We start from the raw sequence: 70,485 nt of genomic DNA, 5'->3' as shown, positions 1-70,485 counted from the left end.
CGCCAAATAGAATGGAAATGCTCCTTCTGTCATTATTGCCTCCGAGATTTAAGACCGCAGCGCACCCTCCGATATGCCGCCCAACCTCGGAGCCTCGAGATTGGTTGAAGAAGATGCGGAAAGGTGGCAGCAAATGGCAAACAGCCGTCGATTTAAGCACCACTGGCCTCCTGCAACCCTTGGGTTCAGCGAGAGCAGTGGAAAAGCAAACATGTCCGCAATAGGGATTAGCAAGAGGGGATAGGAGGATTGGTGGAAGAAAAGTAGGGAAACGACAAAAAGACGCAACCGTACGAAAGCACAGTTCGTAATAGGGGATCAGAAAGTTTGGTTGGGGAGTTCATCGTTTTTTTTTCTTTTTTTATTGTTTAACCTAGGTAGGACATTAGGCAGTGTAATTGCAAGGGCTTGATGGCGCAACCCACCGCCACCTTCCATAGGGGACGCTCATAACATCTATCCATCCATGGTCAGCTTAGTCATTTGTTTCGTGAAATCCCAGTTACTTGCTGCCGTCGCACTGATGCCTCATCTTGCTACGGAATGGTTCATTGCATGTTGCGGGGAAACATGGACCGCTTGCATCCCACGGAACTAAGTCCAGAGCCAGTTTCTCGATTGTTACCATGAGTACGCTGTGAAGCTTCATCATCATCATCAGCCTATTTTATGTCCACCATGCAGGACGAAGGTCTCTCCCTGCGATCTCCACTTGCCCCTGTCGTACGCCAACCGACTCCAACTACAGTCAGATACAACTCAAGCATGCAGTGAAGCCCCACCCACGCCCTCATAACCGCCAGCCACTGTTCCTCCGCGAGGCTGCAAATACTTCATACTTCAAACTTTACCTTTTACCTGAATAAGGCGGTTGTACCACAAAAGTACAACTGTAAGAGCTTAATTTTATACGTTTTCACTAGTCTATTATAGTGGAACTGTGAAAGCCTAATTCTCTGTTGAACTGAAACAAAATGCTTGTTTCGCTGCAATTATTTATTGCGAAGTTTCACTTCAGTTCACAGTGAAGTTTCATGAGTAAAACGGGGTCAGCAGTGAAATAAACTGTAGCGCGGACTTTTGAAGAGGAAAAAATAAACTGTAGCGCGGACTTTTGAAGAGGGAAATGCTCAGGCTCGATACACTTCGTCCATGTCTGTTGCACACCTCATCGCTTCCGCCGATGAAAATACTTCAAGAACAGCAGACGCTCCGGAGGTATAAGTATGACGCTATGTTAAAATGGTCGCACGATGACTATTTTGGCTGCTTCTGTGATTCGCTAGCGGAGTAAGAACCTGGCGCAGTCCGTGTGCCCTGGTTGCCAACTCCCGTTTCTTAAAGCTGTATTCTACTATAGCGCCTGTGAATTTGTTAATTTCATCACCCCAAGCCTTCTGCCGTCCTTGACTGCGCTTCCCGTCTCTTGGCACCCAATGGTAACCCTGATGGTACACCGGTTATCTAACCTACGCATTACATGACCTGCCCAGCTGCATTTTTTCTCTTAATGTCAATTAGAATATCGGCTATCCCCGTTTGCTTTCTGATCCACACCGCTCTCTTCCTGTCTCTTAACGTTACGCCAATCATTCTTCGTTCCATCGCTCTTTGCGCGGTACTTAACTTGTTTTCGAGCTTCTTTGTAAGTCTTCATGTTTCTGCCCCGTCATTCCGAAGCCTCGTAGAACCCACGTCTTCGCATTACACGCGTGATAAGACGTGGAATCGTTCCACACCTTCAGCAACTTGTTTTTTCATGCACTTTAATTGCCATTAATTTATCATTTCTTTAATTCAATTACTATGTACAAGTAATTGCCCTTATGTTGTCCTTGGTGTCTTTGTTGGCTTCTTATGATATTATCATCAATTATGTGGTTCGAATGCTTGTTTCGACCTTGTTCTTTATTGAAACGTGTGCTGTTCTGTATCTTGTAAACGTGATTCCAAAGAATGTATGCACCTTTCGCTTCACTTTTCTGAGTGCTTGTAGCCTCTGCTTTATTGGAGCTTGAGCCATTGCATTTGGGGGTATGAGCTACGTCACAAACAAATCCCGGGATCCTAGCCATAGACAATTTCGCTGTAAAAATGGTACAGACTCCGCAGCTCCCAGTTACTGATCGTCTAATCATCTCCAATGCCACGCATTCGATCGCCCAGCCTTCAATGCAAAAACTGGATGATGATGATGATGATGACGATGTTGATGATGATGATGGTGGTGGTGGTGGTGGTGGTGGTGGTGGTGGTGGTGGTAGTGGTGGTGGTGGTGACGACGACGACGCTATGCCTTTGTATTCGCAACGCGCTTCTAAAGACCAATATGATAACGGGGACTTCCGCAGTACCTCCATGCCTAGATTTATTTTATATCATTGGATGAGCATGCTGCTAGCACGCGAAATTCTTGAGTCGACCGCCATAGCGGGTCCACTTCTTGATGATGTCGTAGAGTCGGTTGCCAGGACAAGCAGTGCAGTTTGCATCGCGGTGACCGTGCAGAGGATATTTCGGGTTGATCTTTCCCTGCGAATCATAGGAAAGACGCGCGCAAGCGACAATGAGACACAGGCGCTTTAACCAAAATAGCTGCTGTAGAGGTTATCTGGCCCGGTGGCTCGCCTAGCCACTACACTAGCCTAGAGAGGTTGAGATTAGAGGGACGCAAGGCCTTGGGGCCCCTTATCGCTTAGGGCCACGGTACTGCGCATGCGCAGTACCGTGGCCCCAAGCGATAGGGGGCCCGAAGGCCTTGCGTCCCTCTAACGTTAAATTCTCTATTAATGCCATATTAATGCGCTAACGTACGACAACGCACACGCACAATATACACACTCAAGCACGTACCACGCGAATCTAAACGCACAGCATATCCTTGAGGTCAATGCCTCGTACGAAAGTCAAAAATGCTTGCTCATCTTGGGGGGTGACGGACCTCGCAGCTCTAGTTCTGCTACAGCCACAAAAGTCAACAGCTTTGGCTGACGTTAGATGTGATTGGTACAACATTGTTAGTTGCAATCTCATCCCGCCGTATTCTTGATTGGGTACGTCTGTTTTTCTCCGGTTTTGACGCCTAAATCGTTTACCAACTAGCCCAGCTCTCGACCCTTGTGTCTAGTACAACGTCTCGGTCGAAACTCGGCGGTAAACAATAGGTAGTGTCCAAATTTACGCCCCAGCGACGGTTTTCTTTGAGTAACCTAAACGCATCTCGAAGGCTATGCTTTCGCAAGCATTATACGCCGGTAGTGACCGTGGAGCGAGAAGTGCGTCATGGCCGCCATGTTTTAGACATCGCCCATTAAGCTTCGTGGCAGTTGCGGGAACAGTGACTGTGCTTCCCGTACAACAAAAGCGTGTACAGACACTGGCGTTCGCTTGTTGAAAATAATTAACCTCGCCTGTGCCACAAACAAGCTGAAGCAACATCTTACGTGACATAGCCACTACGTGTAGCATCACGTTGTTGTCCTCAGAATTTGTTGTAACAAAGCAAGGCTCGGTACGACACTTGGGCTTCTACCGATCTACCGTTTCAACATATACTCTGTCGTTTCAGATGCATCGTGTCCATGAAAGGGTTAATGGCTCGTTTCGAGACGCCTTCACGTGTGTGTTTCAACGCATAACCCAAGTTTCTGCAATCGACAGTGGAGAATCACTTTCAAGCACTATTTTTCAAAGTTATATTGCGGAAAAGGGAACAACGTATTTTCAAAAGACGTAACGTAAATAGAGTCTTACAACTGTGCTTTCAAGCAAGACTGTATTTTCGCAGTAATTTCCCAACCACCAATAGCGAACTCTCATATTCTCACAACCAGCGCTTTCATTCGTTCAACATTTAGAAAATTTAAAAGTAGGCGTGTGCAAATATTTTAAATTTGTTTGAATACGAATCAGATGGTTCCTGCTACTTGAGAATGCACTATGCGAAGTTGTCGATTATACGCCTTTTGTTTATTTCTAAAATATAAGGGATAAAACCATTTATTGGGGTCTCGAGCCAGACAGAACGTGGCATGTGAGGATTGTTCTGAAAGATTCTGCGGCAGGGACACCAGAATCTGAGTTACCGCACGGGGCAGATAACTTTTGTTAAATAATTTCGAGAGACTCAATAACCATGGCTCGCCTGTAGGCAGCCTGCCTGTATGTGCGAATTTGCTCCGATTTGTGATTTGGGCAGTACTGCCATGTTTGCATACCTTTAAAACGACCTGCTGTGCTGCGGTACCAAAGTTATCTCCTTCAGCGAACTCAACGCCATACGCGCACCTCGTAACATGCTGTTACCTTGTTTAGTTACTACCATTATTATTATTGTGAGCCAGATAAGTGAAAGTTGTTTATCATTTACGTGCCTCTCAATTGTACGGTCGTGTAATTGTGAATGGTATTATGGATGTGCCAATATTTATAGGCCGTCCTTCTTTCTCTGCTGGTGTAGCTTTAGGATGAGAAAATACTTAATATTCTATTTAGTATTTGGTGTTTCTTCTTTCTTGGATATTCATAGTTGATTTGATTCAAAAATTTCACTATTCGAACACCCATATATATCTAAAAGTTGTCGCCTCGCTTACGACTATAGAGTGACCACAAGTCAAAATTTCTAAAGCGATGGTTCTTCAGAATCCTGATGAGCGGTTACAGAGGTCATGACCATGTGGAGGTGCAAATCCTTGAAAGCTATACATTAGATAGATAGATAGATAGATAGATAGATAGATAGATAGATAGATAGATAGATAGATAGATAGATAGATAGATAGATAGATAGATAGATAGATAGATAGATAGATAGATAGATAGATAGATAGATAGATAGATAGATAGATAGATAGATAGATAGATAGATAGATAGATAGATAGATAGATAGATAGATAGATAGATAGATAGATAGATAGATAGATAGATAGAGACAGACAGGCCAACGCCACTTGCCTCTTTGACGCCGCAGGCGATGAGGTTCTTCGCCGCGTTGAGCATGCCGTTGTTGGGCGTTGACTTCGTGAAGTCACCGACGAACGAGATGGCGATGCCGTTGCTGTTGTAGCCTCGGGTGTGAGCTCCCACTCGACCCCAGCCACGGCCCTCATAGACGCGTCCATCACCGCCCACGAGGAAACTGTAGCCGATGTCTGCCCAGCCTGCGAACGATGCGACGTTCAGTACCGCTTGCATCGCCACTCAATATGACTGAAAAAAATTCCCTTGCCTGATTCTCTGACACCGGGCCTATCACACGCGATGGAAGGAGCTATTTGATATCTCCTACTGAGTACCTAAGCGATGTGCACTGCCGTCAGATGCATTTTTCTTATAGGGTTTTCAAGAAGTTTGCAGTTCAGAAGCCGCGCGCCCGGTAAGAATATTTAGAGATGTTTAGAACTGTTCACGGTAATTCGAGTGCATCGAGTTACGAAGAAGACCAATCAAGTGAAGGCCAGCGACGACTTAACTTGTTGCACATTTTTTGCATGAATATGGTAAAAAATATTCTTGCAGAAAAAGAAGCCCTTTAATGACACCGCTAACATGAGGAGTGGCCGAGACAAAGGAGTAAACCGTGCGTGAGCTGCAATTAAATTTCAGGTATGAAAAAAGAATACCGAGGCCTAGTTGTGTCTAATTGATGCTATATATAGGTGGAATAAAATAGAATGTTTGGTAGGCCTTTTGATTGTTTCCTTCATGACTGATTCAACTGTGCCTCAATAATGGTGTTCAAGTCTCCGCTTTGCCCTTTTGACCAGTGACCACCAGCAATGGCGGGCAACAGTATCAAGCGAAAATTTGTCTGTTCACTCCCTACCTTCTAATTAGTAAATTTCAAATCGTGTACACCAATTTAAAGTGTAGACTACCAAAAAGCTTTACTCTCAGGGTACGTTTTTCTGTTTCTTTTTCTCTTCTTTTGGGGGGGGGGGGGGGTGGCATGTTATATGTGATAATTATGGCGTCCAACGGGCCACTTTTTTCGTAAAACATATATGTAATTGCTCGCCTTCTGTCCGCATTTTTCGTCCGTACGCCAGAATGCGGTACAACGCTGCGGCACACTAAAGCGCTACACTTTACTGATGCGCTACGCTGAACGCTCCCCACCGCACAAGAACAGCCGCGTTAATTACTTTGCGGCCGGTTGTTCCGTGTCGCTTCCTTGCGTGCTTTCTCACCTCTTAGGGTTCAGAGGGAATTCTTGGCAAAAGCCCCATCAAAACACGAAAAACAAAACACAGCCGAAAAACAAGAAACAGCTGCGTTACAGAACTGCATAGAACTAAGTTCCCTCCTAATGACGGTCGTGCTGGAATCGGGGTGGCAAGCGAGGAGGTTCGGTGCTCTGGGGAACACCCGAAGGAAGGAGTTACGTTTAGTCCAGTTTGTTTGCTCTGTGAGTGTAATTCCGGGCTACGACAACGAAACAGACAAGGATATACTTCTGATTATCATAGGGAACTTTAACCTCAGTCTTTACAACCCCCCCCCCCCCGCCCCCGCCTCAACAAAAGAATAAAAAATACGTGGGATCGCAATTTCATGAAGGACACCTATAGACTGAACTTGATGTCTCCGCTCGACATGGCCCCATTGCAAAACAGATTCCTAATACCGCGTCTGGCAGTGGAGGTGCCATGGACCACGTCATTTCTCGCAGGTTGGAATGTGTCCGTAAGTGCGTACAAGTATACGTTTTGTACTATAGTTGATCCACGCACCGGCCCGGGTGTACACTTCTGGTCCAAATATTCCATTTGATGAGTGGCAGAAATGACATTACATGTACATTTGTTTCTGCGTGTGTCTGTAGAGGTTCATTCATTTGAACCTCCAATAGATGCCACGTGCGACTTTCGATGTGACCGTGTGTTACCTTGAGTACAAAACAGACCCACGCGCCTGTGTACACTTAATAAATGTTTCGCTGCATAATCTCTTTGTTCGTGCTTCATATTCTGGCACGTCAACCCTGCAAAATGTCTCTACATAATGCCAGTCACTGGCAATGCGCGAAAGAGGCAGGGCACCCACCGTTCTTGTCCATGTGGTAGTTCTGGTGACCGCGGATGAGCCTGCTGCATGCAGCCTTATCCTTGCACTGGGATCCCGTGGTGTGGTGTATGAACACGTACTGGGCCCGGGGGTTCTTCATGGCTGCCCGATTTCTCGGAGCCCTGGCGCCCCAGCCACTGCGGCTCACGATCTCCACGCCCGGACATCGCTGGGCACCTGCGCACTCAGAGGGTGTGCGGAATGGCAGCTTATCTTCCTATGCCACTCATAGCGTTATCTTCCTATCAACTCGACAGCATAAATTTATCTTGCTGCTCAACTCGACAGCATAAATTGATCTTTGCTGATCAACTCGACAGCATAAACTGATCTTTGCTGATCAACTCGACAGCATAAACTGATCTTTGCTGATCAACTGGACAGCATAAATTGATCTTTGCTGATCAACTTGACAGCATAAATTGATCTTTGCTGATCAACTGGACAGCATAAATTTATACTGTGGCGAGGAAAGCATATGTCGCCTTGACGAGGACAAGTCCACTTGTCGAAACGTTGGCTCCTGCTTTCACCTTGTTCTCGTTTTGCTCATCTTCTTGAATTTCCATCTCCCGCATTCCCCGTGTTTTCCAAGGATTCTAACGTAGCAAACTTATATTTAATATCTTATTTAATTTTTTTTTTATTTATGTCACTCTCTCAGTACACACGCCATAACTAACCCACCGTTGTTGCTTAGTACATCTTTCGCGTTGCGCTGCTAAGTACACGAGGTCGGGGCATCAAATCCCGACCTCGCGGCGGCCGCATTTCGATGTGAGCGGAATATGAAAAAAAAAAGATAAATAAAAAAATAAAGGAAGGAAAAAAAGCTCTTGTACCGTGTATTGCATGCACGTTAAAGAACCCCCAGACGGTCGAAATTAATCCGGAGTCTCCTCACTACGGAGTCCCTCGTAATTAGATTGTGGTTTCGACACGTAAAACCCCAGAATTTTATCTAACATGTCAAAACTGGAGTTGCCGTTGGTAGCCACATGGGGGAATTACAAAAGCAAACTCGCTTAAGTAAAAAAAAAAAAAGAACAACAGAGCCTGCTTGCATAGATTAGGCTTTGAAGCATTATCATACCGGCAAACATGCACGAAATGTTCAAAACAACATAGTAAAATAGGCATGCCCAGGATATACATCCACGCACAACAACGTCGCTACATCAAGACATTTCAAGGAATTTTTACACGAATGGGTTCACTAGCATAATTTGTCCATATCGCTTTAAAAGTGAAGCTTCGAACGTTGTTACATTATCGTGTATTATGATGTCACCGCTGTACGAGATACTAACTATACCACACAAAGCAAGAGAGATGTCGACGTTAATGATGTTAATGAAGATGTTAACCTGGCCGGTCGCCTTGCGCGTACGCAACTCCAGGTACAGGGAGAAAATGAGTGCACACGCACTGATCACGTGCGCCCACATACGACGCGAACAACAACAGGCGCTCACGTATGCAGTACTCATCGATTGAAATGCTATACTCGGACGACCTGGCGGCCGGTGCTTTTTCGAGCCTATACGGCGAGCGCTGGGCGATTGCTGAGGGGGCCGAATGACGGCCACAATGCAACACAAAGGCTCTCGCTTTCACGTGATACAAGAATGCGTCATCTCAGCGTGCGCAGCGCCCATCCCTGTGGTAGGGTGGCTACCCTATGGCTACCCTATATGACTACCCTACATGTGGCGTGAAAAGTACCGGCTGCCCCGCGCTCCCACTGCAACACGTTTCAATCGCTTCAATCGCTTAGCACTGTGCGCGCACTATAGCTATATTCACAAAGTTTCGTTAATAAGAGCTGTGTGGACAATGAAAAAAAAAAAAAGGGGACACAGCAACGCTTTCGTGCCACGAAACAAGCGGGTGGTGTTTCCTGTCATAGGGCCGAGAACGCACCGTATAACTCAAAGCTGAAATCGTGCTTCCAGTGGGATGCAGCTTTCAGAGATCGTCTCTTTGACAAGTAACGACAGTTGTCGCGTATAGAACGTGCTGCAAGACCTCGTGCACTGAAGATGGATGGATGGACTCACTCCGGATTAATGGCGACCAACGTTAAGCTCTATCAAGTGCACCCAGCGCGCGATACATTATAGCGTTTGTGCATTTCGCTCCCACCGAAATGCGGTCGTGCCGCGTCCGGGCATCGAACCTGCCACCTCCTGCTTATAGCAGTGCCAAGACATTTAAGGGCGGCTTCGTAACGTGCTATTTCGTTTTTGTTTTTTTCCCTGTCTTTTTCTGCCATACTAAGCACCTTTTTTCAGGGCAAAAACAACTGAGTTGCCATTGTAAAACCGCAATTTGCTAATGCAGCTTATGCCAGCTAAAACCTATGTTAGCTGACCGCAGAAGTTTCAAGAACGTTAAAAAAACCGGCATTAAAAAAAAAGAAAGGTATCGTGTTTCTCGCTTAAGTAAAGCGCAAAATCGCATATACGCATTACTCACCGATTGTCGCAGCCTGTAGAAGAGCTCCAAACGCCGAAAGCGTGAGCAAGCTCTTGGCAGTCCCCACGTAGGCAGGCTTGAAGAACCACATTGTGAGCGGTGATCAAAAAGATCGGTCTAGCGAGCCTCCACCATTCCCGCGTGGCTCGGCGTTTGTCTGTGCCTTCTATGACCTCGGCATGCAACATGGCAATCCTCCCGGTTCTGAGCCCACACCAGGTCACGTGACAGTGTTTCCCCCCAACTCCTTTTTTTTTTTTTTTTTTTTTGTGTGTGTGTGTGTGTGTGTGTGTGTGTGTGTGTGTGTGTGTGTGTGTGTGTGTGTGTGTGTGTGTGTGTGTGTGTGTGTGTGTGTGGCGGAACTGCGAGCGTTTATCGCGGCTCTTGCATGCCGCGTCGGAATGCCATCTCGACTCGCCTGAACTTTCGCGCGTCCTCCCGATCGTCCGGCTGCACCCAAACCGCGCACGCATGCGTGCATCGCCTATTCATGTCTCCCACCTCTCAAGTGGCCTATACGATGCAGCTGTTCATCGAGCAGGGAATCTCCACTAAAGATAAATTCATCAGACACACGTAAACACTGGCCAAGCTGGGGTGAATGTACGCACACTCCGCAATCCGACACTCAACAGACGAATGCGTCGCAGCCGTTGGCCGCACTGTATCTGCTTTCTGAGCGAGCAAACTGTTCGAGTGTTGCCATTCCAGACGATACGGATGACGTGCGGGAATTTCCGGGCAGACGCACGTGCTGCAAGGTGTGACGTGTAGGAGAGGAGGGTTACGTCAGGGAGGGCGGGCGTCCCCGAAGCAAAGGCAGGGGGAGGAGGAGGGGGGGGGGGGGGGGCTTCTCTGTGGGTCGTTCCGGTTGATTGACTGCTGCCGCTGGCGGAAAGTCGTGCCCGCGGCGGTGGAAACGATCGTGGAATTCACGTCATGCAATTATACGCCAGGCGAAACGCGTATGCACAAACGGGTTGCCGTCACCGCTAAGCCGGAGGTTGCAACCTTCCGGGCCCCTAAAAAAAAAAAAATAAAAAAAGAAAGAAACGCTTTCATTGTAAGCGTGGTCTATAGTAGCGTCTCAAAGCGCGGGCTTTCGCGCGAGTAAAGAGCACTATGATAAACTGAAACGTGACGCTCGCGCCAAAGAGCTGAAAGATGTACTCGTCTGTTGGCATGAGAACGGTGTGCTTTGGATCGTGGCCTAATTTTCTTTATTGATTAGAGTCTATTGATTAGGCTGTTGTGCAAGAAGTCAAAGAGGTCCGATTCCACTGTCGGTCGAGCATTTTCTTTTTGTTACAGAGATCCGAAAAGATGCGACACATACGTATCTACCTACCTAGCCTCACGTACCACAAAGTGACTGGAATGAAGTAAGGAATGCTGCCTATTAATAACACTCACCGAAAGAAAAAAAAAAAAAAACACGAATAAAAAGTTTTTCACTGCATACACGCACCGCTAAATCCTCAAATCGGATCCTTTAACATACTGATCGCCGAAGAAGCGCGTAATCAAACGATAAATCGCGTCTAAAACCATATATGCAGAGCTGACCCACAAGAAATTATGAAGCGCGCAGGCCTTCTAATAGAACAGTGCGGGATGTATTCAACTGATTTATTACTTCCAGCAGGGTTTGACGTAGTAGTCCTGCGGAAACCCGCAAGGTGGAGAGGTAGGCGCCTGGTTAGCTCAGATGGTAGAGCGGCTGCCCCGGAAAGGCGGTGGTCCCGGGTTCGAGTCCCGGACCAGGACGAATTTTTCTTCAACTATGAGGCTTTTCTTTCGAGGAACCCGTACGGGTTTCCTTTGTAGCAATTGCTACGAACGGGTGGATGTCTGATTTTCTCTTTATTCACTTCCAGCAAGGTATGCGTTACAGACGAGCGAAACTCGCGGAGTGCAGCAAACTTGGTGCTTGCGCGCTTTAAAAAAGAAAAAAAAAAAAGGCCTTCATGTCTTACAGGAATGCCAACTCTAGGTATTTATCTTTAGATCTAGGTTTTGACACCAACTCATGTATTTGGCGTTCTTGTGCCATTGTGAAAAAGAAAAGCATGTATGGCAATATCTAGGCATACTTAAAGAACTTTCCGGCAGCAATTCCTAACAACAGATTCATGCACCTTTGGCGGTATTTCTAAATCGTTCAATTCCCACTATTTTGCCCTTCGTCCTTGACTGGGACACCTTCGTCATCGCCGGGATTAGCCACCTGGCACACAGGATACGGTAAAATAAAAAAGTGAATCGTTACAAAATGCGACCTTTATACAAGTCGGGATATGTGTAAACACCAGCTACGCAGGGGAGTGAAAATAGCATTTGGCTGGTTCCCATTTTTGATTCTGCATCTTCTAGAACTCTGCTCCCGTGTACTTAGATTTAGGTGCACATTAACAAACCCAAAGTGGTCCAAATTATTCTGGAGTCCCCCACTACGGCGTGCCTCATAATCAGATCGTGGTTTTGGCCCGTAACCCCCACCCCCTTTCTTTAAACAACTCTGCTGTTCACAATAATCTCGATAGATAAATAAGTATAGCCTGTGCACCAGGTGGAGAGGCTGGAAGAACGCGCTCTCTGCTGGTCCTTTTTGCGCATATATGGGCTGTGAACGGTGAATATAACTCGAAATAAGTACTGATTAACACGAAAAACAAACAAAAAATTGATGGTTGTGTGCGTACTTTGTGCCAAGGGAAGGTACAAATGAAACTAGCTTAAAGTCATAGCCGGGTTCCAGAAGCAAACAAAGAGCGGTGTCAGTTGGCTGGAATACACGTCGTTGCCTCTAAGAAAACCTTAGGAATTTGCGAGTTGAATGCCGTCAAAACGTGTGCTTTTTTTTTCCTGAGCTAATATTAATGCGAAAAAAATAAAAGGCCTGTTGAGAGGCGCTCAGTAGCGGACGATTCACTGCTCAAAAAGAAAATTTCATAAAGATTTATGAAGGTCCGACCTTGGTTGCTATCCAAGAATGCACTTAACATGATTTTGAAAGTGGTTAGTTGTGGCAGTATTTATTTATTTATTTATTTATTTATTTATTTATTTATTTATTTATTTGTGATACCCTCAGATCTATATGAAGAAGTATAGAGGGGACGGGCTACGATGTGGTGATGCAAGTACGAAATATACAGTAGTACACAATGCATATAAGTATAAAATGACTTATTTAGCAACATTGTTTAGGAAATTGGAAAGAACATATAGCAGCTACAATAATAACAAAGGGAAATACAAATGCACTAATACAAAATGAGTAAGAAACAACACATCCTCTGTTATAGAATCAAGCAAGAAGGCATATGCAGTACAGCAAATTATTAAAACTAAATCTTACTTCAGGGAAGAGGTGTGCATCGTGTAGTGCTGGCAATCACTGCTTCGAGAAAGCGGTCCACGTTAGTGATGTTTACTAATTCGGCAGGCACGTGGTTCCAGTAGCGATTTGTCTTTGGCAGAAATGAGTGACTGTGAGTGACCGTGTTGTGATGTGGCATATATGCTGACCTTCTCGCGATGATCTATTCGACGCGAAACGTAACAAAGCTGGTGTAATCCAGAGTGACCTAAGATAGTGATTACGATTATATATTTTATGAATGAACAGCAATCGAGGATATTTTCCATCGCGCGGCCAGACTGGGAAAGGTCTAGAGCGACTGTCGGGTGCCTGTAACACTGGCAAAGTGGTCGCATTTACTTTTGGATAAAACGTGCTGACCCGATTCTGAATTCTTTATCACCTGTATCACTTTATCACCTTTATAACCTTCTTGTATCACCTCCCTGCCTTCTACTTTTCTCTTTCCTCCTCCTTTTCTTTCCTCCTTTCCAAACGATTGGTTAGCGTGATGCGACCGGCATCCCATATCGAAGGTGCGCATTCTAAGTTAGGTCAGTCGTAAGTTATTTACAGTTGGCTTTTTCACGGACGACGGGATATAAGGGACAAGTTACGCCTTCAGTATAGCCTGGCATCTGATTAGCCCTGGAAGTTATCTTATCGACGTGTTGCACCATACGTTAGACGGGTGGTGGTCCTCGTACCCATAGGTGGGAGCCCAACGGGTTCCTGAGGCACCTCCGTTCTGAAAGAGCAGTTCGGAAACCCACGTAGCGTTGTTCGTGACCGCAGGCGCAGCGTCTCAAACGACAGCATCTCAAAACGCTATCGCTGTCACGAGGGGAAAACGCGACGACGCTCGCTTTAATACCACCGTGCGGTACCACCGCTCTACGGTGCCACCCTACACTCCCCTTTAATCCTTACCGCCGTGTTACACTGCACTATTTTCGAATTCGGCCTACGAAAATGGTTAGACAGTCGCAATGAAATCGCGCTTAGTTCCCAAGAGAAAGCTAAACGCTTGAAAAAAAAAAAATCAGCGGCGATTTAGCGTTCAATGCGACAGAATTGCGTTGAAGCATTTCTTTCGCATGTATAGCGCGCCGTGCTCTAGTTAGTGTCACAGCTTCTCCGGATTCGCTTGTTCGCACAGGGGCTGGCGTAAATGTTCTGGAACTTGTAGCAAACCATCGAAAATTTTTAGAAAGAATTCTCACGGTAGGTTTAATCAACTTGTGTGTTGTTTGATGAAAACAACTGCGACACATTCTCGACACATTGCAGATAGATTTGCTCCTGCCCGCCCGCAGCTGTCGCTACTGGCTCCACCACACTCACTCAGGGCGTGCACTCGTCCATATCAACTTGTTTGAAGCCTTTTGTGTGTCATGTCTCATCACGCAATAAAAAATATATATAAAAGAAGGCGATGGTGGGAGAGCAGCGTCCTTATGCTAGGACTCGCTAGTGCCATTCAAGGAGACGTACTCAAGGGACTCACGAGGCGGAGCACGTGGTAACGTGGTAACGGCGGGCTATCTATATATAAGCCTCTGCGTCGACACACGTTCAGTGGAGGACTGCTGCTTAACTGGCGTTTCGCAGATGTACTTCTTAAGCTTCCCGCCGAAGTGCCTCCACCGAGAAATGTAGGCGTACAGGGCATCCCCCGGACACGTCCGGCAGTTGGCGTCTCGATGTCCGTGCAGTGTGTAGTCAGGACGGATCTTGCCCTGTAAAGAATTTGGCGATTACTGCGTTTTAACTATAGCTTCAGCTGGTCTAAGTTCAAATGTACATGTCTAACGTCGAGGCCTAATAGCGAGATTATTGGACATTCCGTACTCTTCGAAACGCGCCATAATACGTGTACAGCAATGCACTTCGACTATTTTGATGCCAGTGCATTCAAGATTTCGTTAATAACGCTATACGCATGTCATGAAGAGCATGTAGCCTTTCCAACGGGTTCTTATGCTCTTATATTTAGCAGCTCATTAGAAGACGTTTGACTTCGTCAAGCTCTGAATAGAGAGCACTCTCAAACCATGTTTTCCTTGATGTAACTTTTTTGCCTCTCGTATGCTGTGTTCTGTGTAACCCCTGCTTTAGGTGCTAGGCATTCCTTCTTTCGTTCATCATCACGTTACGTTGTGGTAGCTCACCCTCTTCCAACTTTGAAGAGCAGCAGGGTTGTTCGTCATTGATTTAGGAAGCGCAACAGCTACCGCCACATGCACAAAAAGAGGCCACACATCGGATTACAAGACACCGCTTCGCTCGCGATGAAACATCATACCCCGATGAACGTCCGCCAACTAGCCGCACCCGCACTCTCGTAGCAGAACGGTGCACACCGCCCACTTATATGCCTTCCCTAATATGTTGTCTCTCTCTGCTGGTGCGTACTGCTTTCTTTATTTAATGCGAAGGTTAATGCTCGGGGCATACAGTGGTATGGGATGCGGGCGAATAAAGACGATTAAATGAATGAAAAAATATTTGCTGATCTAATGAAGTCCAGGAGGGATCGATAAATTTCTACGCCATAATTTGCATCCGAAGACAAAATTGTGCAACAACCATCGACGATGATTGCAAACGAAACCGAATAGCCGAACGATTCTAGAAAGCTTAGCTTCCTTCTTAAGGGATGTTGCATTCGAAGGCATATATTTGTAGCAGCGAGAATATTTGGTTGGCGTTTGGTGTGTCGCTGTATAATTCCGTAGACAACCGGGCCGTTAAACATTTGTGTAGCGGTGTAGTACAGGGGCGGTATTCTGTAAGAGTCCACCTAGTGGACTGTCCATTTCGCCCGCTGCTGATTGGATGCAGCTGCACGAGCGAGCAGGAGACGAGCGGCCCCAGCCAATCAGGAACGGCCGAAATGAACAGTCCACTAGGTGGACTCTTATAGAATACCTCCCGTGGTGGATATACACATACGCTGGTTGAGCACATGCGGGTTGTCTACGGAGTCGCGAGAGCCGGCGTAAAAGGCGACTGTTGCCCTCCTCTCCCTCCATCAGCACAGAGGGAGAGGGTGGTGGGAAAAGAGGAGGGCTGTCCTTCCCGGGTGCTCCAACACAGCATGTAAGCCTTCAGACGCCCCAAAGCTCTCGCTTGTGAGCACGTGCGTCTCAAAAAGCTACATGGCTTACGTTCGACGGCGAACACGCCCCCGCAACTCGGTTGCGCGAGACATGCCCCACCACCGACCGCTACAAAAACGGGCCAAAGAGCCAGAAGACGAAAAAAAGAAGTGCGGAAACCATTGCCAATTATTGTCAGCGTAAACGAATAGCCCGAACAAACAAACGAGCGAGCGAGAGAATGAGTGGGAGAGAAAGAGAGAGCGAACGTCTTCCTTGCCGAGTCCGACCACCTACCGACCATCGACCAACCACGCCTGCGGCCGGAAAAGTCAGAGATTTTTGCTTAAAAACAAACAGAAAGCTTCTCAGCGCATTTGCTTTAATGGAAACACGTGCATACGGTACCAAGGCAACGCCGCAGTTTAGCAGTCGAATGAGCGCCCCGACCGCCCAAGGAGTCGGCAGGTGGCGCGAGAAGTCGCCGATGAACGCCGCTGCCAGCGCGTCGTCGTTGTGGCCCTTGGTGTGGGCTCCGCTGCGGTCCCAGCCCCGGGACACGTACACCCGCCCGTCACCGCCGATGAGGAAGCTGTAGCCGAGGTCGTCCCAACCTGCGATACGTGCATGCGTCGTTGAGGTCCCTACAGTGTAAAAATATTTACGCCCTTAAGGGTGTTACAGTGCGACGAGAAAATACCCTTAATGGCGTAAATATTTTTATTGTGTATACCACCATATTTAGGCATTTCAGACGAACAACTAAGTGATCGAGCGCGGTGCATCAATTACGCGATGATGTTCGCGGCGGCAACGTACTGGGAACCCATATGCAGGCAACGAAAAAAAAAAAAAAAAACGTCCGATAGTTGGAGCTCAAGCTCGCCGCGCGCCTTTGTTCTCCAGCAGCCAGTCTTTTCGAAAATAGAGAGGAAGTTATAATTCTCGACGACCAAGTAGCCTACTACGTCACGATCGAGTCATGCCTACAGCAACGTGAACAGCTCGGTGATGCCCGTGTGACGCTTAGGACGCAAAATTCTCACACGGGGCGCAATCTGGTACGCCGCCAAATTCCACCATTATGGCAGACTCGCCATCTTGCCTTCTTTGATTGGCTCACGTGGCGGCTACAGTCTCCCTGGTGGGCTGAAACCGACAACAGGGCGGCATTTGACAATATCTAAACGGCAGAATTATAAATTGTCTGAAATAACCTTTCAGAAATTTGCCGAGCCCCAAAAAGGCAAGCAAGGGAAACAAAAGGAATCAGATCTCGTGACGCACACGTAACGTAGCACTCAGCTCCAGTATGGAAGTAGGAAGTGAAGTAATGTAGCTTGTGGACGTTGATTAATGTTAACTAAAAAATAAATGTCGGCAATAAGGAAATACGATATTACCAGTCGGTAAGTTGCATTCATTGAGACATCTGAATCGGACAAAACTGATTCAGTATACACGGTTCTGATATATACCATTAATGTGTGATGATGACTCGTGCAGAACCTCCGCAAATATTGATGCAGAGAAAGTTCAGTTCTAGTGACTGCAGGAAGTGGAATTTTGATTTGAGGCTCAAAATTTTCTTAAAACATTGCCCAGAATTAATAAGTTTAACAAAAATAGAAGCCCGTATTGTAACTCACGTCAGCTGTAAACTCCCGTACATTCGACACTGACAAGACGGACGAAGTTAATTGAATTATCCGGTGGGTCAAATTACACAAGATTCAGAAAAAACGCCAGGACAGACCGCTGATTCATTTGGCGTTATTTGCCCCTTTTCCAACATGCCCCCGAATCAAACGCGCGCCCATTTTCTGTGTGTCCAAAGGAGAAAATTAATATATAAATGACATTAAAACGCCTAAAGAAATGAGAAATCTAAAGAGTTTTCATAAAAACGCGCTAAAGAAGAAGACGAATGCAACACATATGAGAGGCCGGCGCTCTTTGGCGCATTTTTATGGAAACTGGCAAGATGAACCAGCTCACTCAAACCAAGGTATCGTTGTTAGAAATCTAACGCGCACCCGATGTTTTAGCAAGAAACAGTGTTGCACAATGGCAGTTGGTTTCCTGAAAGCAGCTTCGCCACATGTTATTTTGGTTAGCTCCGCCGAAAGGCTCTTTTGTTATGCGGTAAAGCACACGACCGTTGCGAAGTTGGTTTTGGTTTCGTGTCCGATTGCACCGCACAGGCAATTCTCGGCCCACTTTTCTTTTAAAAATGAAAGGAAATGCGGGCGTTAGAATCAGGTAAATACCGTAATCAAACATTGTGAGCTACTGTTATTGCGTGAAAATCCTGCTAAGGTGGGCCGGAAATAGCCGTTCTCGACGAGATGGGACGCGTGTTCTAACGCATTCACTGTCCCCTAAGGTCCAGCGGCACAGGCGCTGCGGCTAAAGGACTCGCTATCGGGGTCACTATAAGAGCGCCAGCCGCATGCATGCTGACTGGTCAAGTTCGAATTATCCGGTGGAGGCCAATTTTAGCATCAAAATAACCAAAGTTTGGGCCCATAGAAATGCAAGGAAGGTCGGGACCTTCAGTCGGGATCAAATTAACCGAAAAATTAACCGAAACCGAAAAGCAACCAGAGTTTAATTAACATAAGTGTACTATCTCTCCAATCTGTTCACTGCATGCTTAGGGGAAGTATTGAAGCTATAGAGTGGGAAGACTTAGGAATGAGGATCAACGGCGAACATCTCAGCAACCTTCAGTTTGAAGATGACGTGATCCTGTTCGGCAACACTGGAAACAAATTACAAAAAATAATTGAGGAGCTTAACCGAGGAAGTGTAAGAGTGGGGTTGAGTGGGGTTAATGTGCACAAGGCAAAGATAATGTTCAATAGCTTGCCAAAGGAACCAGAATTGAGGATCCCCAGTCAGCCTCTAGAATCTGTACAGGAGTATGTTTATCTAGGTAAATTACCCACAGGGGACCCTGATCATGAGAACGAAATTTACAGAAGAATAAAAATTGGTTGGAGCGCATTCGGCAGACATTGTCAGATCCTGACTGGAAGCTTACCGTTATCATTAAAAAGAAAGGTGTACAATAAATGCATTCTACCGGTGCTAACATATGGGGCAGAAACTTGGAGGTTAACAAAGAAGCTTAAGAACAAGTGAAGGACCGCGCAATGATTGATGGAACGAAAAATGTTAGGCGTAACGTTAACAGACAGGAACAAAGCGGTGTGGATGGTAAAGCTAACGGTGATAGCCGATTTTCTAGTTGACATTAAGAAAAAAAATGGATCAGATGCAGTCCATGTAATGCGTATGCGTACATAGCTGGTGGACTGTTAGAGTTGCAGAATGGGTGCCAAGGGAAGGGAAGCGCAGTCGAGGACGGCAGAAGACTAGATGGAGTGATGAAATTAGGAGGTGTGTAGGTGCAAGGTTGGAATCAGGTAGCGCGAGACCGGGATAACTGGAGATAACAGGGAGTGACATTCGTCCTGCAGTGCACATAAATATAAGATGATGATGACTATCAGTTTTGTCAACTTCGGATACTCTAACAAAGATAGTTTAGAGAACTGCGATGTCCGTTTCTAAAATTGGTAACCAATGTCCGCGAACGAATGAATAGGCTGCCCATACGAAACAACGGGAGAACACGCCACGCAGAAGGAATGCATCGCCGAACAAGCCTGCCCACGAAACGGATTCGGTTCATTCAGTGAGGCACCACTCTATCCCAATATATATCATTCAAGATCGTTTACAAGCTGAAGCCTTCTCTTAACCCAGGTACCTCAGCCGTGCGTACCTCTCGTGTCCATGTGAAAGTTTTGCCAGTGGCGCATCCGCTCCGAGCAGCTCCAGTAGTTGAAGCATTCCGGACCCTCGGTGTGGTGCACGAAGAAGCGGGGCACCGGCTGGACCTTGAGCCGATTCTGGGTTTTGGGATGCCGGGCACCCCATTGGAACCGGGACACGAACCGGATGCCCGAGCAGGCCAACATCACGCGGATTCGATGCATCGGCACCCACGGATGCCACCACGAGCCGGCGAGCCCTGTGGATTTGTGCCAGTGTTACGAGAAACATGCCAATCACTCGTACGGAGATAGCAGCAGTAGCGGATGACGATATAGTCGGTGACAGCCAAAAACGAGCTCCACCCACAAAAACTCAGTGCACCTGGCCTTCAGCTCAGAAACAGAGCTGGAGTCCGCTCACAGCTTAATGACTTCCGGGAAAATTCCGCAGCGGGCTATAGTTGGACTGTTGCTCAGAGTGACGAAGGGACAGGACTTGAGTGAGACAAGTACGCACGACATCTGAGCGCAAAAAAATTAATGAGATTGCTCTGCTAATACAAACGCTAGCCTAATAGAGAAATAACAGCTAGTTGCTTCAAGCTAAAATGTTATATTTGGTTGAGAAATGATGTCAGGATCCCTCCAAAAAATTTGCCTAGACGTTCAGCTTTCACCCTGAAACCAGTGACACAAAGACCGATCTCTACGGAGAAAACGGTTGTTTCAAACACGCGAAGCCGCTTGACGTTAGGTAGAGAGACGAACCCAATTGGCTGGTGCATCTATGCAAATAGCGCAAATAGTGTTTTAGTATACCTTTCAGTTCTTAGGTCGTGACCGGTGATATATTGCATTGACTGGTAGCCTGCAGCTGCTAGCTATCTGCGTCGCGATGACGAAGACGATGTATGATGTTAGTCGAGGGAAGAGCGCTGATGAGAATTAGATGGCACAGACAGGTACGACGCGTATACAAATACATTTAAAGCTTCATAACACTTGTGTCATGGTGGCGCGTCAATTCTGGGGTAGTGGCCAATAGTGGACGCGTACCCAGTTGCTCGTATACCCAGTGTCGAAGCCGTATCTTGGGGCACAATCGCTCAGTGATCCCAAGTTGCCTATTAGGCCAGACAGCAGCAAGTTATCTATTCTGGAGCATACCCAGCGGCTTAGGTTGCCTACTCGGCAAGTCAATATTCAAGCACATATTCGGCGAGGATTCGGCGACGAACGCCTAACCCTGGAGATGGCGAAGGAAGTTTCGCTCCAAAAAGACAATCGCGCGATCTCGCAGAACTCAACTCTTCTTTCATTTGTTTGATTGCAATGAAAATAAAACAAAAAGGGGCAGTCACTATCACTGTGGCAACTACTCCTTCTTGCAAAGCATTCTCTTCATCTTGCATCATCAGCGTATCGTCCACTGCAAGACGAAGGTCTCTCCCAGCGATCTTTCGATCACCCCTGTTTTGCACTAGCTGATTGCAACCTTGCGCCTGCACATTTCCTAATTTCATCACCCCACCTAATTTTCTGTCGTCTTCGAATGCGCTTTCCTTCCCTTGGCACTCACACTGTAACTCTAAAAGTCCACCGGTTATCTGCCCTACGCATTACATGGCCTTCCTATCTCCTTTTTTTTTCTCTTAATGTCAACTAGAATGTCGGCTGTCCCCGTTTGCTTTCGGATAGTAGCAAGCATAAAAATAAAAATTTTGCAACATGGGAATAAACAATGTCAAAGGGTTGAAAACTTCTATAGCGCACATTTATAAACAACACAAGCACGCTGAGATAAAAGGCGAGGACAAGTTGGGGCACCATAAACTGAATCCGTGTACATATACGCATATGCATCGTTCTAAACACATACACGAGGCCGCAGTGCCGTTCGAGATGAGCAGGTCAACAGATGACGAAGATATACGTGTGAAATAAATCACGCACATAGATACGACAGTCAAAAGCGAGCTTCATCACAGAATAAAAATATACAAAAGCCTATGACACACAATATGCAATCGCACATATATACAAACAATGGAAGGTGACTGTGGGGCTGCATTACGGTTACTGTTCAGTTCTATAGTACACATATTTCACGAGTACTAGAACTCGATCAACTCCTTCTTTTCCTCTCACCTGGAGCCGCACTACCGAGCACAACCACAGCGATGACTACTGCTGCGACAGGTCCACGAACCATGGTCGAGGCGGGGCGGCGTTCCTCTTCGAGCAGTCCCTCCCCCGACGTTTCACGCGCCAGCGAGACTTCCCGAGACTACGCCATCCCACGCACACCTTCGCACCGATCTCGTCTGAAAATTGTGCACGCGCATGCAGGCCTGTACATATACAGTATATGCAGTACGACACAAGTAGCAGCGGTTTGCACCGTGATGGATCGCGCACTCCAGGTTGTTTTGCTCGCAACAATGCATTCACCCGCTAACGTGTGCGTACGTACATACGTGTGAGCTGCGCTCTGTGCAAGCATTTGGAATGCCGCCCGCTTTTCCCACGCACCAAGGTTCAGCCCCTTTGTCTACTCTCCTCGCCTACATTGTCTTTTCTGTATCGATACAAAAATATGTGAAAACAGCAGGCTGGTCTCTTCGTTCCATCCTTCGTCTCTTTTTGCGAAGGCGCCATTGACGTTTTGTTTGCGTCGTTTTTATGCCACTATGCTTTGCCTTACGCGATTCGACATTCTTGCTTTCTTTTTTCCTTTTTTTTTTGCGATTTCGTCTAGACCAGGAGGACATGTTCCGGTTGTCAGAGCACTCGTCGTCGTTCCTGTTGTGTCACTTCTTCACGAGCGACCGATTTTTCCGCTCAAGGCCGTTTCACTTTTTCCTTTTGCTCCTTCTCTCCCACGTCCGTGACACCACGCGCTCGCGCGGAATGTCTCACAATTTAAGGCCCGTGCAGGGCAAACGGTGCGCGTTAGTGCGGCACGAGGAGGTTCGGCGCGGGAACAGGCGTCGCAAAGGTGTTGGTGTTCGTATAAAGCGGGATTCACGCCCCAGGTCAGTTTGTCGATTTAGCCAGTGGATGGGCATCACTTTTGTGAATGGATACCGCCGAACCACGCCGCACACAAAGAACGGCCAAAGACGAGCTGCTATAGGGATCCAGCGCTGGCCAGAAAGCGCCAAATTGTAATATAGTTCACACTGCCCTTAAATGTGAATAACGGTGGAAATCTGTCTACAACTCACAGCCGCACGCCCTTTATTGGGTGTGACTTACCGACCGATTTACATCCTTATTGACTTTTATGGGTGCTAATTATTTCACAGTGTACGGCAGTTTGAGTGGGCCACAAAAATGTGTTGACGCTGTCCAGTATAGGGAATCCACAGAAGAAAATGACGAAACGTGACGGAAGGAAATGCTACTTGTCCACTTCTATTCGATATTTGGAAAAAAAGAAAACTGATTTGCTGATTGATTGAAAACTGCCGGTGGTGCCGGTGCTACCACCGTGCGGTACCGGTGCTCCAGATGGTACCAGCGGTATCGGAACCGGAACCGCCGTGCGGTACTGGCGGTGCCAGTGGTTTCGCTACCGATGATAAACGAAGCGTTCTCGTTTTGTTTTCTTCCTCACAGCTAGCGTTTTGAGACGCTGTTCTCAACTCTGCTGAGTGTAGGAAGTGCTTCGAATCGAGGATCGTTCGAGTGCCTTGGCCAGCTCCGACCTCGAGGATCAGCAACGGCTGATTGCGAGGGCCCAGGACGTGGCCCGAGCTCAAGGCATTCTGGAATGAGGACGCCTCTCCAAAGCTGCATTCACCCAATAGAAATGTTTATTCTCTCTCTCTCTCTCGAGAACACGAGGGTGTGTCTTTCATCGACTTCTTTTTCTTTCTTTCTTGTTCCTGTCGACGGCTACCATTCCCTTGATGGAGAAGTTTTCTCATTCAAGAACAAATTGAAATCACTTTCGTTCGAGTGTGTTGTCGGACACCTTCCTTCAACATTCATCGCGCGGGGATGATAAGGATGATATGGCTAGAAGGATGACTTCTACGGTTCCCATTCTGTGAAGAAGATGAGATGGGTTTTTGTTATTCTGTTACCGTTTGGCGTCAATGAGAAAAACATTCTCTGCGCAGTAATATTTAGACGATTCGGAGTGAATTTTCCAGTTACTGACTTTTTTCTCTGACAGCATCGTCTCTAGGACGCTGCTACATAGATGCTTGCTCATACTTTAAAGAATTTCTAATTGTTTCGACACCGACATTATATTTATAAATTTTAATACATTAAGTTATGTTTCGTTCCTTGGATGCTTCAGTAAATATGTCTGTTGTTCTCTTGTCAATACTGAACGCCCGCACTTTAACAAATTGATGAAATAATAACGAGCCATGAGCAGAATGAAAATAAGTAGGCAAGCAAATCTATAGCAGAAGAAAAACCGCTTAGAAAAGTGCACCATCAACGAACGAAAAATCGTAGCAAAACGAAAATGCTTCTCCATAATCAATGTCCAACAAATTGGACACATTATTTCTTTCCTGCTGGATTATTTCTCGCACGATGCCATAAGGAATACGCTGCTTGTAGGGGCTCCATATTTTGATAAAGCACATGATACCGTGGAACACGCTGTTTATATAGGTCGGTTGGACCGATATGGTTTTCCTGGGTATGTAGTAATGTGTACTTACAATTCCTCGAGGAAAGAAAAATTTATTGCCGTATTCGAGATACAAACAAGCGAGAGGAGTACCGTGAGAATCAGTTCTCTCTCCGGCGTTGTTCAATGCTATTATGAGCAGAATTTCTCATTTTTAAGAAATAACTACTGTAATGGCGAAGGGCGCTCACACGGTGGGTGCGAGAAAGGAAAAAGGAAGGAGCAAATTTCTTTCACCCAACGACCCCCGCGCCCATTCAATATCTCATTCTCAATTTCATTTAATCTCCATTTAAACTCAATTTTTCTTCCCTTTTTTACCTACCGCCGCCAAATTCATGGCCGATCCCCCATAGTGGGTTGAGCCATACCCATAGGCACCAAACCAAACCACTTGGTCCATGCCCCATTGTGGGTACGTGCCATTTTTTGAGGGCGCAACAACGTCGTCAATTTTGAGCAAACCTCTCGATTCTTGGCCGATCGCCCACGGTGGGTATTAGCCAATTGTGCAGAGGAACAACAGCAACTACGGCCCTTTGTCACTCCTCTCGACGACATGTGGTCCAATATACAAAAAAACGCAGTCTAGGACAACCTAGCCTTAACGACAGTCCTCGTAGTCCATGGCTGACAGTCCTCGACTGTCAGCTATGGCACCGACTCCCCCTTTGTAATACTCACGCTTGGCTTCGAAGCTCGCAGAGCACAGCGTGTTGCGCAATGCCAGTCTTCGAAAGCTACCTTTGGCTCAGTACAGCAATGTTACGCGGTGAAGCATAACAAGCGTAGGAAGGGGCAATTGTCACGGGATCCACTATGTTTTAATTATACACGCCTGCACCCCCGTCTCCTGTCACAGTACGAGCACCAATATGCCTAATAAGTGTACTGGCAGGCCTTAAGAGGTTTTTAGGACGTGTCTGTGGCAATTTTAGCCCTTAAGGGCAGTTAAAGACGCATTCATTTTTTTCGGACTGCCCGATTTTTCGGATGTTCTTGGGAGGCCGAAAAATCGGACGTTGACTGTGCAACTGACCAAGAGAATGCTTCAATTGATCCATGGGGTGAACACGTGGCAGAAGGAGGATGAGAACACAAAGGACCGACGCACTGAGGAATTAACAGGAAAGGAAGCGTGCCGCCACCTCTTTGAAGGAGCTTGAGCTCAAAAAACAAAGTGTTGGCTGACGCCGCAATCCAGGTGTCCCTCATCCAAATCAAAATAAACTCTTTAAAGCAGTGAAACCCAACACTGAGATGTTGTGTACGGGCAGAGAGTATGTCAGGGCAGTTGAGGTTGACTTCCCAGCTGCTGAGAGAGAATCTTAATTGGGACAAAGTTTAGGCCTCATACCCATGAGCTTGCTATCAGTTGATAGAAATAGCTCATATTCAAAAATATTTACTTACGTATTCATCTCCTTTTCATTCGTATTTGAAAATGTTCGACTCAATTTGGAATGGGTTTTACCATTTTTCTCGCTGTGCATTTTACTAAGACCTTCCTTCTGTTCTCTTTTTAAATAATATAGATATTACTCCTTACTATTCAAACTGGATTAAGTCATTTTTTTGTTTCAACATGCTTACTAGAGAGTGACAGCATAGGGCAACATGGTGTCAGCCTGTCACAGCAGGCTCATGCAGGAAATTTTGCAAGGGTGCTCAGCGAAAACCTGGAAAACTCAGGGAATTCGGAAATGTCAACTTGGTAGACACCCTGGAACGTTTCATCAGGTAGTGGTGCTATTGGTGCTTGCACAGCTTCAGATGTGCTGGTGGCACAATTTTCAAAAGTGAACGTCCCCTGCTCAATGCTGGCTGGATTGCCTTCTTTTCCTTTATCCTTCATAAACATATTTTATTGTTGACGTGGTGATGGTGGTGACGTACTGCAATGCTGCAAATACAGCTGAAAAGTCCTTATATCAGCTGTTGCTGCCAAATTCTGTTGAAGGTTATTTATTTGTTACTACCCTCAAAGCTTGAAGGCAGTACAGAGTGAAGTGGTGTAGGTGAGCACAGTAATAAGAAAAGATTCTTGGTTATACAATACTAGCTTTTGATGCAGGAAAACTGTCTTGCGTAGAGGTGGTCAATTCAAAAAGGAGTTCCCAGTCCTACGGAGTACGTCGAATTATCCAATGTGGGTAAATATTTGTTCACTGTGCTAGTGTCATCTTTATTAATGTGATTGATGTGTGAAGAAGCATAATACTTTTGGGAAAGTTTGATGAAAGTGTAGCTGTGGGATACATTAACACTGTGCAAGCTAGGGCGTGTTGTGATATTTGTGAAAAAGATTTCGTGAAATAAGACCAGCCTAGAATGTTGTATATACGATTTTTGCACGGTTATGCTTTAAAGGGACACTAAAGGCAAACACTAAGTCGACGTGGACTGTTTGAATACCATTCCAGAAACCTCTAAACGCTTGTTTCGTGGCAAGAAAAGACTCAGTTGACGAGAAAATTGCATCTGAAGAGTCCGAATACCGTTTTCGAAATTAAAATCTCCCGCCACCCAACCGGGGAAGTGGTGACGTTGCATACACCATCACCACCCTTTTCTGCCGTCGGTGAGTAAAACAGCACCCGACAGACAGCGCTACTGAGCCAAGGCTCAGTAGCGCTGAGAGTGACAGAGCGGTGGATACGCCTCTGCAGTTGCTGTTTGGTCAAGTGACGTAGACCGTTCGGGCAACAGGCGACATTACACGGAAGTTGAATTCTGTGCTACTTGCAGTGTGCGCGAGTTTCGCGAGCCAGCGAAACCAATGCAGCACTGCGCGACAATGAAACTACTGAAACACGAAAGCGTGGTCGGTGCAGAGTTAAGCGAAAACGAAACCTTTCGACCGCCTGCGTTGTTGTTCTTTTTTCTAAAAATGATAGAACTAGACAAGTAGCATTTTATCTCGTCTTATAATACAACAGAAGGATGTTTTTTGCAACCAGTGATTGAGTACTATTCACAATATTTACCTGAGGAGTGCTTTCGTCATCGGGCAAGTGCTTGAAAGTCCCGGAGGAGTATCTAATCATGTCCCGCATTCAACTCAATTTCTCGAGTATTAAGGCTCTGTTCGCGATCGTATTAACGCCGTAGAGATTCTCGAACACTAATCTATCACTTTAGCTTGCCTTAACATTTGCCTTTAGTGTCCCTTTAATGCCGTACATTAACTTTTAGGAATGGCATTGGCAGGGCCCTGAAAAACGTCCGAGGTTCTTTTGACCTGTATGAAAAATTTCACGCAGATGTTCCTGCATTCTCATGGTCAGTGCTGTTGGGGCAAGGAGGTTTAAAATAAGTACACCTCTGAAATGGCAGCCCCCAGAGCTGTTCACCGGCAGAGTTGAAGCCATCACTTGCCCTTACTTCAACTAAAGGGAGGAACTGGCGCTACCAGCTGGAGTATGCTCGCAGGTCAAGGGCTTTTGCTTTGATGGCGTAAATACTAGGCTAACCAGAAAATAAAAGCATGTTGTTTTTGGCTAAAATACTACCTTTAGCAGAATACTGAGATCATAATCCCCCATGAAATTTGCCAAGGTATAAAGGTTTCATACGAAAACCGGTTACACAAAGACGCCCGTCAGGCAGAGTCCGCGAAGCAAAATTAAAACCCGCACGAAGTGGGAATAAAGTGCTTTTTTGTGTTCTCCACTATACGCTAACCCTTTTTCTTGCCTCTGGCAAAATAAGGTCAGGCTTCACTTCTGGGACATGTCCACTTCGGCAATATTATTTTAAAACATATTTGGTTCTGAAATGTTACTGTCATGGTCAAGGGAGAAGTGCACATTCTGCCAGCTTTGCAGAACATTGAAACAAGTAAACGACAATTGCCATTGATTTCAATGAGAAAAAAAATCAGTACCGACATCTTTGCACAAAGATGTGTGTGGCATAGTCAAGAGCGGAAAAACTGTCCTTGCCTAGAGTTTTTGAATGTGCCTAACTAAAAGGGCCAGATTTTGACTGTGGTTCTGTAGTAATCAAAAGAGTTTCAAGTTTCAAGAAAAATTTGCATGCTGCTCAAATGCTAAGCTTATTGGAAAATAAAAGCTTGGTGTTTCCTGCTGAAATAAAATGGGTACCTGAAGCGGCTGTGGCAAGACTAGAGGCATCCCAGAAGGAGGCACAGTATTCAAATGAACCTACTCCTTCCACAAATAATGTTCTATTTTGCTGGCTCGGGGAGCCTGGCCTGGCGGCTAGGATACCATGAAACACATGTTTCAGTCAAACATGGTGGTGCGTCCCACCTGATTTACAGTTTACTCGTAGTAATTATTGAAAACTATGTACTAACATAGTAACATTGCAAGCTATAAAGTACAATCCTTTTCCCCCTTATGCTCCAACCTCCATTGTCACGGGGTGCCCGTAAAATTCTCTTAAAAACATTGACGCAGAAACCTGGAAAAATCGGGGCATTGGAAAGTGCAGCGCCTTGTCTGTCGTACATGTTGTTCTTTTATTCCGCGTCTTCGTAGCGCTCTTTTCATCAAGTATGCAGTAGACAACCCGCATCATAAGCTCGCAGGAAGCGTTTCCTATTTTTCACACCCTTGGTAAGATGGCAGTGGTCCAGCTTCACTTTCAAGACATGTTCATTCCAGAAGGCGTTTGAAATGTTCTTGGGTTGCAGCAGTTCAAAATCGAATATGCAGTCTGGGGTTCCCGACTGGAAAAACATTGCACAAGCAAAGTGGATGAAGACGATCTGGATGTCCTAAACCTGTCTATGCCATTCACCTTTACTTGCTTCACATTTTTCAGCTCTAGGCATGCAAAAGAACTAGTCCAAAAATGCAGTCTGTCAAGCTTTGTGCATATTAGCAGAATGCTAATACACTGCTGGAAATCACTGTCGAATTTCAAGAGACGCCAAACTTGTCTTCAAAATCGCGTAACTCATACAGTGGTTTGCAAAAGACAGTTTATTTAGCTTATGAAAGTACATTATATAAAATGCAATATAAAAATGAAATAAAAAGGTTGCACATCAAAGTGATGAAATTAAGGGAGCAATTTCTTTGGGGTAAATCAGGTTTGGTACTGGTCGTAAAGTTAGACAGGCGTACATCAACAATTCCCAAAAGAATATAGTATAGTACCACAAAGATATATATATATATATATATATATATATATATATATATATATATATATATATATATATATATATATATATATATATATCATATAAACAGCATCTTTGGGCTAGCTTGGGTAGTGGCACGCAACACATAAGATATACTTTTGAAAGGTAAGGCAGAATACTTGCAACTTGTAAAAATATTCTTTTACGAAAGGAAAAAAAATTAATGCATGACGAAAGCCTGTCAAAAAATTAACCACAGCATTATTCTACACGTGAGTACTGTTGGAATCGCACCGCTGGCCCGAGTTGTTGGGGTCTCGGTGCTGACGCCCGTTATTGCCAATGGGTCGCAAGCCCCAAGGGTAGCGTTGGCCTGGCGGCCTGGGGCACTGGAAGCATCCGAAGGTCCCGGCAAAGCATGAGAAGACTGGTAACAGAACAACTGGTTTATTCTAACATAGCAAAAGAGCGGCCGGTCAGGTCGACCGGAGTGGAGAGACGGGAGAGCACGTAACTCAACAGTACAAATCGGAGCCTCTCTCTTGGCGTCCGGGGGCAGCTGCTCTTATACTCCCGGCGTCGCGGTCCAAAAGGGAAGGAGGGAAGGTCACGGGATGAAGGTCACGGGACGGCGCAGCAGGAGCCCACGACGGCGCGAACTGTCGGGCCGAGAGACCTGCTGAACCGAGTGTAGTGACGCATCGCCAACCTTCACCCACACGACGGCGTGAACAGTTGAGCCGAGAGACGTCCAGGCTCCTCATTCGGGGAACTCCGCTCCCCGGCTGCCGCGCTTTGACAAGCGAGGGCACACACACACACACGCACACACGAAGACACGTGGCACTGAAACACGCCTGGACACGCTTGGCGGGTAGGCGTCGCGGCGGCGTCGGACGGGCCAAAATGTCCGCCGCTTTGAACAAAGCCCCGGCGTCCGTTGCATCCGCGCCGGCATTACCGCGCGTTGTAGGCGAAACGTAACAGACCGCCCCGCCGGGGGAAGGAGATCCCGATGGTCAGGGGACTGCATCCGCTGTCCGGAGGGATGTCGCTCGATGATGCTCATAACCGAAGTTGGGCGTCCTTGGGCGTTTCTTGAGCGCAGCGCACAGAGAAGGCCTCGTTCTCACGTTCAGGTGCACACAGGACACTGCAAAGTGACTTCGGGAGAGTTGACATTTTTGTTCTCGTTTCCGGCAAGCGTTAGAACCACGCCAAAAGTCAACCGCTCAGTCAGCAAGCACGGCACAACCCTCACTAAGCCCTGCCAGGCTCTTCCCCCTTTTATACTGCTGCCTAGTTCCTTACAGTAGTTTAGCAGCACTCAGAACGCGTCCACAAATCGGAAAAATTGCACTAAAAAGCACATCATCACTTTGAAACACTACACAAAAGCAATAGGTTAAAAATCCTGCCTCAGGAAGAAAAACATCAGTAACAAGCAATTTTGAGGCTGATTCCCACGTTAGGGGCTTCGACTTAAGCCATCGGCGTTACCGTTGAGACTCCCCTTTTTGTAACGCACCTCAAAGGAATATTGTTGCAAAGCGAGGCTCCAGCGCAGGAGGCGGCCATTTTTGGGAGAGATGGTCTGCAGCCATTGGAGAGGGCAGTGATCCGTTTCAATGATAAACCTCGAGCCGGCTAGGTAACATGACAATTTCTGAACGGCCCACACGATACACGCACACTCTTTCTCGGTGGCGCTATACGCCTGCTCACGACTGGTCAGCTTACGACTAGCATACAGGACGGGGTGTTCTACTTCTCCATTTTCCCGTTGGCACAGTACAACGCCCATGCCTCGCTCACTAGCATCACACTGAACAACGAACCCTTTGGTGTAGTCGGGCGATCGTAGCACAGGCTGGCTTGTTAGGGCGCTCTTTAGGGCGCTAAAAGCTCTTTCCTTCGTCTCGTCCCAGACGACTGTTTGCGGCTCTGTCTTTCTTAGAGCATCCGTCAAGGGAGCCGCGATATCAGAGTACCTGGGGATGTACCTCTGATAGTAGCCGGCGACACCTAAGAACGACCGAATATCGGTCTTCGTGCGCGGTTGCGGGAAGTCTCGCACAGCGGTCACCTTTATTTCAGAGGGGCGGCGACGACCCCGACCAATCACGTGTCCGAGGTAGACAACCTCGGCCTGTGCTAACTGGCACTTGGGAGCCTTGACTGTCAAGCCCGCATCGCGCAGGCGGGTTAGCACTGCCCGCAAGTGCGCCATATGCTCAGGCCAGGATGCGGAGAATATCGCTACGTCGTCTAGATACGGTAAAGCGAATTCTTGCTGTCCCCGCAACACTTTATCCATGAGGCTTGAAAAGCAGTATGGCGCGTTCTTCAAACCAAAACTCAAAACTTTAGGACGGAATGTCCCCATTGGTGAAATGAACGCCGCATACCTACTAGCCTCTTCTGTAAGTGGAACCTGCCAATAACCCCTGACAAGATCTAGGGTGGAAATAAACTGAGCGCTACTCACTCTCTCAAGGCGCTCCTCGATGTTAGGGATCGGATAAATTTGATCCTTAGTGATGGAATTAAGCCTGCGGTAGTCGACGCAAGGACGAGGTTCCTTGCCCGGTACCTCAACTAAAATCAAAGGGGAGGTATAATCACTCTCACCCGCTTCAATAACACCGAGCTGTAGCATTTTCTTTACCTCAGCCTCCATAATATCGCTCTGGCGGGGTGACACCCGGTACGCCTTGGATCGTACTGGCTCTGGGGAGGTAAGTTCTATGTCATGAGTAAGGACAGAAGTCCTACCAGGCCTCTCAGAGAACAGACCTTGAAACTCTTGTAAGAGCTGGTGTAGTTCGGTTTTCTGCTCAGGCGACAGCGATGCTTTACTTATTAAGTCACTAATGACTTGATCGGTGTCTTTCCTGTTCGTCACTGAGCCTAGTCCCGGAAGCTCGACCGGAAGCTCTTCTAACTTTCCCGCATCGGGAATTTCCTCTCCAGTATCTGGTGCCTTTAACGCTACAGGCTCAATTTTATCCCGTTCGGGCGTGCTCTGAATTCCAGCTTGCTGCGCCTCTGACCCTTTCTCATCGTTCAACAACGTCGGCCCCGCAACTACCGTCTTTGCAGCGAGCTCCCGAACCTTCGATCTGGTTAAGGCCTGAACGCTAGCCTCACCAAACAAAAGCCCCTTCTCGCGCAGGAGGTGATCGGACCTGTTCGAAAATAGGTACGGGTACTGGGGGGGCAGCATAGATGACACTGCGGCCTCCGTCTCAAGTGCTCCGAAAGGTCCTTCAATAAGCACTTTTGCTACCGGCAGACACACGCTATGAGCTTCCACTGCTTGCTTGATCCATGCGCACTCGCCCGTGAACATATCGGGTTCTACGTAAGAGGGGTGAACTACATCCATTGTAGCTGCGGAATCGCGAAGCACTCGGCACTCTTTCCCGTTCACGAGGAGGTCTCGCATGTAAGGCTCGAGAAGCTTCATGTTCTCGTCAGTGCTGCATATAGACAAAAACACGACTTGTGTTTTTGTTTCTGGACACTGCGCCGAAAAGTGACCCGGCTTCTGGCACGTATAACAAACGCGCGCTTGCCTCATCTCGAACCGCTTTCTGCGTTCGGCTTCGGTTGCCGCCGTCTCCTTACGTTCGGTCGGACTGCTTTCACTCGCATCCGCACTACGTGTGTCCCCCTTTGCTCTCATGGGCGTGAACTTTGGCCTCTCAAACTTGGAGCCAAATTCACCCTTTTGACCGTCCTTAGCTCCACGAGCCCGACGCGTCACAAACTCCTCGGCTAACTCAGCGGCTCTAGCCACCGTACTAACGTCTGGCCTATCCAAGACCCAGTACCGCACGTTCTCAGGTAACCGACTATAAAACTGTTCTAGCCCGAAACACTGCAGAACTTTCTCGTGGTCACCAAACGCTTTCTCTTCTTTGAGCCACTCCTGCATGTTTGACATAAGCCTGTACGCAAACTCTGTATATGACTCACTTTTGCCTTTCTCATTTTCCCGAAACTTCCGACGGAACGCCTCCGCTGACAGCCGGTACTTTTTTAGCAGACTCGATTTCACTTTGTCGAAATCCTCTGCCTCCTCTCTCTCCAAGCGAGCGACTACGTCGGCCGCCTCGCCGGGTAGCAAAGTGAGCAAGCGCTGTGGCCACGTTTCCCGAGAGAACCCCTGCTTCTCGCACGTTCGCTCAAAGTTAACCAGGAACAAACCAATGTCCTCTCCAAGCTTAAACGGCCGCATCAGGTCAGTCATTTTGAACAATACTCGTTCTCCTGCACCGTGTGCCTGACTTCCATTACGAGCGCGTTCCATCTCTAACTCGAGACGCTTCATTTCCAAAGCGTGTTGACGGTCGCGCTCTCTTTCTTTCTCTTGTTGCTCTCGTTCTATCTGTTCTTTACGTTCGCGCTCATCTTTCTCTTTCTGTTCTTTAAGTTCACGCTCCTGTCTTTTTGCCGTCTCCCTCTCCTCAATGGTCTCAAGGCATTCCGACAGCTCGTCATCCTCAGCTTCTAACTCAAGAATAGCCCTTAGCAGTTCTGGTTTTCTGAGTTTGTCTGAGACATCCAGACCCAACTCTCTCGCAAGCTCCAGCAATTTCGGTTTGCGCAACGACTTCAAATCCATGGCTGCTCTGAATGCTGCTTTCTCTACTGTCTACTATTGTCTTGCCGCAACTAACCCGGCAGCAACGACAACCCCAATTACCAGCTCTGTTTCTAACACTAACAAAAGCCTGGCAAAACTCAGAAGAAGAAAGTCCCGCACTCACCAAACCTTGCAGCCAAGACTTCAGCGCAGTCGTTCCGCTGCAGGCAACCAGTCGTCACACAGGGCTCGTTGCACTGCTCCCGGATGGTCGTTGTGCTGCTCAGCATACAGTCAACCGCATCTCTTCGCTGCTGGCCTCCGTTGTCGCGATCCCACCGCTGCCACCAGATGTTGGAATCGCACCGCTGGCCCGAGTTGTTGGGGTCTCGGTGCTGACGCCCGTTATTGCCAATGGGTCGCAAGCCCCAAGGGTAGCGTTGGCCTGGCGGCCTGGGGCACTGGAAGCATCCGAAGGTCCCGGCAAAGCATGAGAAGACTGGTAACAGAACAACTGGTTTATTCTAACATAGCAAAAGAGCGGCCGGTCAGGTCGACCGGAGTGGAGAGACGGGAGAGCACGTAACTCAACAGTACAAATCGGAGCCTCTCTCTTGGCGTCCGGGGGCAGCTGCTCTTATACTCCCGGCGTCGCGGTCCAAAAGGGAAGGAGGGAAGGTCACGGGATGAAGGTCACGGGACGGCGCAGCAGGAGCCCACGACGGCGCGAACTGTCGGGCCGAGAGACCTGCTGAACCGAGTGTACTGACGCATCGCCAACCTTCACCCACACGACGGCGTGAACAGTTGAGCCGAGAGACGTCCAGGCTCCTCATTCGGGGAACTCCGCTCCCCGGCTGCCGCGCTTTGACAAGCGAGGGCACACACACACACACGCACACACGAAGACACGTGGCACTGAAACACGCCTGGACACGCTTGGCGGGTAGGCGTCGCGGCGGCGTCGGACGGGCCAAAATGTCCGCCGCTTTGAACAAAGCCCCGGCGTCCGTTGCATCCGCGCCGGCATTACCGCGCGTTGTAGGCGAAACGTAACAGTACTTAAACAGACCGACAGCCGATCTTTAAGGACCCCTTTTTTTAGTGGTGCAACACAAATCTGACCTCATCATTGAACAACCACTTTTGGGGTTATCGCTTTCAGTGTGCTCCGGTTGGCTGGGCCAGCGGACACAATTCAATTTGTTCCAGTGAGACATCGTGTTGCACATAATATCACACAAAAGGGTGACTTGATGCACGACGCGAACCCATGACAGTATGGCTATAAAAAAATGAGCGATACTGCCTGCGCAGCAGGAAAATTAATTTCCCTTAGATGATGCAGTTCTGCCATTGCCAACTGTGCCACGTATAACAGCTTCATCCGAATAACGGCAGTTGCAACTTTTCAACATAAACATATCTGCAGTCACAAATGCATGTTATGTCGATCTTTTTCACCTGCATTAGAGGCCTCATTAATTGCACATGCTGATCAGCCGTCGGTCCATTTTGAAAATCCCGCCTCGATATCACCAGCAACAACAACACCCTGAATATCCATGGCAGCTCTGCACAATGCTTGAGAGGCATGCAAAAAAATGCATGAATGACATTCAGCTAGCACTAAGTTGCTGCAATGTATATTCACATCGATGCATTTGCAAAAGTGCACTAGATCTACTTGTTAAACCGGGAACGCAATAGACACTGTGTAAAAAAGAATGTGAGGTTAATATTAAAGATATATCTAATATATAATATAAAGCACAGACAGATAAAGGAGTCCTTAGCCGTGTGTACTATGCAACCCAGACACTGATAAAAAAAGCTAAATAATCTCAGCAGCGTGTATACTTTTAAGCTGTAAACAACTGGCGACCCAGAAAAACAACATTTTTGTCTGTTTTTTGCTTTTGCAACAGGAACTAACAGAGAGCTAGGCTGGAAGCACAAATATTAAGAGAGCTGGCACGTCTAGCTTCTAAGGCAAACGCCTACAGTGCGAAGAGGTGGGCAAGCTTGGCGATCCTATGCTGCACCGGCCCACTTGACAAAGGCTCTTGGCCCCTCGGCTTGTATGTCGGCGCATCCGTCGGCAGCTATCACAGTGCCGTCCCTCTTGATTACGACGAGCGTGGGAATACCGCTGACGCCATACTTGGTTTTCAGCGCCCTTAATGTTTGGCGGGTTAAAGAGGATAGAAGAAAAGAACCTTTAAAAGGAGTACTGACACACATTATTGTAATTTGTAAAAGCACTACTACATGATTCTCGCACGTATAAAGGTAACTTAGCAAGCATGCAGGTTAGGAAGCACATATAAAAATACTTTCATTTGATTATGCGAAGGTTGTCTCGACATGCCAGACCCGGCATCGTGAATGTGACAGTGATGTCATGACACAGAGCAAGATTTGACCACATCGTGTATTATTAGGGCTAGATAATAATACAAACTGCAAGTGTGAAACTAAAATGCAAGCCAAACAGCGACCCTGGTTGGAGTTACGGATTTCCCAGTGTCTTTTTTTAGAGCACATTGAAGCATAAGGTAAATATCCTGAAACATCCTGCAGTTGGCAAGGCTTTTCTCTTGCAAAAATAACCAGAAATTCAAGTGCCTACTTCTCAGTACCCAGCTTAAGCTTTGATACCTAAGTATGCTAAGTAATGCTTAAGTACATGGGGGAATCTGGGCTGTACTTGCAAACCTTCCATTGCATAGGAGCATTTCTCCATTTGCTGCCATTCGGGCACCAGCAATCGTTGTGAATTGAGACAAAAACTATTTACATGAAACTGTTTTCTCATTTACCAGCGTTCAGGCACTGGCTACTCATCACAGCTATTTTCATGATACTCAAATGATCACCACAGCAACAACCAAACACAGTTACTGTTTTGCCGTTGGCCAATGTTTAGGCACTGGCTACTCAACAAAACGATTGATATTTAGATACTACGATGTCCATAAAAGAATTTTAGCAGTGTGGGTTAATACAATCAAGAGTATTACAAACACTTGGCAAGAAGAAACTAGCCAGCCATAGCAACAACCAAGCGCAGATGGCACAAAACTTGGTTGGTGGGCGTGCGGTGCCAACTCATCATACCGGTCGTCTTTATAATTGACAATCACTGCAGCAATGACCGATCACAGGTGGCACTTATGCTTGTTAATATGGGCCCATTTTGCTGACCACAGCGTAAGAATCCTGCCGAGTACTCACTCTTGGAATGCGTCGCCATACTTAATGGCGTACCACGCCCCGTGGCTCTCTTCCATGTATTTCAGCATGTCTGCATTGGAGCGGTCCGACGAGACGAAGACAACTTCGATAGCTGCCGCGCACTCGTCCTTCATTTCCTTGTATGCTTCGGCCAGTACTGGCGTGAACATGCGGCACGGCGGGCACCAATGGGCTGAGAAATACAGGACCACGGCTTTGGCATCGCCGAGAGCCTTCTCTGCCTGGTGCTCGCTGCCATCCTTAAGCACTAGCGTCTTGCCCTTGAAGATGTCCATGTCTTTCATTTCACCTGCGGGAGAGATACCAATGCAAGAGACTCACAATCAGCGATATTAGTCGGGCATGAAGGCTTGCTTCATGAATAACAATGTTAAGAGGCTCACGTTCGTGTAGCCGATTTGTATCAATGCTTTGGAAGGCGGCACAAAGGTGACAGAAGCACAGATGACAATTGGACTGGCAGCCATGTCAACCTTATTGTGCCCTTTTGAATGTCACATGATGTGTAAGCTGTAAACCTCCATTCACGATATCCTAAGCAAAATCGCCCCTCTGAAGGGTAGTTGAAATAGATTTCTGGGTACCGCTTACGGCCACACAGGAGGACCACAAAATTTAAAGCCACGAGCAACAGTTCCTGTGAACTGGACGAAAGGCAGTACAATTTTCTGTCCACCCCAGTCTTTCTGAGCTGTTCGCAACGAATTAAAATATTTGAAAGAAAAGTCGCAACATTGATGGTCGTTGTCATGTTAAACAATACAATGCCCACATTTATTTTGATGCAAGGGACTTCTAAAATTTAGTCATTCCAGACTGCGTGTACGCTACGATGGAGAATTATTCCTCTGAATGCACATCTTTGGACGTGGCCACTTGTTCATCTAACCATTTCCTGAATATATTTATACTATCCACTTACTATATGCTACTATCCAAAATCGGGATATCATTTCACCTAACACACTCAGTCAAAAAAACGCAAGCTAGGTATCTGGCGTGGAAAAATACACGTTGTCTCTATGTTAAGACGCGCCGACCACTTGCAGCCAAACCGCCAACATTTTCAAATGTTCCTAAACGTTGCAACAGCTCGGATCAACGTAGCTCTCTCTATCTCGTTGCCGGCAGCGAAAAGGCGAAATATCTGATAGCATAAGGCAGCGGCAGACTTCCGGCATCGTGAATCACTCGCCGATGGTGTAGAGTGGCACGCTTTCACCGACGCGTGCAACATGCATCCGCGGCAAGCCTCCTCCTACGCGCACGTTTTCACTTTGTGCCTCGAGGCGTGCAAAAGCTCGTGGCTGAATCTTGCAAACGCCATGCCGCGCTCACGTGGCCATACTTAGAGGTGGAGGGGGGGTGGCATGGATTGGATTTTGATCGCTGCGATTGTACGTACGCTCGCATGCGCGATGAGGAGTCTTCTTTCAGAGATAATTTGGAGTTTCGTCTCGTGCTGCACCGAGTTTATCTCCCGCTTGCTTCCTCACGATCGAATACTTGTTGATTGCGCTGTCTTCAGCCTGGTTCATGACCGAAATCGAGGTTCATTCTGAAACGGCATGCTTAGCAGTTTATCCTGCGGAGTAGTGATGAGACGGCATTCTAAAGGCAACTAAGCAGCGCAGCTGCTATAAAAGCATGCGTTTTAAACAACGAAATCGGGTTACAGCTGCGGCTCCGAGCTGATCGCTTGCCACTGCTTTGCCAAACGCACCGACAACAAATTGCTCATGATCTGTGCTAGCGCTCAGCGGTTACCACATCAGCCACAAGCTACTATACTCACAGGCGGAAAGCAGCTCGCTTATCGCACAAGCAAATATTTCACAAAAGACGGTAACTTACGGTTCAGGAACGTGACAAACTGAAACACGGAGGCTGTATGACTTTCGTCGGCCTCTACACACCACGACAGTCGCACTGGTCGCACCGACTAAACGAGGCGCGCCTCTAAATGTCGTACAAAAACCCCTCACGTGACCTGATCCTAGGTACCTAGGGACAGAATCGTTTAGGGACTTCTGAGAAGGCGCGATGGTGGCGCCAAGTGATGCCGTGGCGCGTTGAATCTGCGGCGCAAGCCGACCGCTGGTCGTACGATTACTCCGCAGTGGGTTCAGTATTTGTTGGTGAAAAGTCGTGCAGTAGTAGTGGTGTGGGATGTCGGCTTTTGGTCTCGGTGAATTCTGGTGGTGTGAGACCCGTATTTCTGAAGAATTCAGTGGTGCTGACGATCTAAATATTCAAGTGGCGTAGCGCCTCGGCAATGCAATTTGCGAGCCGCCACTGTGCAGCAGTATCGCCGTGTTCGCCCTTTTCGGCAGCGTCATCACATCGCACATGTACCCTTACTTGATGGGTGTCGTAGGCGGAGGTATTGTACGTGTTCCTCGCCACGACTTACGTTACGTAAGTAATATAATGCTTAATGTGGTATTTGCTCACAACTATTCACGCGTCCTTGAAATGGGGCAGCGCATCTTTTCAATCGTGTCCAGCGCTAGTGCGCTATCCGTGACTTCATGTGATTTACTTTTATCGTGAGCTTTACAATTATCGCGTAGTGCTCTGAACATAACGGAGCTTTAGTGACATCACATGGTCTGCCAGAATTCCACGAACTAAAATGCGGAGTAGATGTTTAATATTATTGGTACTAAGGGCGCGATAAACACAGTGAAGTGGAGCTTGATACTGTTCTCTGTGGTGTTCAGCTGCATCTGTGCCCGTTTTTCGCGCTCTTAGTTTTAGCAATGGGACGCAGGGTTCTGTGCAAAGTTGGGACGAATGAATGTGTATATGCGTCTGCAATAACTTCACCGCCACACATTTGTGTAAAGCGGTGTAGCAAACAGTGTATTGCGGCGACAGGTTGTATGGCAGCCCTAGTTCCAGCTTTGTTGTCCGCGTTACCCTCAAAATACTGCGCCGCCCGCTTTACTATAATCTCAGGCGCTCTCAAACTCTCTATTTGCCCGTATTTTTATTTTCACATGCTAAATAGCCCAACCACAATACATATATGTTGTGAGGTGAACCTTATTAAAGTTGCCAAATGGTTTGACAGTGTCAGACCTAACAGTTTCAGAATGACATGGCCAATACAACAGCCCAGACCTTCACTTTAACAATATTGTTAGGACTGTCAAACTAATCTTACAGCACAGAAAAACAATGTAAACACCTCAAGAGTTGATTAGCAAGTAATACTGGCAAGCACAAGTCTAGTGGGCAAGTGTGTGGTGAAGTGCATATAGCTCAACCGACACACCCTAAGTGCTTAAAAATTTCTAGCATATTGATGCAGGTTGATCAGACTTACTGCGATATTAGTTGCTTTACAATGAAAATCATAGTATTGGATAAGAGGATGCAAGCGACTCGTGTGCTGCTTGTTTATGCAAACGACATGGGTCCCAGAAATACCCAAACAGGGTTCTTGTTTACGCATGCTGCTTGCATCCACTAATCTAAAGCTGTCTAATGTCGGCAGTATAAAGAGAGGCTGTAAAAGTAGGGCTTTGAACTTCACAACTCCAATTTTGTTTCTTCTATACTTGTACAACCGAAATATTGCGCTGTAGTGACAGCGTCTGCCTAGCTCATTGCCACATTTTACGAAAGTCATCACTCAGTTAGAGTTGCCTGTCCTAATATCACTCCAAGAATTCTTTAAACGGTTCATTTTTAAGCACGAAGCATGTTATGCCCAACTAGAAAATTAACCAACCAATAAGCTACTAGAAGTAGCTAAAAAATCGGCACTCTTCTGAAGTTAGCTTGATTTGCAGCTCCTAAAATTGGCAATTATTGAATTAGGGCAAGGAAAGAACAGTTTGAATAAACTTATGTCTCATCAGAAAGTTGTGGTGGTGTGCTGCAGGCTAAGGCAGTGAAAGGAAGCAGTTTTGGCATTGGTCTGCCTCTGTCCCAAAACCAGGCACCGCTGCCGAGGCGATTTCACTTGGCTTTGACATCTTCAGATTGGCCTTCCCGAGCACAGAATACTCAGTCGAGGTCAGCTCAATGCACATCACCCACATTGGGGATGCAAAAACGTATGGCCAAGAGGACGCCACCTTGACAAAGCAGACACCGCAGACCTCAAATTAACAAATGACGCCAACTACCCCAACTACCACACCCTCCATTAAAACCAGAAGGGCAGTACACTTACCTAGCATGGGCAACTGGGGCCTTGAACCAGAGTGTCAGTGCGACTCTGCCCCAAGAGGCAGCGACCATTATCCAATATAATACTTGATGTAGAGGTGAAAATGTGCCACATCCACAAAATCAGGGTTTCAGGCTGGGACCATTTCTGTGATGTACTTGAGTCTGCAGAATGTGAAGCTGTTGAAGAATCGCTAGCAACACGCATCCTTTACACACTGCAAAGAGTGACATGCGAACAAGAACTTACTGGGGCAACATCCAGCCCTGATAAGCATCTGCTGCAACTTTGGGGTGAGTAAGCCAAGCTGCATACTGCATACTTAAATTGTGGCTGCACGCAACAAAGCCTGATCAATGTTCTGCACAAGAATGAGCAGGCAAAATGTCATGCTAAGAAACTTGCCAGAGACTAGTGGATGGACCGCTGCGCGTCATTTGAACGTATAGGTCTCAGTAAGCTGCGACACATTCTCGGCTATAACAAAATGAACCGAATACTGTAATACTATTCAAAACACGCTGCTCGATCTTCAGTGCACATCTGAGAAATTTGAGGAACAAGCTGCAGATGCTTTCCCCGACCACCTCACCGTGACTGACCGTCACCCGAGTTGTACGCACCTCAATTACTACTTGCCAAGGAAGTAATGGAAAGCGTCTTTACGATTGCTCTCGAGCATGTCAACACTTAAAGCGCACGTGGCAAAGATGGAGTCATATTGCAGATGTTGAGGAACCTTGCCGAAACGAGGAAGCAAGTGTTATTGCTTGTAATCAATGAAATCTAGAATATTAGAATTCCCCAGAGTGGAAACACTTGGTCGTGATGCCACTACCGAAACCAGGCGAGAAACTTGACAGCATAGTCAACATTTGATCAGTCTCACTCACATTGACAGTGTGCAAATTGACTGAAGGAATGTGCCTCGTGAGGCTGAACCATCATCTTGCAAAGACAGGACTATTTCCACCTGTGCCAGATTGGTTTCTGGCCTAATGTTGACACGTGGGACAATAGCCTTTTTCTGCATCAAAGCATCGCCAATACCTGCCGCTTCGGAGGAAAGATATATGGGTTCTTAGTCACAGTCGAACCAAGAAGAATGTTGAGCACAGTCTGCAACGAGGAGGTACTGGTGGCCTTTCGTGAAGCCTGCCCAGGCATTAGGGTTACCAGTGTTGCCAAAGCCTCTTATGCAACCAAATGTTTGAAATATGACATTACAGTAAACAGCCAAAGACTTTTACCAACTGCACAGGTGGAAATGCAGGTAAAACCCAGACCAGCACAATTGCTTGCAGGAGTGATTCGCTGATGAGGTAAGAAGGTGACTTAACAGTTGGTGATAAGCTATACCAAATGCAAGTATATGCAGTATGTAAATGTACTCTTAGGCCGAAACAGATTAATTTTCTTCAAAGCAACATCAAAAGCTAATTTTTTTTTCAAGGTGCCACTCATGTGCTTTAGGCATGTGTGGACAGGGTTATATAAAGCTGCATAGGCAAAATGATACAAAAAGATACAGCTGTTAAGTGTAATATTTTTTTCTGGGATGAATTCTTCCTCCTTGAACGCATTCGAGATCATTAACTGTAGCACCAAAGTTGTGGACCACTACCAGAACAAATGCATGTAGTGTGCCCATCTCAATTCTTTTGCTTATGCCAGTTTTCTGTTTGCAGCAATAGCTGCCATGGGCTAACTCCCCTGGTTGTTCTGATGTCTACTGGTGTTAACACTAGAATTCCCAAATTTCTTGCTAGAATATTGCAAATAAAGTTCTCATTGTGCTGCGAGGATTCAAACATACAATCAAAAGATGGGCAGTCCACAATTCTACATTTCAGCCACTCTGCTGAAGGTAGTCATGGTGAATACTGATCCTGGAGAGCGCGATCTAGCCAACAGGTGCCGTGATTGGCTAACATCTGCTCAATGTCTGCGTACTGTATATAAAGCTGGCGTACACACCTTCAAGTTCTTACACATCACTTTCCCACTTGTGAAGGCAGTCCTATGTTAAGTTTTCTTCTTACGTGTAATGACAGTGATTGGGTGCATCTGCTTCATTAATCTTCTTCTAGTGCTTGGCTTCTCAGATTTACTGGATGGGGCTGTTGGTGTCTCGTTTTCCTCAAGCACAGCGTGAGATCTAGCAATGGGCAGCCCAAATATAGATTTGAGAAAACCAAAACGAATTCAGCAGTAAGAAGCTAAAGGGTTGTTTTGGTGGAGACCAGTGGCCAAGTCCGGATATGAAAGAGGAAGAAAAGTCGACTCTTTCCACTTCAACACTAGGAGGCACAACTCCCACAAATAAATATGACTCGTACTTATTTTACTTCTTTAAAGGAGATTACTGACTTGCATTGGCAAGTGTTCACTTCAACAAACACTGCATGAAGCAAGCTTCATGTGCATATTTCACCAGCTACTGCATCATTGTTTCGCATTATGAGTGAAAGTGCAATTTTCTTTATGCCACAACTTGCCCAATTTCCTGTTTTGCACAAGAATGTTCGCAGTGCTATTAAGGCACCTAAATACTCGTGGACAGTAGTAAAGAAAAAAAAGTAAGAAAACAGTGGCTTGTCGTGCGCAGACTATGCATACATCTGGTGCTCTTATGGTCATTTTTCCCTGTCTGTAAACCATTCTAAACAAGAAAAGCTTATACACAATTATTTCTGTGTCCAAGGCCGTTTTACATTTGAGTGTGAGTGTAGCATTTTGCTAAGTTTTACCGCTGTCACCCAAGCTTGAAAGTTTGCTCCCCACTGCTAGTGGCACACTCGCACATGACATTTTTTTTTCAATAAAAGGAAGTTTGTCACTTATCCTGTGCACTGGTTGTCTTTGTCTTTTTGAAGTACAATTTGTTGCCTATTTTTTCTCTTTTGTTGCATTTCAGATTAGGAATCGATATCATAATCGACATCATTTAATTATATTGCACACAATATGGATATGTGCTTGCATGACATGGCCACCATAAATATATTTAATAGAAGTTAATTCATGAATAGTGCCTTTGCATAGTGCCGAAGCCATGAATTGTGGCTATAAGGCACCAGCGCTGCAGGTAGCGCTGCTTGTGCAGAATATTGATCAACTCTAAAAACACTACTTTCAAACATCATTGTTCTTATCTGCATTTGTATAGCTCCAGTTATTGTGAACAACGCACATCTGGTGGAAGAGTAGCTTGCACCTGCAGTTGCGGCCAATGAATAGCCAAATTTCTGCCCGTTTTCATGTTCTTAGCATGTTAGTAAAGGCAGTCGTTTTTATAGTGACCTGTTTGTCCAGTGTAGAAGCTGCTGCGGGGTGTCGGGATCTTGTACACATCTTCAGCTTTGCATCTAGCACATAGTTTGACACAGGCCGTGTCTTCAGGGCAAGTTGAGTTGACCCACTTGCAAAGCGAGAACCAAGCTTGTTAGATATGAAGTAAACCGCCTGTACACTCAGTGGCCTTCTTCATTTTGTGTGACATATGTGGTTATAACGACCCTTGTTTTATGCACTTGTCCAGCAGCGGTCTTTTGCTTTTGAAACACTCAGGACAGCTTTCAGCAAGCTGGACAGGAATAACACTGAAAACCAGCAGATATTAATCATTGCACTTATCATGCGAAGCTTCGTACAGTATGATTAGGGCGTAAATAATTGAGGGTGTTCCTCAAGGGCTTGTAGCACATGCCATAAGTTTGGAGCAACATGATGTACAGCACTTTTTTGATCGCATGCTATAGGTTCAGCAGGTGTGGCCATGGTTGAAGTGCAGCGCAAGGTCAAGAAAACAGATATCTATGAGCAGCACCTTGGTAAAGGAGAGGCTGGGAAAACTAGTGGGAAGCCTGTTGAACATCTGGTTGACCCTGTTGCTGGCTTCATCAGGCAAAGTGTGAAACAAGAGAACGGAGTCATCAATATATCATAAGGTTTTTACATATATACACTGTGCTAAGGTTCTCAGGCAGGTCTCTGTCATAACATGTCAAGTCAGTCCGCAGGCTATGCACGACCAACTTCATATGCCTTCTGATTGGACAAAGAACTGCTCATTGTAACTGACGAGGATGGAGTGGACAAAAAAAAACGGCAGCTCCATTAATCTGGTTTCACTGGTATTAGCAGTGCTTTGTAAGTGTGTACCGCCATACTCCCCACTGCCTTTTTGGGTGACATCATCAAGGACCAGCTTGAGGCAAGGGGTAACAGACGTATTTGCAAGCTAAAAATGCATGCATGCATGGAGAGCACATTGTGTCCAAAAAGTAGGCACTTCACAGGGGCACTGGAGAAGAAACAGATTACTGACAGTGGGCAAAGACAAGCTTCTCTGCTACTAAACACCCAACACTGTTGCCATGTAACGACCTCTGAAACAATCTCTCTCAAAGAGGAAATCATCGTTGTGCATCCATAAAGAGGGCACGCCGGCAAAGCCCCTTCAGCAATGCTGAAGCTTCGCCGCCTCGAACCGGCGCTCTCGCACGCAGATCCGTTAGCAGCCGTAGCCACCACTGCGGCAACGCAAGGCCTAGCTATTTCGACGTTCGCTATGAAGCTTCTTGCCGTTGGGTGCTGTGTTTTTTATTGAAATAATTCGCTGCTGTCAGCAATGGCACGGACTCCGCCTTTGTGGTCCTCGCGATTGGCTTAGAAGCTTGGAAAGCACGGTGCGTTGTATAATGCCGATTCCCGAAAGTCAGCTTTGCTTCTGTACAGAAATGTTACTTGGTGAAGCATACGCAAAAGTATTGCAGGGAAGCATAAGAAGCGTGGGAAGGGGCTATTTCCACGGGACACAGTATGTATTCCTTAATTATGCACGCGCGCACCCGGTATTTCCTGTCAAAGCACGGGCACCGATATGCCTAATACGTGTACCGACAAGCCTTCTTACTAGAGAGTGACAGCATCGGGCGATATGGTTTCAGCCCGTCTTGACATGAATTTTGCAAAAGCGCCCAGGGAAAACCTGGAAAACTCACGGAATTTCGAAATGTCAACTTGGTAGAAACCCTGAATACAAGACCACACTCATGAAAAACCAGTTTGAACAGCTGAACTAAAGAAACACATATACGAAAACATATGGCTAAGGAAGACAGACAAGGACGTCGCTATTCAGGACACTGATCTGTCCACCGATAATGAAAACGAAATACTTCTGACCCCGTAGGAGCCACGGACTCGGACTTCGCAGCAGTCATTGGCCGAATGCGGAGGCATTTATTCATCGTTGAGAGACCGCAGCACGTGCCAGAGACCATCGTCGTGCAATGCGTACAAGACACCATCGCAAGAGACCATCGCAAGAGATGCCAGAGAGACCAGATACGCGCGCGAGAACATCGGTTTCAAAGCGAACGACCCAACTGTTCAATCTTCGGACAAGAGCCACTCAAGCAGAAGCCGGCATTTCGTCGAGCTTGGCCGATTGGAGCGCATTTGCAAGGCGAGCCTTGATCGGTGAGCGGCAACACCGCGAAAACACGCACACACGACGGCCGAGCAGAGCGTACAGGATCTCTTGCCGTACGTTCCCAGTTGCGATCATCGTCGACTTGCATGCGCAGCGCGCAGCGACAGTCAGTGCCGCCCGCCAGAAAAGCTAGTGGCACGCTAGGCGGCTCACCAACGGCGACCTCGCTCTCCGTACTGGATGGCTCCCCCTGCATGCTAAGGTTGCGTTGTTGCTAGCCGCGCCGGAAGCTCGCAGCGTGGTCGAGTGCGCTTGGCCGCTCGCACGGCGAGAAAAGGGAAATAGAAGGAAGAGGGAAACCAGGCGCTCGGAGGAATGGCTTCTTGTCTGCTTCTCTCCACAACACTAGTACTGTTTATGCGCATGACATTGCATTGTTTCTCCACACGCCGACAATAGGCACACTTTATATGAACGACTCATAGCTTGCCCCAATGCCCCCGAGAACTGTTTGGATAGTTTTTTTTTTACTGATTGCCAGTGAATATGCTGTTCTCGTTTTCCAGTTACACGACACAGCGCACACTTCGCTGGCTTACCATATTGAGTAAAGCAATGAAGGGGGCTAGTTGGTGAACGTTCGTGGTTATATTGCGCTCAGTTTTACACAGACGATATTAAGGAAGGACAGGACGTGGACGGACTGCGCTACGTCCGTCCACGTCCTGTCCTTCCTTAATAGCGTCGGTGTAAAACTGAGTGCAATATAACCATGTACCACATTGAAGACACACCGCAGGTAGAGTCTGTTAGATCTGTTAAACCTAAGGGTGGTTTACGACGTCTCGCTCAACTTGCGCCTATACTCATAGACTATATAGCCGGAAAACGTAAACGTCTCATTGATGTAGTCTAAGACAGTCGCCGCATGGGAATGAGAAGAGGTATACACACACCATGATGTATCGCCTGTCCTGTTTGGACATTTGGGTGCGTGCTTTTCTCTGCAGGTGATCCAGCGCACAAGTTCCGCCCTTTTAATATCTTGGGGTCAAAAGCATTGCGCTTGTGTTGTCTAGTGCTTCCAAAACTGTTGCAAACATTCTTCTTTATCTAGAATCCAGGTTTACTTCTCTTTCGTGCAGGTTCCGTCTCTTGACTATGCAAACGTTCTCGGGAATTTGTTAGTCACCAACAAAGCATTCCGAAACCAGCATAATGTTTGACCGCGTATATGCATATTGTGGAAAATGCGTTCCTACAACAATTCCCTTGAACGAGGGCGTCTGCGATATATTTCAAGTTCCCTATAGCTCCTATTCTTTAGTTATTCAATTTGATGCCACTTTTTCCTAATAACGCAAAATCACTGCCGCTTCGTATTTCGGATGGCTTACTACAAGGTCATCATCGCGTCAGATGCTTCACAGTATGTAGAAAAGTGAGGGGTTGACACTTTCAGCCTAGCGTTACGTAGTCTGAGCTTTTTGTTTGCGGCTGCCGGATTTCGTACCAATGTTTCGTCTAAATGCAAGGCAACGGTGTGTTGTCCCTACATGCAAAAAAAAAAAAAAAAAAAATCCACCATATACATTTGCTGTGATAATCGCTGACTCTTTGTCCTTGTGTTAGTCACTAACTCCTTCTGGTGATTCTCACGTTATGAGGACGTTTAATTCAACGGTGCCTATAGGTACTTGAGAAGCATCCGTTTAGTTTGAGCACGCGGCCACAGAAGGGTTATCTTTAAACTAAATTACAGATTCTTCAGCCAAGGCCAGCTTCTATAGGCGGCCCGATTCTTCCATATTGCCCTTTGTCTGACTATGTCACGGCCGCCAGGTTTCGTATGTACGAGGCGACGCGAAGTGGTAGCTATACCGCGGCCGCGACCAGGTCGAGCGCGCAAGCGTGTTCTTGTTCCCTGGTGAACGGGCGCAACCCACTCTGGCGGATCGGCCATGAATCGGGCGGTGAAGGAACTGTCGGCATTTTTTAAAAATAAATTAGGATGAAATGAAATAAATATCTCGCAAATGGGATTTAAAGTGTCTACTGTTACAGGTTATGTTCCTTTTCTTTTCTGTTCTATTCTTGCGCTGCGTGCACGTGCACTCTCTTAATCTTTACGGCTCTGGAGCAGATAGTCAGGCGGCTACGTGTATAGGCCCGTCACCGTGTAAGCATTGTCGGATTCCGAACTGACTAATTCGATGGACTTCTGACATCTTTCATATCCCTGGCACAGAGAATTTTGCCATACACACAAGATGGAAGTGTCCAACACGAGAGAGAGAGAGAGAGAAGTTTAATGATACTAAATGCAGAGAGATCGGCCTCTATAGCCAGCCACTCGGCGTTGGGGGAAGGGGAAGCGGGAAAGAAAGAGGGAAGAAAGAGGCGCATGTTGGGTGACGATGACGAGAGGAGGAGGATGTAAAACATATGGCAAGCAATTTGCCACGCTCAAAGCCTACAGTCCAGGCTACGCTGTCGCATATACTGACGCTAAATTCCTATCTGCTCAGGTCTGGACTACTTTCCTCACCACTGTTCTCATTCTGTACCGATCGCGAGAGACAATAGATCAGTTATTTTTGTACTGTAGGCATTTCTCTGTAAAAAGGCAAATATTACCACAAGTTCAGCTACGCAGTGTTGGCGTAGATTTGTCCGTACCTGTAATTCTGTCCTTTGGAGCCTCTATTTCTGGTTTCAGCATCAAAAATGGTTGTTTGGTGGTTTAATTTTTGTCTCACAAAACCCAATCAGTTGCCCTGCTAAACAGATTCTGAATTTTGAAGTTCCGAGCTCGGTGTCGACATTTCTTTTTCTACTTCTTCGCGCACACTAGAATCTCTATAATTGGCAGTTTCCAATTGGGCAATTCCCCTCTTTTTATCCGTTTCTCTTAACCGCATGGTTCATGGCCAATCTCCCATTGTGGGTATGGGCCACAATCATTCGGGACGACAACAACAAAAACAAAAGCAAGCAAGTGGATCGAGAAAAGAACAACCGAATGCCATGGCCGGGCTCTCCGCCGAAGATAGTGCCGAGGTAGTGCGGATCAAGAGAATCGCGCAGCGGGCGGGCACCCGGCGCACCACCGAAGACCTCTGGCTAGAACTGCGGAGGGCATTCAACGAGGCGCAGGAGACGCGAACGACCGGGAAGCACTTCGGCGAACTGTACTACGCCGCGTACACCATGGTGGTGCGCAACAGGGGAGCGCGTCTCTACCGCGGAGTGCGCGATGTTGTGACGGAGCATCTGGCCAACAAAGTTCGTCCCTTCGTCTTGGCTAAAGCTCGCGACGACGACTTCTTGCAGGCACTGATTCAGGCCTGGAGGAACCACCAGAGGAGCGCGACGCTGATCGGCGCAATCGTGGTGTACATGGACAACGTGTTCGTGCCTCGGAACAACGTTGACAGTGTGCCCAAACTGTTTATGTCGCTGTTCCGCGACGAGGTGGTACGGCGAACCGACGTGCGGGGCCGCCTCCGTGAAACCCTGCTCGGCCTCGTGAAGGCCGAGCGCGAAGGGACGCGAGTCGACCGGACTTTGATGAAGGAGGTGTGCGGGATGCTCGCAAGTTTGGGACTCAAATCGAGCTCGGTCTACCAGGAAGACTTTGAGAGGCCGTTCCTCGCTGAGACGGCGAAATTCTACGCTTTGCGGGGCCAAACTTACGTCGAGATGAATGACGCCCTCGACTACATCGCCAGAGTGGAGCAACACGTCGACGAAGAGTCGGAACGGGCGAGGCAGTGCCTGGACGAGTCCACCGCGGGGCCCGTCGTGCAAGTCGTGCTGGAGCAGCTCGTCGGGAAGCACATGAAGGCCATCGTGGAGATGGAGGACTCCGGCGTTGTCCATATGCTCGAGAACCGGAAGACAGAGGACCTGAGGCGGACGTTCCTGGTCCTAAAGCGCGTGCAGGGTGGAGTCATGACATTGCTGGACTGCGTGAGCAAGCACTGTCGTGACCTAGGAAGATCCATAGCGAGTGAGCACGGCGACTCGATCAGCCTGGTACCGAAAGTGATGGAGCTGAAAGACCGGTTTGACTACTTTCTGCAGCACTGCTTCGACGGCAAGCCCCTGGTCAAAGAGACGATGGAGACCGACTTCGAGTACATCCTCAACCTGACCCGCACGTCGGCTGAGCATCTCTCAACGTTTGTGGACGACGTGTTGCGAAATCGTATCAAGTGCATGACAAAGCAGAAGATTGACCAGTTGCTGGACAAGGTTGTGGCCATATTTCGGTTCTTGCAGGAGAAGGACCTTTTCGAGCTCCACTACAGGGAGCGCCTGGCCAATCGGCTGCTGCTCGACGATGGCGTTGCTGCCGACGCGGAGAAGACTATGGTCAACAAGCTCGGAAGCATTTGCGGTTCCCAGTTCACCTACAAGATAGAAACCATGTTCAAGGACCTGCTCATTTCCGGTACCCTGATGAAGCAGTTCAAGGCGATATTATCTTCCTGCGACCTGTGTTCGCATGGAGTCGACTTGGACGTGCGCGTGCTCAGAACGGGCTTCTGGGCCCTGCCTGTGGCCACGCGGCAAATAAACATTCCAGCCGCCCCACGCAGCGCGTTCGAAATGTTCCGACTGTTCTACATGGCCAAGCACGATGGCCGGCGACTGACCTTGCAGCCGCATCTCGGCTGGGCAGAAATGAAGGCCATGTTCCGTGGGCCGTGGCAGGACGAGGCATCTTCGTCTCGTCAAGCGGACACGCCGTCCAACGAGACCCAAGCCTTCACCATCCAGGTGTCCACGTACCAGATGTGCTTACTGATGCTGTTCAACAACCGCGACAGGATGTCCTGCGAGGAGATCGCGACCGAGACGGAGATCCCCGAAAAGGACCTCGTTCACGCCCTGAGTTCGCTGTGCACGGGCAAGGCCTCCGAACGACTGCTTATCAAGACGCCCGACACGGCGGTGGTCGAGAAAGACCACGTCTTCGCCGTCAATGACGCCTTCACGCCTAGTGGGCAGAAAGTGAAAATTCCGTCCTGTGAAAAGGACTGCGCTCATACGGAGTACGATAAGTCACTAGTGGCCAACCTAGGTCAAGAGCGAAAGTATGCTACGGAAGCGGCCGTCGTGAGGATAATGAAGGCGCGCAAAAAATTATCCCACAACGACCTCGCGGCCGAGGTCGTAAGCCAGCTTCGAGCAAGGTTTACTCCCACTGCCGCTGAGCTCAAGAAAGTAGTCAACGACCTCGTAGGCAAAGAGTACTTAGAGAGGGCCACCGAGGACCCGGAAGTGTACATCTATATACCATGAAAAAGCGGCGGTTGGTATAATGTGTAGCAGCACACCAGAAACAACTCCGACCACGAATGCACAAACTGTGACTTAACCCACCACCCCCACACCCATCCCCGCCTCGTCCGCCGAATCACGGCTTGTCAAGAAAGTCCTTCGCATCAAAGAAAAATTGAACTCGCTACCCGATGGTACTGAGTCATTGCTAGTCGGTGCCGAGATAACTGTGTATCTGCAAGAGGCCCTGCATGCCAGTCAACTTTTGTCTCTAGACCTTTCTTTCACCTGTTAGTTCGCTCAGTAAAAACAGAGGGCGCTTGCTCCACGTGTAGCCATTCGTTGCCTCAAAACACGCCGCGTTGGCTCCGCAGCAGTTTGATTGCCGGTAGCGCGGGGGTGTTAGGATTTCGGTTTGATGCAAAAAGAAAGTGAGAGAAACGCTTCTGTACATAGGATTATGTGCACGTTCAAAAACACCAGATGGTCGAAATTGATTCCGGAGCCTCAGCACTATACCGAGTCCCTCGTAACCCACTAGGTGTGTAGTTTGAGGACCCTAAATCCAACACATTGTTTTTCGTCTGCTAAATGTGCTTTACGCGTACACGCTTGAGTAAGGCTGCTTCATAGTTAGTAGATTGGCTACTAAACACTGTAAAATAATGTACACCCTTTATTCAATTTGAAGGCTGTAAGGTATTCTACAGTTTAGTATTATTCAATAGCTCTTTGTACTAAAAGCTGATCAGCTTTCACTGTCTCGTGTTCACAACGCAGAAGTATCGAAAAAAGAAGAAGGTGTACCACTCGTTAGTGGCTTTCTGCTGACCCTGCTTTACTTTATTACTGTCCTGCCACATTTTATTCGTCCTTGTTTCTTTGCGCAACAGCCCCAATTTCGAGGTTATTTTTTTACCATAGGCAACGTGTTAAGAAACAAATATGTCAGATAACACCCAAATTTGTCTAGACACTAGCTCGCATTTGTAAATAGTGCTTTTCCGCTCTCCACAAACATTCAACGACATTCACTGAAACACGCCGAGACTCGCAGTCACGCATTGTATAAATATTAGTGCACTCATTAAAAAGTATGCCGACCGGTGAGTGGTTTACACGCGGTATACGTAAGAACGTTCGAAAGTCTACGTTTCTTCCCCAGCCACAGTGTAATCTCTTGACGAACGATATTACGTCTTTTATTTGAGCTGCTACAAAGTGTCAAGACATGAATGTTTTAAGCTGAGGCGGCGGCACAAAGTGCCATGGACACAGGCACGATTGCGTTGAAAAGAAATAAACGTAACCACACCGCACCAAAAAAGCTTAATTTGAATCAAACACGCGACAATGTATGACTGACAAGCCATTGGCAATAAATATTAAAAAAAGGCGGTGACCGAATAACAGTAATCCCGATTTATTACGGCGGCATAATGTATACGTGCCCCAAAAAACGATGCCTATATAAACCTGCCTTCTAGTACGCACATCGTACTGCAGTTTTCGTAGCATTTGGGCAAGGTGTAAAGAGCACGGAAGCATGTATGTGTGACATTTACGTGTCTTCTGAAGCTTTGGACAAAGTCTCTTGCTCTTCGCGCAGTAACTGTCGACTACAAACGCCGAAACACCGTCTTGTAGCACCGCACCGGCGTCGTTCGCTGCCATTTGATTAACAAAATACTTTAATTCTGGGGTTTTACGTGCCAAGCTCGCAATTGATTAAGAGACATGCTGTGTTGTTGGACTCCGGATTAATTTTGTCCACCTGGGGATCTTCAATGTGCACCCAACGCAAGGCGCACGGGCGATGTTGCATTTCGCCCCCTTCCTAACGCGGCCGCCGCGGCCGGGATTTGATCCCGCGACCTCTTGCTTAAAGGGTTAGTTTGCCCGCATACTTCTTGACGTTTACGGATTGCCGAGTTGCCGTAGCCGCTAACGGCAGTAGCAAAGCTGCTAGCGACATCTTGTGTCATTTTGTCCAAGTATACACTATGGAAAAAAAATTCTGTCGCGTCAGTGTTATCGTCGACATAAAATCAAAAGACGCTAACGATTATGTCGCTACCAGCGCTTTACACCAGCAGTGAAGTAGAATATTTAGGTCACTGCTCTATCGGTTTCGCATATGCTCTCTGGTTAGACATTGCGCCACCAGATGCCGCTGCAAGCGTTGTTGCTGCCATACCCGTGTCCATGAACCCGGTATACGGCAAACAGCAGGAAGTTTACGGACCAATTAACACTCTCTAGCGTAACGCCGTTGCCGCCAAGCCACCACGGCTGGCGTGCTGCTATTGTACGCAGAGGCAGGGGAGATCGGCTGAGGCAAGCAATGGACGAGTCGCCACGTGATAAAATATGGCGGCGCCCATGGTGGCGTGGTGAAAAGAGACTGTACGGCCCAATTCACTGTAGACAGTTGTCGTGGTCACCGTTCTTTCGCGCTTAGGCGACCGTGGAACAGGGTTTACTGCATTTGCTCTTCCGTACTATAACGGCGCAATTTCTGTGATAACTGTTAACGAACTCAGCGGTTCCATTTGCTCTTCCGTATTATAACAGCGCGTTTTCTGTAATAAATGTTAACGCACTCGGCCTGCACCGCCGTTTTTTGCTTGTTTGCAAATGACCATGAAACTATGGACTTGAATAGGCGACTAGCAAAAGAGCGAGGACTCGCGGAATGTGTCGTCTGCTGCCCGTTTCCGTTTCGAGGCAACGCCGCTAGCGCAGCCGCCTCCACGCCTTCGCCATTGAAGCTATTGAAGTCCGGCGTCGATCGTCACACACGAAGATTACCCGGTCGCAGCTGTGCAGCCATTGGCTGCTAAAATTTAGGCGTTAAAGCTAGACAGATGTGTAGCTTTCTGTGAAACGACGAAAGAAAAATGAAGTGAGCTGGGTCTGCGAGGAGAGCGCCGGCGACATTGGATACCTAACGCCGGAGCCAGAGTATGCAAAGACCAGCTACCTCTGCCTTTGCTGGGGATAAACGCTCTCTCATAGCTACAGCATAGTTATAGCATAACCATTTTGCTACAATTGTGAAATTGTAGGCATAGTCATAGTATAGCGTAGCATAGCCATAGCATAGCCATATAGCATAACCAAAGGCCTATAGCATAGCCATAAGGGGCCATCGGACTGGTTTGACTGAAACTGAGTTATTTAAAGAAAGGGCATATTTGTTGGTGAAGTATTTTCATTATGAGACCAATATTTTCGTCGGGGTCGGCTCAGTGGGGCACGCTCGGTTCGGTGTGACCAGGCGTCTCGCAGATGTAGTTGTTGACTCTGCCGCCGAAGCGCCTCCACCGAGAGATGTAGGCGTACAGGGCGTCGCCCGGACATGTCCTGCAGTTGGCGTCGCGGTGACCGTGCACGGTGTAGTCTGCGCGGATCTTGCCCTGCGACAAACGAGGCGATTACGAAGAGCACGTTGCTCGGCCAGTTGGTGCACAGATAACTAGATTAATGCGCGACATACAGACGACCACAAGAAGAACACGCACATAGATGGTACAAGCGCTCACCGTATACCAACTGTTTATCCAAAATCGAGATCAAAAGGTCCGCAGACACATACAGGGTGCCTCAGCTATCACTCACAAAGCTTTAAAGAAAGACAGATCATTCTATACGAGAATGAGAAAAGGGGAATGTTGTTCGAAGCCGTGTTGAGAAACGGCCAGTAATGGTGAGACGCCGACATTCAATATTCCATTAAAAGTAACTAGCTAGCTTATAATTGTTGTTCCAATTGTCAAGATGTCAATTAGAGAGTTGTAAAGAATCGTAAGAGACATCCAAGTGAGACGCTTCTGGCATAGTACACGTCGCGTTTATGTTTTTTCGCCAGACAGAATGCCCGCGAAACGCGAAAAATAACACGTGACTACGCGCATGGGATAGCAGCGCCCTCAAGCAGACTCAATTCGTTCGTTTAGATGATCAGAAACCACTGCGACGCAGTAGATGACTGCGCGTTCACGTTTCCCATGACGTGCGAAAAGCTCCCGGCAATTGTTGCGTACCAACGTCAAGGAGACTCGCTGCTCTTAGCTGCGAGCCTGAGATGAACAGCTTGTTTTCCCGCTATAGTTGTTTGATGGAGCTGATAATCCGTGTGGCGGGCGCGTTGTAACTATGCCTTCATTCTGTGGACTCTACAAACTCTTTTATGGCAAATAAAGAATTTTCGTTGACCAATGGTGCTTTAGGGCCTATAATAAGAGCGTAATAAAAGGAAAAATAACAAGCTTTCTGGCCTGCTCACCAAGGACCTGGTCGCCATATCCGTTCATCCATCGATCCATCGTATGTCCTTGGATCCAGCATTCCATATTTCGAACAATAATAAGTTCTAGGGGCAGGCTGGAACTCTCTAATCTAACTCTATATGTCCCGTAATCTTGTGGAGTAGCATGTCTTTTTTTCCTTACCAGAGCGACGCCGCATTGCAGGAGCCTAGTGAGCGCCCCGATCGCCCGTGGTGTCGGCAGGTGGCGCGAGAAGTCGCCGATGAAGGACACGGCGAGCGCGTCTTCGTTGTTTCCTTTGGTGTGGGCGCCGCTTGCATCCCAACCCCGTGCCACGTACACCCTTCCGTCGCCACCAATGAGGAAGCTGTAGCCGAGGTCGAACCAGTCTGCGAGACGTTGCGGAATACGTACAGCGATTGGTGTTTGAAGACACGGTCTTCTTAGCCGACTGCACATAGGATTGGCGTATCTGGGATCTGGCTATCTTGCAACTGTTTCCAGAGAAAAAGAACGGTCCGTTAGGTGACTTCTAGATGTCGCAACCACATGAAACATGTATCAAATGATGCCGCGGACACGCAGCAATAGTCCGAAAGTGAGGATATAAACTCGAACCTCCTTATAACGAAGTTGAAAGGGGAACCGAACGTACTGCGTTATATCGGTTACTTCGTTAAATCCACTTTTGCCATTTACTGCATTATACACCCCCCCCCCCCCCCCTATGGGGCGCACAGTTGTAAACACAGAAATAAGAAGACGGCTTTGGGGCCTGCGGAAACGCTACATGGCCACGCATGCGCTGAAACTTAAGTAAAGAAACAAAGGAATCCTCGGCGTGTGCAACACGCGACTTGGCAGCTGAGGCGATAGTCTTTAGATAGATGCCATCACTTCCATTGTGATGGTTTTTAGCCGCTGCTTTACACTTGACTAGTCATGGTCGAGCAGCATGTGGCACACAACACAGTGATCCACTGTGTGATCGACGAGGTAGGCGAACCTCGCCGCAACGGCTTGGCTCGCCTGGCTCGTGGCCTCCGAGATCACACCGATGCCAACTCGATCTCGGAGGCCACTGCCAGCCCGCGCGGCGCGCCATATGGAGAGCGAGAAGTGAATGCACGGTCTGGACGGTGACCTCCGAGACTGCGTCGGAGAGGTCTCTGAGGCGAGGCCCAGCTACCGCTGCCTGTGCGGCGTGCCGCAGGGAGAGCAGTGAATGCACTAATCGTTCACACCGCCGCGCGTAGCCGCGCAGCATGGCGCGACTCGCGCAGGCTTGCGCGTGACCCCCGAGATTGCGCCAGGCAGATCTCGGAGGCCGTGCTTAGCCGTGTCTGCCGGCCCGGCGCTCCACGCCGAAGTCAATCCACTAATATTTCTCACCGCCGTGCGTAACCGTGCAGCCAGGAACGCAAGAGAGAGAGAGAGAGAGAGGTCAGTGGAGAAGTGCCATAGTGAACTGCTGCTTGTGCGCAGATGCGCAGATATGCGCAGCAGAGTGTAACACCAGTGTTGCTCGAATACGTATTCAACGTGGGGGCGCGTTAACGTGTTGAACTGCCGTGGTCAACGAGTGCCGAATGCCGCGCAAAACGATGCACACGGCGCTCAATGGTCGGTTTTTTTTTTTTTTTTTAAGGTTTCGGAGATGAATCTATGGCTCGTTATATCCATTAGTAAGGCAATTTCACCTTGTTAAAATGAGGTTTTAAATGCATGGACCTCTGTGGGAATTTCAAGAGGAAATTCATTTACTTCGCCATATCCATTATTTTGTTATAACAAGGTTCGAGTTTTGGCAAACAGGAGTATACAGAGCTGTAAATCTTACAGGTGGGGTGGGATGTGAATGCCTCTGTCGCTGCTGCCCTTGTCTGTGCCACCGGCAAGCGTTTATTCGAGCAACCTTAAAGGTCAACTGCAACAAATTTTTTGGACCACGCAAAAAGTCCAGTTTAGCATTGTATAGATATACAAGAACCTTCGTGCAAAATTCTACGTTTCAATAACAAGCGTAAGCGCCCCAAAAAGCTCGCAACAATAGCCACTTCTTTATACCGAAACCGAAAAAAAAACGCCATTACCGCTCGCCGGAAGTGACGCATGACCTAGAGGGCGCGGTTGCTCGGCGTCATCTCTGATATAAGGCGGCACCCACGGCCGCCCAATTGCGTCGCGTAGAAATATCTCGGAGGCGGTGTGCCGGAACTTACGTCATAGCGACAACTGCCAGGTGCACGGGTCAACGTGCTGTTTAAAGGCTGCTAACAATTGCAATTGTTGCAATTGCAATTGATTTGCAATTGCCAGCCCTCTGGCTTTGCCAATATTGCTTTAGTGACATATGCTCCTCATTTAGGAAAAGTTTAGGCAAAGTTATATTTCCTTGCATTTGGCCTTTAAGGGGGCACAAAGAAAACCATATTAAACGGGTTTCGACTACCCTCGACAGTTTCCACTACGGCAGCGGTGTAATATGAGGCTCGCGAAACCGGTCTGTCTCGTGGCCATGTCTCTCTCAGCTCCCGCTCACGTCGCCTTATACATATACCTCTAGTGTCCATGTGGAAGTTCTGCCAGTGACGCATCCTCTCCGAACAGCTCCGGTAGTCGAAGCATTCCGGACCTTTGGTGTGGTGCACGAAGAGGCGCGGCACGGGTTGAACCTTGAGCTTCTCCCAGCCTTTTGGCGGTCGGCCGCCCCAGGCTGTGCGGGACACGAACTCGATGCCCGAACAGGCTAGCATCACGCGGATCCTCCGAACCGGAAGACAGTGTTGCCACCACCACCCGTCGGCAAGACCTGCAAGTTACAAAATTATGTTGCGGCATGGAAAGGTAAACTAAACCGAAAAATAAGTTGATCTGTATTCATATGTTATGGGAATATGCGACGGCAGCGCTGTACAGTCCATCAAGGAATCAAACGTCGAGTTGTGGGAGGCCCGGCTGACCAGCCCCGACTTTAATGACCAGGCGAGCCGGGTGTACTGGGCGCGATTACTAAACATTTAAAAACCTCAATTTTTTTCCCATAGATGTCATTCCGCACATGACGGATGTATTCTGTGTACATTGGCTGTCTGGTCAAGCATGACGTTAATGAAAAAAAGAAAGCAAGTGCTCACTTAAAAACTAAAATTGGAGGATGCTTAAGCTTCGCCTTCAAGAGTGGAACGCGATAGCGTTATCGCACCCCGTTCGCACCGCCCACTTATTCGCTCGGCATGCTCTTGAGTCACCCAAAGACATAGTTTTCATATACAACACTTCTAAGTCCACAGCACAACTTTTTTCTGATTATTTGTTCCAGGAGCACCACGCAGACGCATGACTCCTCGCCAGCAGCACGGCACACATCGCAGGGGACGCTTTCCCACCAGACGCGCTACGGCGCAGCGGTCACGTTAGAGGCGTCCCGCATCGGACGCTGCACCTAGGTTTTGCGCTGTGAGCGGTAAGAGGAACCGCGTCGCCTAAACGCGAGGGTTCGAGTGACGCACGCTGGAAGTTGGAAGGGGAGAGAGCGAGAAAACTTATTAAACGCAAGAGTTTTGGGTCATCCTCGCACCAGTCCCCGCACGGCCCCAATGCGCTCAAATGAGACGAAGAGGATACGCGGGCGAGTGGCGCGCCACCTGTCGGGGCAGCGCCTTATATTGCGAGGAGGGGGTCTTCTGTGTTTGCCGCAAGGTGGCTCTGCGTGTGCGCCAAGCGCCGCAGAAATGTAGCGGAAACGTATTTCGCTACTCGTTTAACTGCGTCTGTAATTTACATGCTCATAATTACCAATATACACCGCAGTATAACTTTCTACGACACGTTTCTAAGGCAACACCGCATTCACTAGAGGCGCTTTTGTCATGATTTGAACCATCGAACTCGTGGCTGAGTGGTACGTCTCCGTCTCACACTCCGGAGACCATGGTTCGATTCCCACCCAGCCCATCTTGCAAGTTGCTTTTATTTATGAATTGCCTTCCTGGATTTCTCGCTCACGGCCAACGCCGCCGACACCGGCTTTTCTGCGACACGAGCTCCTTAACGCTGTCGCATTAGTACCCCCGCCCAGGCACACTCCGTACAGATCGTTATGCAGCGGAGCTGAAACGTTCGGCTCCGGGGTTTATCACTGAGTTAATCCCGACAGCTTGGTAGGCTGCCAGATCATCGGTACGCATTTTTTGTCTGTGCTCGCTGGCACGAGCCTGTTCTTGTGCCCGGGCTGCATCTTCGGCCCGGCGTAGACGACCTCGTTCCCGGTTCTGCTCGCGGCGTTGATTATTGAAAGCTACCTGCTCCTCAGGAGTGCGTATGACGCGTGGCCTACCCATTTCGGAGCCGAATAGAAACTGCTGCGCGCGCGCTCGACCGCCACGGAGAGCAACGCCGTTACTATTGGCGCAGCCAATCGAGCGCCTCTCTCTCTTTTCTTTATTTGCGCGCATGCGCACGGGGTTGCGCCGGAGGAGTTTTCGGTGAACAGGCGACAGACGGACAAATCGGCCAGCCATATACAGCTTCGCTGTAATGTGCTATCAGTACCTCTGCATCGCATTCACGTGCATAGTTTATATAGTTTGTAAATGACAACTCTAGCAGGGCTTCAGAGGCATCTGTAATTCACATCGGCGTGTTAATTACATTTTAATGTCCATAGGAAAAGAAAATATCGTCACATTTTGCTTGCTAGCAGTTGTTGATTCTACCACTGCGCTTTGATTTTAGCACAAAGGCCGAGAAGCCGTTAATTGTTGATAATACGTCAATATTCAAGCCACCACGAAGGATGGCAGGTAGCCATAGACTGACAACAGCACTCGAGAACAGTTTCAAGGCAATTTAAGAGCATGGCAACGGAACCAGAAGGAGTTTTGCACATACGGATAATAATCGTGCCCATGCATTTAATCGTTAGACGTTTATAGTGAGGATAAATTTTTGGGTATTGCGATCGTGGTTTCGTAGTACAGTTGGTCTTTCGTACAAATAACCAGACCACCTCCCCTTCCGCTTCTTCGCCATATCGTATTACGATTATACCCAGGGAAATGCGCATCAGGGCAATCATCAGAAAACCAGGTCTCTGGATGTTAAGATGCCGATTGGGGATCAATTGTATTCAAAACAGGCTAACAGATTGTTGGTTATGTCGTAAATTTCGTGCGCTTAAATTTAGCAAAGAAAGCTGCTTTACATCCCGCGTATCTTTTAGCTGCTTAAAAGAAGTAACACCATAATAGCCATGCAACAGAGCATGGAGCCGTGAGCTAGGTCAACATAAATAAAGAGAGAATGAAAAAAAATTGCTGGTTATACCGTTATATCGAGAGTAGATGCAGGCATGAAATGGCTACCGGCAAAGCAGATTGGTTGGAGGTGATGCTAGCCACAATCTTAAAATGAATGTAGTGCACGTTCGAAACGGCCCACCCCACCGCACCACACAACACAACACCACGCCATACTGTGTACTGATCCATATGGACGCAATTGTTTCCTGTCACAGACCAGTGACAGGAAACGGTTGCATCCATATGACGTATTTTGCTGCCTGTGGTGCCACCGCCTTCATTCGATTTGCTCCTTCCACCAGGTTATCGCACTCTCAAACTGCCCTATACCGCCTCTTGGTCAGCCCTTTTTTGCCCCATGAGCACTGACAAAGCGATCAGTACAACATGAGCAAATGCGGACCTCATCAAACGCAGCTCTGATTTCGTATCAACGGCCGCGCTTCGTATTTGCGACATGCACTCTGCAGATTACCCGATAACTCCTGCTTTCGTCACAAATGTGTTAAGACTGGCGCTTCCCTTCACGAAACAGTCACTGGCAGTTTTCGCAACTCTCTGCGGCCGAGAGGACGCTGCCGCATTCCTACAGCATTATCGCGACTCCGGCGAAGAAGGACGTAAGTTATTGCCGTCACATTTCAAGCCCCCTTTTAGTGTGCTCTAAGACGTAAGGCTAAAATATAGAACAAGGCTCTACTTTAGCTCGAGGGCAAACGTCGGAGCTTATTTCTTTGTTTTTTCTTCTGCTTCTTTCGTCTAAATAGTGTTCTTCGGTTGAATGTGGGCGTCGCGAACTTGACGTAATGGCACTGTGTATACGCTTGCAAGTGAATGCGCGCACCAGTTCGTGCAACTTTTTCACTCGAACAAAAAGACAATCTTACCTGAAATAAAAGCGAGCTTAAGTTCACTCCTTTGTATTCAGGCACAAGAATTGATAACTTACTGCGACGTGTCCTTCGGGTGGACTCATTGGGCCAGTCGATGGTTGCTTAAGAACATATGGTCAAAGCAGCTCGAAGATACAACCGCGAAGGACAACACACACGTACGTCATGGGCGCTATACGGTAACAATAACCTATGCTAACAATACAGATTTTCTGCGTCTGGTGACGTGTCTGTCCTTAAAGTGGTGCCTTCGTTGGCCCTTCGCTTTTCCTGGACACTGTCTGCGTGGCCGAGTATGCTGGGCCGAACCCGGCGACAGCTTGTAATCAAAAGCTGTAATTTGGCCACCTGTCGATCCTGTGTGCGACGCGCTTCCACCCGAGGGCTTTAACGTGGTTTTCTAATGCCGATCTTATAGCCTAGAGTCAGTCAAACGTCACAGCTAGCACTCGCATTCCTCGAAGCATTGCTCATTATAGCTAATCAATAAGGTGGGCCCCACTAGCACATCCGATCGGGTCTACACCACGAAGCTACTGTCGCTTCACTTCAACAATCATCCATGCATGTCCTTTCTCTTTTTTTTTTGGGGGGGGGGGGGGGGGTGCGATGGTTATTTCTTCCCGTTTGTCATTGCACTGCATTAAATCCGTTCGTTTGCATTTGTGAAGGCTAGCTGATAGCACATAGCAATGCTCCCCGCCACGAATCGAATGAGCCCTCAAACAGCATTGGCCACCTTGTAATAGCGCGAGCCTTCGCTCTTTCACGCGCCTTATTTCCTCTGTACGCAGTACAAAGTCACTTGGTTGTCGCTCTTTTACGCGTTTGTGTGAGGTTGATAAAAAAAATATTTTCTTGTCGTCTGCTTTCGTTACAGCAGCGTCAGGCCAGACGCAATCCACGCTGCATACCGTCACCACACCTCTGGCGCGACAGGCATGCATCCTGGACAACCTAGCCCCGAAGACGACGACGGATCCGGCCGCTTCCCGTGGCAATGGTTCACGTCGCTTTACACGAACGAGCACCATCGATCGCCTCGGCGTGACCTCTCACCGTTGGACAAGAAGCTTTTGTTTCTCGTCGGTTTCTGTGCGGCTTTCGCAGTCGCGGCCGTATCGGAATTCGCCCATCAGCGTAGTTCGCCAAAGCTGCCGCTGGCGTTGCGGTCGCCGCCCTGGACCTTCTGGCGACAACGGAAGCACGACAACGGGATGCCGCGCATCTTGCTCTGGAACCGCGCCACGGGGCCGCACTCCAACGCCGCTGACGTCGTGGAGAGTCGGCCGTCGTCGTGGTGGTCCAACGTGACCTCATGCCCGTCCAGTAGTCCTGCGGGCGACGAACGCTCGGTATCGTGCGAGATCACGGACAATCGCGCCCGTCTCGTATGGAGCGACGCCGTCGTGTTCGAGGCGGAGCGGCTCAGTGCCGCAGACGTGCCGAGTCATCGCGTCGACTTCCAGACGTGGGTCCTCTGGACGCAGAGCCACGTCTCTCCCGTGGGTGGGTCGTCGCTCCACGAATCGCGGGCCGTCGAAGCTCGCGGCCACTATCACCCGGAGATCGGCGCGAAGTTCGACTGGACCATGGGTCGCTGGCAACGTGCCGACGTCGTGACGCCTTACAAGTCCTGGCGCTGCGGCGACGTCTTGCCCGGAGGCGCGACCACGGTGGCCGACACTAATCGGCGCAACCGCGAAGCTCTCGGCCGCTCCGCTGGAGCGCGTAAGGACGCTGCCTGGATCGTCGGCCAGCGTGAGTGGGACATGTGGCGGGAGATCGGCGTCGTCGGTCTCGGTGGAGCGGACTTGGAACGCGAATTCGTGAGCGTCGACCTCGTGCCCGATTGCGGACGTTCGAGCTGCGGGTCCCGGCGGGAGTGCCTGCGACAGATCGCCGCCAACTATCGCTTCGTCATCGTCACGATGGAACCCGACTGCTTCCACAGCCCGTACGAGCTGATCTACGACGCGTTCGAGCACGACCTCGTTCCGATCGTGCTGGCGTCGCCCCTGGCGACGATCGAGGTCCCGCGGCTCTCCGTGGTGTCCTCGGGCAAGTTCGAGCTGCTGGGCACGTTGGCCGCGTTTCTGCGCTTCCTGGCGACCAATCGCGTCGAGTACGAGCGGTACTTCGCCTGGAAGGAATCCTGCTCCGTGATTTCCTCGGACGACCTCTGCCCGCTCTGCCTCGCTCTCAACGACAAGTCCTTTAACGGGCAACGTCCACCCATCTTTCGCCACCCGTGGATTGAACGCAGTGAGGATGCCCCCAGAGATCGCAATCGGCGTCCGCGTGGCTTAGACTGGGCCTTTTACGGCTCCGAAAATGCGTATCTCTATCGGCCCTAAGGTGCCATTGGCGTACTAAACCAACAAAACTTCGTAGCTTTGTAGCGCTCGGCCTTTCTGCATTGAGCGTGTCGTGTTCGCCTGTTAGTATACGTGCTCGCACCTCTTTATACACTGTACATATATGCACAGACGTAGCGCAGTCAGCTACAGTGAATTAAGCTCCAGCGACGTGCCAATGTTAAAGCCATAGAGTGCTAGCTGCGTGCGCCGTGAGACAAGAAATGGCTGGCTGGGGACATTGCTGGCTTTTTCTTTGCTCGTCATGTAGCGAGCGACGCCCGCTACTAATCAACACGTTCAAGCCACGCCTCCATCAACCACATTTTTTCGTGCAATTTAGCGTCCCCTTTTCTTTTTTGTTCGACTACCTTTCTTTCGTTTACTGGCGACTGCACTTTCTTTCTTCATATTTTACGACACAAAATGCTCCTTTCACTGTAAACGAATACCACTACAGAGGCTGAATAAACGTTCCGGAGTTATCTGCGGTCATGCGTGAAGTGACTTCTCTTCCTTTCTCGGCAATATATAGTTCTCTTTCGGTGTAGTAACGAAGTAGCATTACATGCTGAAAATGTCAGTAAAGCGAAACGATCGGCTTAGACTGGATGATTGTTCGCGGACAACATTGCGCTTTGTCGACATACCCGCCGTGGTTGCTCAGTGGCTATGGCGTTGGGCTGCTGAGCACGAGATCGCGGTATCGAATCCCGGCCACGCGGCGGCCACATTTCGACAGGGGCGAAATGCGAAAACACCCGTTTACTTAGGTTTAGGTGCACGTTACAGAACCCCCGGTGGTCGAAATTTCGGGAGTCCTCCACTGCGGTTTGCATCATAATCAAAGTGGTTTTGGCACGGGAAACACCGTAATTTCTTTTTCTTTGGTGAAATAAAAAAAATGTGAAGGGAAGGTTTTAGACGTCCCGAAGCTGGGTGCACCTCGTTATAGGCGCTCCGGTTTAAATTTTGACCACCTACAATGTCTTTAACGTTCATGGAATGCATCATGTAACCGCACTGAAAAACAAGGGACAAGGAAGGAACACACAAGACAGGCGCGGAACTTCCTTGTCCCTTGTTTTTCAGTGCGGTTACATGATGCATTCCATTAACGACCACCAACTAGCCCGCTTATCCCTGTTAAATATGCTTCTTTAACGTTCTGCAGTCGCGATGTTTAAGCCAGTGAACACCACAGCCCCTCCATGCACGTCTACACCGAAACGGTGGGACGTAGATGGTTTCGTAAACGTCATGGCGCGGGCCGATAGTAAATGTTCTAGCGAGTGCATGCACTGCCGTAGCAGAAGGGCGAGTTGGGCAACTTGATATTCGTCGTGACCGTAGCGCTGAGCGCGACAGGGTCAAATACGGATAGAAAGACGACAAAAACGCTTTAGTCGTCTTCTATGGCCCGTATTGTTCTTTAATTTTTTTAACACGCTGAGTGTTCCACTATGCACTGTCGTAGTTTGGAGGCCCAGCGGAGGTATACTCCCGGCTCGCGCGTCGTCTGCTGCCCACATGGCATCAGGGAGGGACGCAAACATGTGGTCATCGTGCGCATTCACTCGATGATCTCGTAGTATAAACTGTAGCAGACGACTCTTGAGCGCGACTATAGCGGAGTGCATTCGCTGATAACTATGGTACAAGAACTATACAACAGTGCGCTAAGCAGCTCTCTGGATGGCTCTGGTGGATTCGAGCGTCTAAGTGGACCTTTAAGAGCGGTACGTGGTCCAGTGCTAAAACATTCAGCGGTGACCTAGCGGCAAGCGCGAACAAAAGGCGTTATTAGGAATTACGTGGCCCCCTTCTTTGAGGGGCAAAATCAATTATCTATAGGGGATCCGCCTTCGCCACATTGAGAAGTGTTGTCCAGGAGCCTCACTTGACACACGTCCTGCCTGTGACGCGTGACCGGCTTCCCACATTTCGCATACACTTTCTTTTTTCACGCTGTGGCACTCGTATTGCTAACGCATCAAAGGGACACTGAAGAGAAAGAATTATTTCACCCGTTTTAGCATATTACCCTTCTACAGTGTCAGAACCACCCCTCTTACCGTGAGAAAATGTATGGTTAAGCCAGTAAAAAACGCAAAAGCAAAAAGAACAGGTGGCGACGCCACCTTCAGTTTCCCGCAGCAGCCCACTGTGACGTCATCAATTTCGACGGCATCCGCTAGAGCCTAGTTAATTCGTTAGCGATAAGAAATGGGCTGTACTTCGTGTTCTGAAGGAGCCGAGGACTGAACATGGGAAGTTTCGATAGCGCTTATTGAACCCGACGCGGTCCAAACATGAATAAAAGTAACCTTTGAAATCCATGACGTCACACCGACGTATACCGGAGCTGAGATTCCGGCGCGAAATTTGAAGAAATATCATTCTGACTTTCTTTTTTTTTTTTTTTTCTCTCTCTGTTCAGAACATCAACCTATTATCCCGAGAGTAATGAAAATTGACTTTTTCAAAGAACAGATTATCAGCACAAACTGATTTGGTGTTTCTCTTTAGTGTCCCTCTAAAAAGTATTAAAATTGCGGTGTGACTATGAGGCAGCGCCGCATAGTATGTAAAGGACTGCGCAACAATTTTGACCACCTTGGGTTATTTAGGCGCACCTAAATCTATGTATACGAGTGATTTTGCATATTTCGCCTGTTATGGAAATGCAGCCACCGCGGCCTGGCATCGAAACCACGGCCTCTAGCTCATTAGCGCGAAACGTCATATCCACTCTGAGTAGCCGCGCCGGCAAACAATGCAAAAGCTTATTACTGTACAGAACAAAATCGCATGCAAACCTTTAACGCATACTACTTGCAGTAGGCGTCCGCTTAGCCGTGTCTATATACCTCCCACCTACACTTTTCTGACTGCGCGGTAACGTCTCGCGCTCGCTTCGCACATCCATGCCAGGTGTTAGCTGACTATAATACCTCGTCGTCATATTTAGCCTGCTCTCACCTGGAGTGGCAGTCATCCAAAGCACAGCCGCGGTGACTATGACCGCGACAGGGAGACGACGTCGAATCGTGTTAAACTGGCAAGCTTCGCGCATCTGTATAGTCATCGCCCGTGTCTTCCCGATTACACGAGGCCATGTATGCTTTGTGGAAATTGAGCTCGAAAAATCGTAGCTATATGTATATGTATGTACGCACGAACAGTTTCTCGCGGTGTGATGGATCGGTCCCCGTTGCGCTGATAACAATGCGCGATCGCACTGGCATGAAAGCAACTGCACTCGACAGGCTATATTTACCTGTTCAGTCTTTTTAGCCTCTGCCCTTGTCTTCTCTCTGCGCCATTGTTCACCTCTTTACAGCGAAGCTTTCTTTGCCTGCTTTTCCCGAATTTGTCGTGGCTGCTTGGTGCTGTTGGGTCGGTCGTTATCTCGGCGCATACATATTTGTGAATGCATATATACACAAACGTCACACGAATGTACCCTCGAAGTAGCTTTTACAACACTTGTGCGCTGACCAAGTATGCCCACCTTTGTTCTGCGTAAAAAAAAAAAACTTCTTTTACATGAAATCTGAGAGAGAGAGAAAGGCAAAGGAAATACGGATGTCAACCAGAGATTATCTCCTGTTGACTACCCTCTACCAGGGGATGGGCAAGGGGATGCGATAGGTGAGAAAGAGGAAAATAATTTTAAGAAGCCCCCCCTCCCCATACATACGCATGCACGCACACATACACACACACGATACAGAACTACATAAAATCTAAACAGGTAACGTTGGCTAGCATGCACACCTCTATATTCACCGATCCGTTAGTGGAATGGTGAATTGTACTTCACGGATTCTGTTACTTACTCTGCACTCTTTCATTTAACGAATCATTATGTGCCGCCGCTGGGTGCGAGGCCGTTCTCGGCCAATCTTATAGAATGGGCGTGTCCCACAACGTACGATTCCCACTTAAAACACGAAGATGTAATGCCATCTCTCTGACATCTCTGAAGCGCATCGATCCGTTTATAGAATGAACCCGCCGTGGTTGCTCAGTGGCTAAGGTGCTGGGCTGCTGAGCACGAGGTCGCGGGATCGAATCCCGGCCACGGCGGCCGCATTTCGATGGGGGCGAAGTGCTAGAACACCCGTGTACTTAGATTTAGGCGCACGTTAAAGAACCCCAGGTGGTCGAAATTTGCGGAGTCCTCCACTACGGCGTGCCTCATAATCAGAAAGTGGTTTTGGCGCTTAAAACCCCCATAATTTATAGAATGGCGAAATATGTTTAACAGATTCTTTGATTTACATTACTTTTTTTGATTTAACCACTCGGTGTGTGCACCCTGTAGGTTTGTCCGTTCTCGGCCAATCAATCTGATTGTTATGTCCCAGTGTGACACGGGAGGCACGGAATCCCTAAATGTTGCTTCGTAGGTGCGTGTCGTAATGTTGTGTGCGTTCACCTGTCGTCAGCATTATATTTTCTCGACGATTGAGCGTGCTACATTTGCCTTCGTCGTTGAGACATCGCTGCGCATGCATATCACACCGTACGCCCGGCCGTCCGATTTGGTGCATGCGTTTCGGAATACTGCTTGTGAACCATCCTTATCAAGAAAAAAGCGTATTCCCGGTAACTCCTATATCCAATGTTACGACTTTGCACCGCTGCACCACTATTACGACTTTGAGGTGGTCCCGTAGCGCTCGTCACCCGTTTCGTGACAGAGCGTTGGTAGCGAAGACTCCGAGTCAGGCGTCGGTGAGAATAACAAAAGGGACTTTATACACTATATACAGGTCATTATACAGGACATGAAGGGATCGGCACTGGGGCCGAGAGCTCACAGCACACGCGACTGTTCCCGCACGGCGACGTCCGGCGAAAACGCGTGACACATCTCACTCCAGTCGAGAGCGGCACTCTGCTCCCGGTGGGTCGGCGGATCCGGTTTTCCAGGCGGCGCGCCGCGGCTTATAAGCCCCCAGAAACCATTGTCACTCAAACGGCCCAATACAAAGTGAGCACTCGACGGTCGTCCGAGAGGTCCAACCAGCGACCGCGCTGGCCACCCCGTTCAAAGTTGGCGGGCGCGGTGACCTCCAGGCAAGGGGAGGTACGGCGCCGGGCTGTCTGGCACTTGGCGACACGTTTGAACTTAATGCCCGCCGATGCTTCTCCGGAGGACACCACTGCCTGACGGCTCAGCATCTTGACTTGTCAAGGGAGAATTAGGGCGCTGTGCCTTTGGGCGCAGCCCCGGGTTTGTCCAAAGGGCGCTCGCAGGATAAATTCTGCATCTTGCAGATTCGGAATCCGGGCTTGTGGTAATGGCACAACAGCACCCC

At 48.1% G+C, this 70,485-nt stretch overlaps 5 protein-coding genes across 8 annotated transcripts; 2 read left to right on the top strand and 3 right to left on the bottom strand.

Moving 5' to 3' along the window:
* Nucleotides 1-2,349: 2,349 nt before the first annotated feature.
* LOC126534470 (peptidoglycan-recognition protein SC2-like) lies at nt 2,350-22,120 on the bottom strand. 2 transcript variants are annotated; one of them, XM_055072216.2, is made up of 7 exons: nt 21,946-22,120; nt 19,806-20,054; nt 16,421-16,626; nt 14,485-14,650; nt 7,049-7,246; nt 4,958-5,163; nt 2,350-2,532 (listed from the first exon to the last, which is right to left on the bottom strand). In XM_055072216.2, exons 1-7 carry the CDS (start codon nt 22,007-22,009, stop codon nt 2,398-2,400), a joined length of 1,224 nt encoding a protein of 407 aa, XP_054928191.1. In that variant the 5' UTR covers nt 22,010-22,120; the 3' UTR covers nt 2,350-2,397. The 2 variants fall into 2 exon arrangements, with proteins under 2 accessions (XP_054928191.1, XP_054928192.1); XM_055072217.2 differs by lacking the exon at nt 19,806-20,054 and having other exon boundaries at nt 21,946-22,119.
* Nucleotides 22,121-36,078: 13,958 nt separating this feature from the next.
* LOC126533596 (nucleoredoxin-like protein 2) lies at nt 36,079-37,696 on the bottom strand. Its single transcript, XM_050180761.3, has 2 exons — nt 37,399-37,696; nt 36,079-36,340 (listed from the first exon to the last, which is right to left on the bottom strand). The coding sequence occupies exons 1-2, from the start codon at nt 37,692-37,694 to the stop codon at nt 36,196-36,198; spliced, it is 441 nt and encodes a 146-aa protein (XP_050036718.2). The 5' UTR covers nt 37,695-37,696; the 3' UTR covers nt 36,079-36,195.
* A 12,373-nt stretch (nt 37,697-50,069) lies between these two features.
* LOC129385519 (cullin-3-like) lies at nt 50,070-52,352 on the top strand. The gene has a single exon (XM_055072149.1). The coding sequence runs from the start codon at nt 50,070-50,072 to the stop codon at nt 52,350-52,352; it is 2,283 nt and encodes a 760-aa protein (XP_054928124.1).
* A 3,175-nt stretch (nt 52,353-55,527) lies between these two features.
* LOC126534471 (peptidoglycan-recognition protein SD-like) lies at nt 55,528-68,243 on the bottom strand. 2 transcript variants are annotated; one of them, XM_050181744.3, is made up of 4 exons: nt 68,138-68,243; nt 59,163-59,414; nt 56,786-56,991; nt 55,528-55,750 (listed from the first exon to the last, which is right to left on the bottom strand). In XM_050181744.3, the coding sequence occupies exons 1-4, from the start codon at nt 68,241-68,243 to the stop codon at nt 55,580-55,582; spliced, it is 735 nt and encodes a 244-aa protein (XP_050037701.2). In that variant the 3' UTR covers nt 55,528-55,579. The 2 variants fall into 2 exon arrangements, with proteins under 2 accessions (XP_050037701.2, XP_054928193.1); XM_055072218.2 differs by lacking the exon at nt 68,138-68,243 and adding an exon at nt 62,855-63,255.
* LOC129385556 (alpha-(1,3)-fucosyltransferase 7-like) lies at nt 62,303-65,650 on the top strand. Of its 2 annotated transcripts, none has more exons than XM_055072215.2 (2): nt 62,303-62,525; nt 63,682-65,650. In XM_055072215.2, exon 2 carries the CDS (start codon nt 63,740-63,742, stop codon nt 65,153-65,155), a length of 1,416 nt encoding a protein of 471 aa, XP_054928190.1. In that variant the 5' UTR covers nt 62,303-62,525; nt 63,682-63,739; the 3' UTR covers nt 65,156-65,650. The 2 variants fall into 2 exon arrangements, with proteins under 2 accessions (XP_054928190.1, XP_054928189.1); XM_055072214.2 differs by having other exon boundaries at nt 63,679-65,650.
* Nucleotides 68,244-70,485: the final 2,242 nt, after the last annotated feature.

Source organism: Dermacentor andersoni, chromosome 7 (genome assembly GCF_023375885.2).
Source record: "Dermacentor andersoni chromosome 7, qqDerAnde1_hic_scaffold, whole genome shotgun sequence".
NCBI classification, from domain to species: domain Eukaryota; kingdom Metazoa; phylum Arthropoda; class Arachnida; order Ixodida; family Ixodidae; genus Dermacentor; species Dermacentor andersoni.
The sequence above is the reverse complement of the archived record's forward strand: the minus strand, read 5'-3'. Positions and strand labels throughout refer to the sequence as shown.

What these genes read in the sequence shown, in the direction of transcription:
- LOC126534470 (XM_055072216.2), bottom strand. Translation starts at nt 22,009, where the DNA reads ATGGTTCGTGGACCTGTCGCAGCAGTAGTCATCGCTGTGGTTGTGCTC. An exon ending in CTTTCACATGGACACGAGAG is followed by an intron (nt 16,627 to 19,805) that starts GTACGCACGGCT and finishes CACGTATCGCAG; the next exon opens with GTTGGGACGACCTCGGCTAC. An exon ending in GCAGCAGTCCTCCACTGAAC is followed by an intron (nt 7,247 to 14,484) that starts GTGTGTCGACGC and finishes CTGAGTGCGCAG; the next exon opens with GTGCCCAGCGATGTCCGGGC.
- LOC126533596 (XM_050180761.3), bottom strand. Translation starts at nt 37,694, where the DNA reads ATGGACATCTTCAAGGGCAAGACGCTAGTGCTTAAGGATGGCAGCGAG. An exon ending in TATGGCGACGCATTCCAAGA is followed by an intron (nt 36,341 to 37,398) that starts GTGAGTACTCGG and finishes CCAAACATTAAG; the next exon opens with GGCGCTGAAAACCAAGTATG.
- LOC129385519 (XM_055072149.1), top strand. Translation starts at nt 50,070, where the DNA reads ATGGCCGGGCTCTCCGCCGAAGATAGTGCCGAGGTAGTGCGGATCAAG.
- LOC129385556 (XM_055072215.2), top strand. Translation starts at nt 63,740, where the DNA reads ATGCATCCTGGACAACCTAGCCCCGAAGACGACGACGGATCCGGCCGC.
- LOC126534471 (XM_050181744.3), bottom strand. Translation starts at nt 68,243, where the DNA reads ATGACTATACAGATGCGCGAAGCTTGCCAGTTTAACACGATTCGACGT. An exon ending in TTGGATGACTGCCACTCCAG is followed by an intron (nt 59,415 to 68,137) that starts GTGAGAGCAGGC and finishes TGTAACTTGCAG; the next exon opens with GTCTTGCCGACGGGTGGTGG. An exon ending in TGCAATGCGGCGTCGCTCTG is followed by an intron (nt 55,751 to 56,785) that starts GTAAGGAAAAAA and finishes CGTTTGTCGCAG; the next exon opens with GGCAAGATCCGCGCAGACTA.